Below are 53,062 nucleotides of genomic sequence, written 5' to 3' on the forward strand. Positions count from 1 at the left end.
TGATGGGGTAAATGATGAATATGATTTAGCTTTAAAAGGTCTGCCTTTGTAACAGTACATAACTCTAAAAAATATATTTCACCTTACATCCCGCACAGCATTGTATTATGCTAAATTCAGGCCCTGGCTCCAGCTAAAAGACTCAGGATGTCATGATGTGCTGTTTGGGGCCAGCTTGCTGTAGGGGAAATCAACACTCACAGCTGGATGCAGACCCAGAGTCCCCATTCTCCTGCTGCTGGGAGCAGTATTTTTGCACTACTTGTTTGACTAGGAATGAATGGGACTGGTTTGGTTTTCTTCCAGACCAGTTGTACTTAGCCTCATTATAAACTTCACCATGCACTGTCCTTTTCCCTGCCTTATCTCCCCTCTCCTTCAAGGGCAATGCTGGAATGCTAGAGGGATGCTTTTGCTGGGAGCTGTTCTGAGCTAAGAGGACAGGCCAAAATGACCCTTCCTCCTGCTTGGTGTTTCAAACCGCTTCCGCCCACGGGGAGGGGATGTATTGCGAATGTGTGAGAGAAAACACTGAGAAGGGAGAAAAGGCACAAAAAAGGAGGGGGAAAAAAGTACAGCAAGGAAGCTAGAGACAAACTTCCAGTTGTGGATTATTTCTCACCCAGGCTCTAATTAGGAAGCCTCTTATGGGACTGTGAAGCTGTCAGGCTGCCAAATGTCAGCGTGTTTGTCGGAGATCAGGCAATTCTCCTGTCTGCAGCAGCTACAGTTTGGTGCCATGATCCTCCTGGGTTCTTCCAGCATGTGTGACTCACACTCAGCACTGGCACCGGGGTAGCAGTGGAGGGCTTGTCATTTTCCCTAAGAATCCAGAAATAAACCTTCTTCTGGGATTTGATCCCTTCATTCTGGTTGCGCACAGAGAGGGTTAACCGCAGGGTGCAGAGCCGCTTCAGCAGTGTGTGACTCAGATTCCCAGGGAAATCCCCAGCTTATCTGATGGAGCCTGTTAGTCTGCTAATTGAATAAGCTCCTATTAAAACTGCAATGTTTTTTAATGACTGCTAACAAAGGGCCAGATTCTGATCTGATCTTTTCTCTTGGGCTCATTTTTGCTGATGGTCGGGCCCTGCACCTGATTGCAGGGTGGGAGAGCAGCAGCTGCTTCCCCAGAGCCTAGTCTTGCTCCAGAGTGCATACCTGAAACCAAAGCCCCAGCTCTAGGGCCTTCCTGGTGCAAGTGAGTTACCAACTGGGCATCAAAACTTCACTTTTAATGAGCCAAGACTTCATGAAGTGTAATAGGCAGGAAACTTTTAATGGGGATCTTTAGGAAGAGGGCAATGCAGCCAGCAGAGGAAAGCATTTGTTGGGATGCTACAAGGACTCCATGTAACATAATTGCTGGAAATATCTAATACATGATCCAAGCCCTGCTCTGAGTAATTAACTTTCCCAGTGTTGAAATCAGGTTGATTTGTTGATTCTGCATATAAGATGTTGTCTATGTCTGCATAGAAAAAATGCTGTGTGTGCCTCTGCATATGCACATTCAAACCTTAATTTTAATTAAAATTATGTGCATTATATCTGTATCTCTTTTTCTCTATGGGAATTGGCTTTGAGAAGGTATTTGCCTAATAGGAAAAGAAAAAACTGTGGTTAGCATTTAAAGTGAACTTAGCTGGGTTCCAAGAGTACTTCAGAGGGAGAGCCTAACAGCTCTGATTTCAGCCAGGCCCTGCCCTCCCCAGGATGGGGTTGAGCTCTCGCATGACCCTCTGAACACATTTGCTCTCCTCATCTCACCTGAAACTCACAGTGCGTTCCCCGAGCCTGTGTGACATCAGAGCCATGAAATGTTTTCTAATATAATCATAAGGAGACTTTATTTTTTCTTTAAAACCAGGAATGAGATCTGACCACCTTCACCCCTATGTGCATCCACACCAACTCAGCTTCTTTGTGTGTCATTTTGGTGTGTTTCTTTTGGTTTCCTCCTGGGAATGTTTTTATTAACATGCTTCTTGTAGAAGGTCCCACGTACCCACACCAACACTGAGCTGCTGCTTGAAAAGTTGCATAAGCAATCCGTAAGTGGTGGGGTTTTCTCCTTACGATAACAATAGCGAAGTGTCAAAGATTTGAAGCTCCTGTTATCAGCAGCAGAGCCTACACCCCATTTCTCAGCCTGTTTCCTATTCCCCACTCCCCGGCTGTCAGATGCTGTGACACGGCTCCATCACGCCACGACTCGCGGTCCCAACAAACAGAAAATGATTTCCAACTGGCAAACACGCTGTTTACTTTCCAGAAGAATTGCACTTTCCCATCTGACAGCTGATCAAGGGATCTCCCGCTGCTGTCAGCACGGAGAAGTGTTTAAACGCAGGGATGGAAGTTTAAACATTTTCTCATTATCACAGAATAAAAAAAATAAATAAAAATTAAAAAATAATCAAAAACCCACCCCAAAATAAAGGCATTGAGGCTCGGGGCCCCCCTGCTGTGCCGGTAATGAAGCGCTGCCACGTGACCCACCGGCGGGGGCTTTTATCTCTGCCCCAATATCATTACTGAAGTGACACCTGTCACATGACCCACATCAGGGCTTTCATCTGGGCTCCCCAAATGCAGGTCTAGCTTGTGAGGGGGATTTTCCTGGAGCTTCCCCCCCCCACCCCCTTTAAAGAGCATTGACCACTTGTGCTGTTACAGGCATGGTTTGCAAGTATTAAAGCTCTCGTGTTTTTTCTTAGGGATATGTGATTTGGGTGACAAAGTTGGTCTGGGCTGAAGTAAAACAGAATCTTGGCCTGGGAAAGGTTATTTCATTTACTTCAAGATGTTTTTACAGCAAATATTTAAGTCTGCTGTTAACCTCTCTTTACATAAAAAGGGATGTTAAAGGATTTCTCCAAAATCTCAGATTTGTTTTTAATTTTTTATTAGGTGGCGAGAAGAAACAGTTTGATGACCCTGGAGCACAATGATCTCCATTTACATGCACTTCATAAACTCTCACCTATTTTACCAGCGCATACTACCTCTGCCAAGAGAAAGTTTTCTGGAAAAAAGGAAAGGTCAGTCCTGCACCTCTTTGCCAATGTCTGGGATTTTTTGTGAGGTCTTCAACAGCAAACACCTCGATTTGTGATGGGCCCACATGCACAACAGCAGTACTGAGCACTTACTTGCCAGAACCCATTCAGTTATTACCTCAAAACAGAACATCAAACATCCAGATGTGACAGGGCATGACCACCCACATGAACGAGATGTGAGCAGGCTGGAGATAAAGGAGCCTGATCATTGTGGCTTTTTCCTGCTCCTCCTCTCCCACTCCACACTCAGCCATGCATGAAGTCTGATACTTCTCTGACCGCTTCATAATCTGATTCAGCTCAGTAAAGCAATGAAAGACTAACTTAGCAATAGAATTAACAGCTTTCTACCTGTTTAGTGAGTTAGATCAGTTCATCAAGGGCCTAGAAAAGTGCCAGAGAGCAAGAGGGAAAGACTGTGAAGCTTGAAGCACAGAGGGAAATGAGGGAAGCAGGGCCGCCTTTTTGGGTGGCAGAGACTCGGTACATGAATTCAGATGTTTCTTTTTACCTGGTCTTCTTCACTCATTACAACACTACATCAATTCGTTGCCCCTGAGATTGTGCAGGCCAGGGGATGGAAAATGTACTAAGTACTCCTGATGTGAATAGTGCTCCTGTTAGTTTGGGAGAGTAGTGGTTCTAGGGCAATTTCTCTCTCTGATCTGGCGTATTTAAGGCATTGGGCCTCCAGTGTTGATTTAATGAGCAGAGGAGTGTTGGGTTGCAGGACATCCTTTTGCCAGGGTCTTTCTGGCTTTCTGCCCCTCCATGTAACAGAGCTAGAATATTTCATTTGACTCTTTGGCAGTTTAGTGTAAGAATTTTGGAATACACATAGCAGCTATGTAAAAGAGCAAAGCCATTCTCTCTGCTGCTCCAGGACAGAAGACATTTGTAACTGGAGGTCTGGGTTGACACCATGGGGAAAGTGATCCAGATCTCACCATTAGATCCCTCACTGTCTATGCATAACTAATCCTCTAATTTAACATACCTCAAGCATTTAGTGGCTCCCAATTAGGAGCAGACATCCAGCCCTTGGCAGGCATTACAGATCCTGCTTCTTCACTGCTCTTAGCCCAGCCATCTCCAAGAGTGCTAAAGGAATGCAGAATACCCCATCCCAACTTGGGCATCACTTACAGCCTTTCTGAACATGCATATGACAATGCAACATAACTCAGAAGTGGAGAGCTATCTTCTACCTACTCAGCCAGCCAGCCACTTTAGAGAAGCTTCTTAATTGTAGCAGTTCTTAGAATCTTTTGCAATTAAACAGCCAGTGCCAGTGTGCTTAAGAATTCCTGTTTTTCTTTTAAAAAGGTTCCAAATGCCCTTCTCTCCACAAATAAACCTGCACATGGGAAGCTGACAAAGAGACGCATGCCTAAGTAGAACTCTATAGGATATTCTGGCGTGATCTTGCTTAGACTGCTGTGAGGTCACTGTAATATTATTCCAGATTCATTGCAGAGCAAATTAGAGGCAGAAGGTCCTAACTCTGAGACAGATTTCTGTTCAGTATTGCAAAGGGAGGTCAGGCATTCACACTCACTTTGACAGTGGCTGATGTTTGGGAGATCTGGGTCCACACAATCCAGACGTGGAAAGATTTGGGGACATAGCCCTCCTTCTTACCAAGGCAGAGAACTTTAAGGACTGTCACATAACACAAGGAATACCTCTTGTTCTCTTCACTAAGCAGTGCCTGCAGATAATCCATGTGCTCTTTTATGTATCTAATCTATATGTTCCTGAAATTATGTCTATAGCAAGGGCAAAGGAGAACACAAAAGTGTGCCCGAATCTGAAGTGTTTGGCTAGCAAGAAATGGACTTGGGTGGGTCTGGAAGTGTAGCTCCCTTACATTGAAATGACACCTTCCAGCTCTTTCTATGGCTGCCACCTATTTACCTGGTGTTTCTGAATAGCTCCATGACTGATTTTTTTCCAGTGCCTCTCTGCATAATTCTTGCTCAGAGAAGTTCTCCCAGTCATGCCAGTGACACTACCCAGATGAATAAGAAGTATTCAAGAAAGTTTGCATGCCTGCACCTTAATGATTTATCTTTGTCTTCCTCTTCTTCACAGATCTGCTGTGAGGTTACACCAAGGCTTCTGGTTTCTGATGTCCCAGAGCCCAGAAAAAGTATCCCAGATATCTGAAACCAAGCTGACTAGCACTTGAACACAGTAAATTGCTTGGTTTCCTAATTCCTCCAGGAATAACGCTGTAAGAAATTTCACAGTAACTGTAGCTGGGGAAGAGCTCGCTGATTTCCCCATGTATCCCGATCAGCACTCACCTCAGATTAGCTTTCCTTCTCATAATCCCTCAGCAGACCTGAGATCAAGGAGAGGAAATCACTCTGGTAACTCATTAATGAGCCAGGACTTTCTGCAACAGTTGGACAAAAAATGGCCTGCGTTTGGCTGCATCTTAATTCTTCGCCATCTCCCCTCTGTTCACCAACACCTGCACACATTTGGGACCCAGTATAAGAAGACCCCTGAATTCAGCTCTAAGCAACCAGTCTGCAATGCACATGCCTAATGCTCTGCTGGTGTGGAACCAGTATGCTGGTAATCCTGTTAGTAATGGCAGAAGCTCCCTCTAGGAAATTATAACAAATAGTCTTCAACAATTCCTTTGTTGACAACTTTATCCAAGAAACCATCTTCCCTGGAGACTTCACTCAACTTTTGACTAATCCCCTCCTTCCCTCAGGAGCTCTTTTGTTGAAGGAGATTGTAGGCAAACCCCAGGAATGACAGGTCTCTGTAAGCCTTGGATCAGCCTCTACATTCTTTCAATTGTCAGTCCCCATCTGTCCTGTTTGTACATCGATCTTCTGGACCAGGGATCTCTCTATTAAGTGTCACATCATTGAGTTTATTCTGCAAGTCTAGTGTCCAGACTGTGCTGTTACATCTTTGTTGCCAAGTCAATCTTTCTGACATTGCTTTCTGAAAAACAAAAGGCAGGACATCTGCACAATTTAATTCTGTTCTACTGAAAGGTGATTTTAAAAAACACTCCCTTCTCCCAGAGCAAACTCTGTCCTTTTTTTTTGTGTACTGTCAAAGGTTTTGTTTCATTTTGTCAATATTAAGAATTATTTCAAAGATCCTTGCTGTAAGGAGGCTAGAATCTGCCTCGTTGCAATGGAATTTTGTGAGTATAAAAATCCATGGCCTAAGTCCTGAACCAAAAGGAAAAATAAATCCTAATTACAAATATTCTGCAGGGCTAGTGCCTTCAGTTACTTTGCTTGTTAACAGTTTAAACAAGCTCGAATCTTTCTGTGGATTCACCTACACTTGGCCAGTGCAGTAGAACATGCATATAAGAGGCACTGCATTTTTTATCTGCATTTTGAAAGGCAGCATGAGAATGGAAGCAGATCCCAACAATCCATACATTCCTCCTCAACAGGTAGAGGGAAAGAGGTGGAATAGCATAGAAAATGGATGGAGTGTTGGCATGTGTGTCACCCTGGGATAGACACCTGGCATTCTCTTTCCTTCCTGAAACCAGAAGGAGAACAAGGAGGAGACTGCGACAATGTTTTGTTCCTTGCTGTGTTGCTCAGGGCCCATGGATTCCTGATGGAGCCTGGTATGTTTAGTTTTTTGGCTTTGTCTGTTTTTGTAACTTAGGATGGCCAGTGAAGGAAGGCTGGCCAGTTTCATTATGTTCCCAGGAAATTCCATTCCCTCATGTGCCAGCATGAGGCTGCTGTGCTTTAGATGCCTATCTACCTCTGATTAGATTTGAAAAAGCAGACAGAACTCCCTGCTTTCCATTGGTAGCCTATTAAAATGACAAAAAAATTACTGTTTCATTTATAACCTTGCTTACATGTCTGAATCCAGATGCCTTTTATAAGAAGAGAATTAATAACATGAACACCATCACTTACAGAATGTTTTCCTGTAATGAAGTGCAGAAGAAAACTTGAGTTGACAATTAAGCTTATTTAGTACATTTTTTAAGCAGCATAAAAAAGGGACAAAATCACTTTCAGGCCAAGTTAATATTGAAAAAAAAAAAAAAAGAAAATGTTTAGTTATAGTATCTCCTACTCTTTTCATGCTTTCACTATTTTAAATTAAGTATTTGTGAAATACTCTCAAAATCAGTTAAAACTGGTCAAATCCAGATTCACTGAACTGAAGAATGAGTACCCTCCTCAAGTGAATTGTCCCAGAAGCCTTAGTGGAACTGACAACCAGCTTTTTGGCCGGATTATTTCCTCTGTGATCACAGAGAGGGAACAGCTGCCCTGTCTGCACTTGAGCAGGTGAGCAGAGAATGTATTCAGGCTGCCTCCAAAACTCGATCTGGTCACAGGGCTGGCAGTGTCAGGTCCTTCTTGAAAGGACTGGAGGCTGTCCTGTCTGCCTGCTGTTGTCTATGTGATGAGAGCAGATGGGGTAGAAAGAGGCTGTGAGACCAGGCACTGAGTGCTGGGACCTGATCCTGTAGCAGGTACATCTACATGCATCTGAAAGCACAGACAGGTAGCTGAGGTTTGCCCTGTTAGCACAGCTTAGGTTGCCTCTTAGCTTGGCAGAAAGTTGGACAGTCAAGCTAATTTGGCCTCAAGACCAGTTTCCAGGTCTGCCCTGCAAGCACAGACCCAGGCAGTGACACTGACTGGACAAATGCTCTTAACAAATGCACAAAGTAAACAAAGAGACAGGATATAACAAAAGGGTATTTCTTTCAATAATGTCAATAATTATTTCAGTAATTTCTTTCAATAAGAATCATTTTAAGTGATCTTTTGGTCTTTCTGTAGCAGGAGATGAAAAATGTCAATGCTGAACCATTTTTTTGAGGTATGTCGTATTAAAATGGTGATTAATTAAAACCAAGGATGTTAATGAGCTAAAGAGATTCTGCCTAGCTCTGCTCAGGTTCCACTGTGTGTGAAATCAAAACAACTAAGCTATAAAATGTGAACTCACTAGACAAGGACAAAGGCTAACAAAACAATTTGGTCTGTTTAAGCAATGGAGAAATGAAGCAATATTTTGACTAGGGAGGCATTAGAGGAGGCATCCATCTGAGTCTTGGGAATATGATGAAACAAACCCAAACCCCCCCATGATACTACCAAGCATTGTGGGCCATTGGCTCATTGATCTCTGAATGTAAGATTTCCCACTTTGTCCTCAGCCTGGGATGTGGTCATCCAGCCCTGGGTATCAGTTCTGTTTTCCCACCTTCAATATACAAAGGAATTCATGTGCTAAGGATAATGGAAGCAGCTTTGGCAATGGCACCTATGTGCTTACCCAAGAGTTAGTTAATCATCTCTGCTTTCTACCAAAACTTGCTTGAACCTTGTGAGAGATGGCCTTTTGGGTAAGAAACAAAAAGGTCACAGATTTCAGGTTGCAGTCTCACTCCTGGAACTGTGAGCACTGATTGTCCTGCAGAAAAAGCAGGTTAAAGAGAAAGCTGCAAAATGATCCTTTTCTTTCACTGTGCTACTTTCCTAATGCTCTTCTGTGACATTAGCCACAATATAAACTCATTCAGGATCCTATTTCTCACAGCTCCGTTCCTTCTGCTTGTTTGAGGAAATGATTTCTTTAATCTAGGCATCCTTCTCTAGAAATCTCATCCATGTGGGGTTTTTTTTTTCCTTTTTCTTTTTCTTGGAGCAACCAGCAAAATACTATTTGGTACAACAGTGGTAGGAATGCAACCTGCTAATCAAAAGGATTCAAATGGATCTACACACTGCCAAGCTCTCTCCTTCCCACCCAGTGGAGGGGGAAAAAAAGAGAAAGAAAAAAGAGATAGAGCGAAGGCACGGAGCTTCTCTCCTTCAGCAATCTCACAAATGCAAAACCTTCCACTCCAGTGACTCCTCATTAACTTACCAAATCTGACAGTCTAATTATCGTAGCTGCTTCACGCTTAGAATAAATAAATACTAAAGTGGGTGTTTAAAGAAATTGAGCAGTGAAATTCAGTCACCTAGACAGTCAATAGAGAGTTTATTTTAAATTTTTATATTCTTATGTATTTATATCATTTTAGGAAAGATAATGAGATAGTTGTCTTTCAGGCTAATTGAGTTCCTAGGTTCATGGTTGCTTGCTGTCACAATCTCAAACTTAGCTTTAACTTTTGTGCCTTAGAAATCTGATCACTACATCCCCATTTGCTCTTTTCTGCTGATAACTGGGTGAAGGCAGAAGTGCACCTGAGAATGGAAAACAGCTACATGAGAGTTCCAGTCTGGATGTCTTTCACAGCAAACAAGACAACTAAATCTTCTCAGATTAGCATTAAAGAACGTTAAAGGGAAAATGGAAGTTATAGAAACCTCAGATATAACTTGCAATTAGACAAAATACAGAAAAACATCTACTAACCTCTGATGCAATAGCGTCTGCCTCCATGAGGGTATTAACAGCACTCCTCCCCAAGAGCAGTTCATCTCCCTGAACAATAAGACCTTTATAGAGATTCTCTGGCCTGAGATCAATGGGAGTCAGAGTATTTGATCCATGTCTGTAGGACTTTGTTTCCACAAGTCATGTGGGCCGAACTTTGCGCCAGTTGTGCTTTTGCAAGAGCATGAGCTGGGTAGTGAGCAAAGGAAACCTTCCTTCTTTTCCCATCTTCCCTTTCACCCTATGCTTCTATACAGGGCCCAGCATGGTTTGCTCCAGGCCAGTGCTCAGGGATGATCTTGAACAGGACAACATCTCCAGAGGCCTGTGCCCTTGGCACACATCTGCTGTGATGTTGCAATGCGTCTTTCCCCCAGGATGGTGGCTTAATGACAGAATACAAAACCTCAGTGTCCTGTCAGTACTTAAGCAGACCTACAACTGTGGAGATCAGGCCAGGTGAAGTGAAGGATGTTTTTCCTGAGTTAGGTGAAGATTTGCTTTATCAGTTCACAGAAAAGACTGCTTCTGGGTTAGGAGTGACAGCTGATGTGCTGCTCAACACCAGCTGTAGTTTATTCCCTTATTAAGACACAGATTCATGCATCTTGTGGGAACTTCTCTTTCTAGGTGTCCATATCTGATTTACAGTGAAGGATATCCATTTGCTGTATGCAGAGGTGGCAAAGCATAGAGGAAAAAATATTTAAGTGACTATATAAACTTTTTAGCTATATAGGAAAACCTAGGCAAACCAGCCAACCCAAACAAGGTGTCCATGAAAGTCAGCTTTTCTTTAGATGTGCCCTGTGGTAACACCTACCAGCGCTGGCTAATTCCAACAGTAGTAGGATTTTTAGAAAGCAATGGCTTACAGCCTTAACCTCCTCATTGCTTATGCTTGCTTTGTATTAGTTTAGATGCAACAGGCATGAAAATGACAGTGCTCTGTCAGCACCAAGCCTGCCTCCTCCTGCCTCTTGGAAAGCTGAATAGCGGGCTGTTTCAGGAGAAACGCTACAGTGCCATCACCACCTGGCACACTGCTTTTGAATTGCTGGGAGCAGGTAACAATCAGAGACCAATCATACCCAAAAAAGCAGCAAGTCCCTTCTAGTCAAAGCCAGGATCACATCCGTGCAACACACTATCCTCCTCACAGAGCACAAATTGTTCTTGACTTGATAACTAGCTGCTAAGCCAATAGTATGCCCAGAGTCAAATGTCTCCTGAACTGTGAGAAAGGTCAGTCCTGAGCCTGGACATCGGTCCAAGTGGGGATAGGATCTGAGAAGCCAGCTCAGGCCTCCCTGCCCAATGTGCCTGAGTTGTTCCGTCAGAGCTCTTGCAGTGTTTTCTTGGAAGCGCACTGGTGCTAACCCCAAATCCCACTGCTCACCCTTCCTACTCGCAAGTCTACTCTGAAGCATTTGTGGGCAAAAGAGAAGGAAAATAAACCAAATCTATAAGTAACAATAATAAGCTGCAATTGTTACTGTGTCTGACTTGTCTGACAGCAGTGCGATACCTTCTCAGAATGCCCTTTGCACTTCAGGACTGACACCGAGTTGAGAGCATGGCTCATGCTTTCTTGATTCAAGGATCTCATCTTTCTTCCAGGAGTGATTAATTGGACAGAAAACATTCTGCTTTAGCAGGTGGCAAAGGGTTAGACTGAAGTTTTATCAGAGCTGTTGTAGTGCAGGGCTGCACCACACAAAGATAATTGTCTCAGGATTGGCTGACAGCAAATGCTCCAGTTTTACGAAAGGTCGTCACTGCCACCCCTCAGGCTACTAGTCGCAGTGTAAGGAAGATAGAGATTTCCCCCGCTCCTGTGCTCCATTGCTACATTCAGAGGTACTGGTGGCATGTGCAGAATTAAGGCCACCTAGAGTTTTAACCTGGGCCTTACCAGCCTTTTCTGGCACAGGAGCGAGCAGCTCTAAGAGAGGCCCCTCTGCAGACCAGCCCCACTTGGGGCACAGAGAGTCTTCTTCTCCTACAGCATGGGCTGTAAGCAACATATAAGCATATGAGCTTAAGCATAAGCAACAGCAACCTGTTCCCCTCAGCAGGAGCTGACCACCGGGAAGCAAAGAGCCTCGTGCTCCCTCTTGTCCTTCCCAGGGGCAGCACCCAGCTTCTATCCATTAGCATTCCCCTCAGTGTTCAAAATACGACATTTGGAGGGGTACTTATTGAAACACTGATTTCTCTGATTATTTGTTTCCTAGGAATAGACCTTTGAAAAACATCCCCTAGCATCCAGCTTGTCCTAGCAACTTATAAAAAGAACAGCTATGGACAAAATTATTTCATAAAAATAGAAAAAAATTTCTTACTGGAACCTTTCATTTTTCCCAATGTTATTTCCTTCTTACTCTCTCACGCACCTTGGGATCAACCCCCTCTTCCTTTTACCTTTCGTCTCCAGCTCATTCTTTGCCCTTCTGCATTAACTTTCTCCTTCAGAGGATGGGGACTAATAGTCAGCATCCTCCAGAACAAAGTGGGGACAGAATATATATAAAATCTGCACTGTGTTATCATAGCAACGAGAATTTTAAAGTGATACAGTGTAATTCCAAAATAGCCTGATGCCAAAGTGACGGAAGAGAACTAATGTCTTACATGATTATGGCAATAGGGATGGCTACATGGAGAATTATTCAGAATTGCCTAATTTTTGCAGGCTTAATGAGTCACTCATGAATATGGTCTTGCATGATCATACTGTACTTTTTTTCAGCCCTGTGCACTTTGATTCTGCTCCCAACACATTGGTTGCTATGATAACGCCACGCAGTTTCCTGTCCACAAGGTACTTCTTGCCGCAATGTGGGGGATAATAAATATGGGATGGTGCATAAGCCCAGGTGAAATAAATCTATCCCCTCTCTGCCAGAGTTCTGGAGAGATTGACACATTATGCCAATCCGTTTTCTCATTCCTTCTATTCCTCCTCACTCTCTCCCTTTCTCTCACACTGTCTGTCTCTGTACCTGTTTTTTTCCACACTCTCTCTCTCTCTCTTGGCACTGACACTTTCATCTTCTCCCTTGGGGATTGGAGATGTCACTGCGGGAAGTGCTTGTCCGCCTCTCCGGCAGCAGCAGAGCCCTGTGGCTTTGACAAACCTCATTTAATTGGGAGGAAGCCAGGAGGGTTTGAAAGAACTGAAACATCCACGAAACTCCTTTTATCAGGCATAATTTAAACTCTGCATGGAAAAACCCCTATATGTATAAAGAAAAGTCAACTTCCCTCCTGCTGTGCACGCTCCCCTCCTCCCCCCGCGGCACAGGCAGGCTCCTGCGAGATTCCATCTTTTCATTTTTCTAAAAGTGTCAAAGTAGATTTGTGCTCTGTGGCTGAGTGAACAGAAAAGGAATGCAGATGTCTCTCACTCGTGTGCATACACACACAGAGCACCTTCTGAAGGGCAGCGGCTTGGGAGAGATGCTAGCTTGCTGCTCCTTCACTTGGGATGTGTCACAGGAGCCAGAAATTAGGTTTTCAAATAGCTTGACAACACACTCCAAGAAGGCTTCTTAATTGCTCCTGTCTTAAAAAAAAACACACCAAACTAACTAGTGTAGTGGGTGCCCAGGAGGCAACAGGGAATGTGAGTGCTCTCTGGCCTGTTGCCCACTAAGAGGGAGCTTTTGCTAGCGAGGAACAGAACCTGTAGCTTGAGAGACCGGGTATTTATTGTCAGCTTAGGGCAGAAGAGGCAGATCTGTGTGTATGCAGCTGTGTGCTTAAAAGACAGCAAGGGAAGAAGAAAATAAAGCAGGTAAAACTGAGGAAGGACTGGTGCGACAGGGTATGAGGAACAGCTGTTGTCTCTGAACATCAAAAGGGAGCAGGAGGAGCGGTCCAAGGGAATTGGGGCTAGCACATCATGCTGAGCAGCTGGGAATTCAGGATATCAGGAGGGACCAGCATGTGAGTTACACTGAATACACAGTGTGAAAGAGCCCAGGGGAAAGCTCTGAGCCCCCAGGGTTACAGAATGGGGAAGAAATGAGCTGTGAAATCATATACACCTCCGCTTTCTAAATGTACCACGGCGGCAGCCCATCCATGTCCCCTTTTAGTGTTAACACAGTGGTCAAGTGGAAGAAAACAGAAAAAGAAGCTGACAAATTTGCAACGGGATGTAAACTTTGCAGCACACAGGAGTGGGGAGGGAGGGCAGGCAGATGTCCAGGTGAATGACAGAGACTTTTAAAGTAACAAGAAACTCACAATAAATAGCATGTGAAGTAGCTCTTAGTGAGATGAAACTGAGTTGACTTACCAGCAGGAACCTGATAGAGCTGAGGAGGCAGAGGGCTGAAGAAGCCATGAACAAGCACATCTTGCGCAGAGATCCGGCCTCGGGGGAAGGCTTTAAGAATCCTGAAGGCCAAATCCTCCACTGCTGGCACCCTGCACAGCTTAGGAAAACAGGACAAAAAATGGGATAGGAGGTGAGCAGAAGCCAGTAAGCTGGAACCAGAATTTGACCCAGCCCTTCTCAGATCCTGAGACAGATAGTGGAGTGACATAGGGAAGAAGGATAAACCGACCCCAGCTATATAGTTTTCCAGGACATTTGCTTTTCTATGTGAGTTTGGTTATATTGGAGTATATGGATACAGGATTTCAGCACATACTCATGCTTTCAGAGGAATTTTGAAAATAAATTATTTTGTGAAAAGAAAGTTGTAAGGAAAAGTGAAAACGCTGCTGAGCAGATTATATTTGACGTGTCATAACTGGAATATCCGAGATTGATGTTACCAGTTTAGAGCAACAGTGCAAGTGCACAAAATAACCTGACTGGCCCAGTGAGCAGACCGGAGGTCAAAACTAAGAAAAAAGTAAAGAAAATGCCATTTCCCCTCTTTCTTCCCTAGTACCAGCCATGCAGCTGGTTTTAAAATATGTTGGGATTCATGGAGATGAATCTGTTTCTCAGGATGAGTGCTTAGAATAGATGTAATACACACACGCTCTGTGCCCAGCAAATACCAGTGCCAAGTGGCTGCTTTCTAGAGGAGCACACAGCTGGGGACAAGGAAGTGGAAGAGAGAAAATAAACCAACAAGGAAACAAATAAAAATAGTCATTTAGTTTTACAGCTCTTACTTTGTTTGTTTGTTCTGATCATGTTTCAGCATCAGGAGGCCCATCAGAGCATGGCCTGTTGTGCTTCCTCCCTTGGCCCCCACTGGTGCTTTCCCTCCAAGCAACATCAGGCACCAGGATCCCCCTGCCCCTGCACTCCCCCTCCCTACACAGGACATTTGACATGCTGACATTTCTGTTTTGAGGAGATAAAATGTAAAACAAAAGGAAGGGAAAAAGCACAGAGAGATCCTGAGAAACAGATTTATAAAAGCTACCTGGCCTCACTGTGGTATGTAACTGCTGAATTCTTGCCTCCAGCAAAACAATTCAATCCCCTGCTGCCTTGGGGAGCAGGGACTGGACAGGGAGCCAAAGCATCCAGCCAGAGGCTGCTTGCTAGAGCTGCACATCAGCCTGCCCCTGCTATGGCAGGCTGTTACTGGAGACCCTCTGCCCCTTCTATCCTGTTGCTTCAGGCTCCCACATTGGGCAGCAACATGGTTCAGGGTTTCCCACCATGGCTCAAGGCTTCTTGGTGTTGTCTGAGCTCTGCGCAGAGCTCCCTTTTGATTTCTTAATTGGCCATGGAGAGTCATGGCTGATTGGTCTGTATGAAGCAGTTCTTTCCTTCTCAAGAGCTGAGCGTGCCAAGGCAGCCATTCGGTCATAGTGGTGTAAGGACTCTGTAATGCAGAGTTGGAGCTGGCCCACATGCAGCCCAGAGCTCTGCTGCAGAGGAGAGCCTGTCGGTATGGGGCTGTAATGGGGCCTGTGAGGGGATTATGGCCAAAACCCAGAATTGCAACACAGCAGACTTCCAAGGAATGTAGTATTTCTTTGTTCAGGCTGAGAGAAGATGTGTTCTGTTCCAGGACCTGTGTTATCAAGGTGTGTTTCTGAAGATGTGTGTGACAACGGCAGGCATTTCAGCAACCTGTGCTTTGCTGAAAACTGCAGTATGTTTCTTCAGCCATTCAGAACAGTGTCTAGGAAACCCAGCTCTGCAGGCCAGCACACTTCACTCCAAGCAGGGCTGGATCCCAAGCAATGAGCTGAACAGATAATAAACAGCAGTGACGAAAAATGTGGTTACATCCTCAAAGAATATTTCATTCTTGACCTGTGCATGAACACAATCCTGAGAACACACTTCCGTCTAGTCTTTCCCTATGCATCTATAAAGGCTGTTGTATGCCTCTAAATTAGTACTGGGAGGCGATTTGATTTTATTGACTCTCTGAGCTAGGATAGGGTGCTTTGCCTGATCAGATATTTGTTTCACTGATACATAGATAAATTATGTATATGTGCGTGCATGCATTATGTATTCATGCATGTATGTGCACATATATAAGCTTGAAAAATGTTCCCTCTTTTAGCACACTAGGGAGTGATTGGGTGGTGTTGGTGTGCCTGGTCAAGCTGAGGTATGTAACCATGGCCTCAGTCTCATAGCTTTTGTCCTCTGAGGAGTGATTTTCTCCCATCCTAATAATCTTCATAAGATTATTTCATTGTCTTGTGAAAATGCCATCCTAGCACATCTTCCTTACCACTGTTGAGCAACATCTGTACGATCTGTTTCCAGAAATGAAAACTGGGACAGTGCGAAGTCTGTCTTCAGTCCGATCAAGAAAGCCTGTGAAAGTATGACCCTCTGGATTGAACTGTGCCCTGAAAAAAGCTGCTCGTAATGTCATTGAATCACTGCTTATCTGAGAATAATCACTCCTCAGAGCATAATAAACCCACTATGTGCCTACCTGCACGGCGCTCTCTCAAAATCAGTTGCTTAACTGACGTTAGATCTGCTTGTTACTACAGAGCCACCCAGCACTTCCTGAGCTTGCCAAAAGAGCTCATTTCAAGTTAAATGATTGCATAAAGAAACAAATAAACCCAGAGGTGATTTTGACATTGCCATTATAGGTAGCTTACCTGTCACAGATGACTTGGAGCCTCTGAGGTCTCTTGGAAGCAGCCAGTTCTAGAAAGTGTAGTATGCAATCACAGGATTAAATGAAAGTCAAGCCACAAACCATTCTTTGAGCCCTTTCGAAGAACGTGTGCTCAGAATTTCAAAGGGACCTATAGAATCTGTCATCTTAGTATTTATAAATATACATTATTCCTATAGGACTTGAGTACCAGCATTGATGTTAATAAGGCTGTTCCAGTTCTGTAACCCTTTCCTTTCATACATCTGTGAATATAGGCCTTGGGCCCCCTTCTCTTACTGAGTGAGTCTTAGATTTGACTTCAATAAAAGCAGTATCAGTCCCTAAAGCCTTCACATGAAGGAAGCAGAAAGAGGTTTTCAGGCCTGAATCCCAGCAATTGTCTTGGCTTACCAAGCAGCTGCTGAGCTTTGCGTATTGCCCTGTGCATACATGTGGCTTTTCTGCATGGATCTGGGAAAAAGAGTGGGGACAGAGCAAAGACACTTGGGTCCCACTCTCTTGTCCACTGCTCTTGCTGTCAATCCCTCACCAAGTTTGTTGTTTATTATCAAATTAACCTTTTTCATACAGGCTTTGTACTTACTGATTCAAACATCTCTACCAGATTGGAACCTTGCAGGGTTTGCAGTTTTGGGAAGGCTGTGTTGTTGTTGCCATTTTTTCAAGGACACACTTCTAAACATTATGGAAAATGTAGACAAATACATTCTTCAAATGTTGTCTTATAAAGCATGAGTTTTCTCAGGCTTAGATATGAACGAATGGCTTAAGCCTGGAAGATTTCCCCTTAGAGATGATCAACAAAGATATTTTCTTGCATCAGAAAGGCTGTAATTTGTACCAGCAACATTTTCCTGAGTACCATTTCTGACAGTAGAGATGAACAGTGCTTGAGCAGGAAGGGTGGTGTCAACCTCTCTTCCAGCCCAGCCCAGACAAGCATTCCCCATGGCAGCAAGACCACCAGAAGGCAAGCGCCACTGGTCTGCTGCCAGTAGACTTGGTGCTTGGCTGGGGCTTATGCTGCACCATCGGAGAGCATCTGCACTCCCTTCCTCCGCAGAAGCATCAGCCACATCATTCAGGGACAGAAGTTGCTGGCTGTGGGCAAAGCAGCGGTACCTTCTGCCTTCACCTGCATGGCCATTTCCAGAGTGCCAGGCCCAGGGGCTCAGTCACTCAGTGTCTGATTGGATGCACAGTTTGTTAAAGTGCAAATGAGTGAACTTCCAGCACTTAACCTTGCCAGCAGCAATCTTTCACCATTAAGCCAGGCAAGCAGGTTGTTAAACCTGTCTATCACAGGGTAAGTAACAGTTCACAATTGAAGTGTTCTCCTACACCCAAATACTAAGGTAATTGCTAAAGCCGTAAATGGCAATATAACCTGGGATGGGATTCATGACAGTTTAGGTGCCAGAGCACTGGAATTATTGCAATATCTAGAAGTTATATATTAGTATCTTGAATAGCCCCTTCCCAAATCAGTCATGAAGATTAACTCTGGCAGAACATTCATCTTGGGTCACTAATAACATTTTCTCTGGATCCTCTTTCCTTCATTTTGCGCCCTGGACTGTAATAAAAGTGTAGAAATAAATCGTCCCTATTGAGTAGAGATGTAAAGTTTCCAGGCAGAATAGAAGAAATGGTTTGGAAAAGCATAAGATTTTTTTGGTATGAGGTAGAATTTTTTACCCCTTCGCAGAGCTGGCCAGAAACTTTCAGATGCTGTAACTTTCTGCCAGAAAATTCTGATTTGTGAGATGGAAACCTTCCATGACAATATATCAATTTCCTTTAATATTTAATAAAAATGTCAAGGTTGTACTTTAACTCTACTGAAATCTTTTAACATTAATGGTCTTTAATGAGTTTAACATAAAAGTTAAAAAGTGCACATTCAGTCAAGAACAGCAGGGCAAAATGTTTCAGTGATATCTAAGTGAAATGTCACTGGTTTTGTGGAGTGCATTTTCTGGATTGACATTCCAAAGAGGAAATAGGATTTTCTTTACATTACAAGTAGGAACATCAGTTTGCTTGCTGAAACCTAGGAGGAATACCTGAATTAGAGTCTTCGCTGTCTCAAGCAAGCCTCTTGACTTAAATTAAATTTATCATTTATATAACAAGGAGATTAATAATTATCTACAAGGGGTAGTGTAAGAGCCAGTGAGCCAACTACTGCTGTCCCTGTCCAAACACATCCCTCAGTGGAGAATTCTGCTTGAGTGAGAACTGCCAAACTTGCCACTTTGAGTACACAGAGCTTTGATTATAAATGGAAGATATGGGTCTGTGTCTCTGCTCAAGGATTTAATGTAGTTAACTAATCCACTTTAAATCAGTTCAGATTAATCTCCTGACTGACCCCATATAGACAAACCCTTAGAGAACACTGAGGCCCCTTTGTGTTGAACAGGGTAAGAACAGAGCATTAAATATTTCCCTACTGTAAGATTAAGACCAACCTAAAATTGTAAACCAATGTAAACAGCTACTCCTTAAAGGAAAGAGATGAAGAATATTTGAATATAATTCCAAAAAATAGATGAACTACTGTATTAATTGTCTCACAGTGATGATATAGATATAAAATGATGGGATAGTGTAGGGCTGATTCATTGGCTTTTTTAACAATAAGAGTAGATCTGAAAGGTAGCACCTGGGTTTGTTACTCTCTATCTGTATGCAAGGCAGTGTGTGCTAATAAGGAAATACCTTCCTATATGAAAACCCAGGTGGAAGTGGCTAATGAACTGATAATGAGGCAAGCAAGCCAGAGGACAGAAGTTAAACTTTCCTAATTGATGAAGAGAGAGAAAGAGGATGCCAAGTGCTGCTGGATGAAGGCACTGGGGTTGCAGGCTCACAGAGAAAATTTCTCTCATTAGTGAAATCTCTGTGGCTGCAGGACAGAAGCAGAGCTCTGTCTGTATGGCAGGCTGGAAACTGCAGCCTGTGCCCACCTCCAGACAGATAGAAAGTTTCCCTGCAGTCTAGCCAGCATATATACTGCACCTTGGTTACAGTGCTGTTCTTCCCTTTAGGATCAAAGCCACATGCTGTTTATTATGACAATAAAAATTTCATCGTTTTAGAATTCAGTTTCCAACCATCCCATTTGTTAAAGGAAGCATCAGCATAAAAAGTGAGATTAAAAAAAAGCACTCCCAGTGCAGACCTCATCTGCATTCTCAAAAATGTCATTTGAAGTTTGCTTTTCAGAGCCTGCTGCTTGTTGCCTCCATCTGCTGGTGACATTTTGGAAACGCAACAGATACTACTCCGGAGCAGATGTTGACTCTAGAAAGATTCTAAATCTCTTTCAGCATAGCAAAGCCTGCAGATATGTGAAAAAAACAGATTTAAGTCATTGCTGCATTTGAAAAAGGCCAGTGTAAAACCTGTGGCTGCTAAGTGATATGATACTGCGTGGCATAGTAAACTTATTAGCCCATGTGATAAATCAAGGAGTAAAGCTCACTCATAGTGAGTTCATCATGTTATAAAGAAATACACAGTGTTCCCCACTCTGTGGAATCCAAATGTCAGAAAAAGGAAACAAAAACTAACTTGGTACATTGGGTGCTCCAGTATTCCCAGTTTGGCAAAAGCACTAGCTTAATGTCATGGGCTGTGATTCCTAATCCTTTCCTGCCCTTGACCCCTGCTGTCTAGATTCAAACTTGTAACCATTAACGGGGCTGGATCAAAACACTGGCCTTCTGGTGTCACCAGTGGTGTTTAGAGGGGATTTAAACTCACTGCTTTTCAGTGCAGTGAAATGAACACAGCAGTAGATTAATGCAAGGATTTGAGCTCACACAGCATGAGAGCTTTCAAAAATAGTGTTAACAGAGCTACAACTGCCTCTTTCAGGGGAAGCAAAATGAGGGGAACAGAATAAGTGAACAAACACAGGGCAAAGCCTTGTTGCTATGAGCAGGGCTCCTGAGCCTGGGGAGCCAGGATGAGGGCCAGCGAGTATGCTGAGGCATGGGGCAGGAGCTCTCCCAACCCTTCACATTTTGCAGGAGCTGGTTCTCAAGACAGGGCTGAGGTAAATCCATCCTTTCAGGCCCCATGGCTGCATGTAATTCCCAACCTCAAGTGTCTCTCCTGCAGGGAGGAAGCGAGATCACATACTGTTGGGCTGGCCATGGAAGAGTTGCTCACCCATCCTTCCTGTTCACCTGGGGACAGGCATAGGTTGAGACTTTGGCAAACTGTAGGCAATGGGCATGAGGCCCATTTCTAAACTCCTTTGTGCAAGAAGGCACAGAAGCATAGGGTGGTCAAATACCCCCTTGCACATTTCACCCCTTGCCAGTTGCCCGCCGAAGAGGCAGGGGAGCTGCTCTTCCTCCAGTTGCCTGGCATGTGCCCATGCTGTATCTCCTCTTCAGACTCTGCAGCAGGATGTGCTCAAGCCCACAGGAGTGACAGGAAAACATCTAAAGGTTTCCAGCTTTCATTTCAAAGATTCCTACTAACCCACCTGGTCCAGGAACCCTTCCAGTAACAACCTCAGTCTGGGGCTGAGCCTACAGTGCTGAATTCAGTGGGAGTTTTGCCATCAACTTCAATGAGAATGGGATCACACTTCGGCGCTTTGTTTTGCCCATGTTCGTTCCTTGCCGCGGGCGGGAACCTGTTTGTTTGTTTGCTGCCTGCGCTCACTGCGAACATCAATGGGACTAGCTGAAAGCATTCAAGCCATCAGATTGGGGAAGGCTCCAAAGTTTGTTTGCTTATCTGAACCATCCCAGGCACTCAAATTCCCACAGCTGGGCTGGAAACAATCTCAAGAGAGGTTTTCTCAGGCAGACTCCACAGCTTCCACAAGGGCTGAGCGTGTCCTGGAGCGGGAAACAGTACTTGTGCTTCAGGGAGAAGAGGGGAAGTGCACAGAAGCATGTGAATGGCAAATAGCTTTAAACAAAGAGACTTATTTGCCTTCTTACCAACAGCCCCATCAGAAACTGACTTGATTTTGTTCACGACTAGACCAACCTTATATGACTAACCTTCTTCTGTCCAGACTGGTTTGTATAATCCAGGTGTGAGCCAAGCGCTTGGTTCCAGTATGTGGCTGGAGCAGCTTGAAGCCCCTTAGGCAGGCTCTGAGGAGGGGAAAGGGATGTTGCTTCTCCAGCTGGAACACCTACTGCCCAAAACACTGGGTCAGCATCTCTCTCCCATGTGTTTGCTAGCATGGTGGGATGTTCCTACAGGAAGGCGTCCTCTCGCTCCTGCATTTCTGTCTGATCCAGCCACTAAAAGGCACCAGCATCACAGGTTTACAGCACAGCAGGGGTCAGTTCTGCCGCACTGGAGTCCATTAGGGAAACCTTCTATCAAGCCTGAAAGCAACTCAGATTTGAAAAATGCTTAAGATGACTAGACGTGTCTTTATTGGAGCTGTTTCCATGCTGCCTAGGTGCCTATCCTCTCCCTCCCAGCCCTGCCATGAACACCCTCCACAGCAGCATCCAGCACTGCTATCTAGGCAAAATAGAGCTAAGCAGGAGTCACCATTCAGGACAGTTCTGGGCACTTACACATTCTCTGTTGTCTGTATTAGTTTCTTTGCTTATTTAGCCTTAATGCTTTCACTTTTAAGTTATCCGTCTATGTAGCACTGGGATACCTAATCATCATCACTGAGGTTTTAGCCTAGTATGAGCAGATGACTGGCATAGAAAAGATTCTTTGTGATCATTTTGTCCCACACATGAGCAATTCTTCCCTTCCAGACTGCCCTTCCCAACTTGTAGACTATACCCAGCCAAGCCTTCAACAACTTAGAGGAGAAAGTGCTTCCTCCAGCTGTCTGCTCTGTGCTTGCTCCCTATCAAATGAAACTTGCTGTGGACAGCGACACATTCCCATTTCACGCTGGTTTGATTAATGTGTCTCAGCTAATTGTGTGAAGGATTCCGCTCCTTTCGACTGTGAGACCAGGTTATTGTTCAGCCAATCGTGGCTACCATGTGAAAATGGGGGCTGTTTAGTGTTCATGCACCAGAATCAAAGGAGGGGCATCTTGGACTGGGTCACAGAGCAACACCCACTTCTTTGAAAAGATGTTACTATGCTCTACTAAACCTGTAAACCTCTTGCTCAAAGCACGTCTTCTCCCTCCTCATCTCCCCCTCTTCTTTTCCCCCCCCTCCCATCCAGATAGACAGGCTTCCCCCACCACTCTCTTAGGGTACGAGTGAGAGAGAATGGCTAGATTGTAGATGGGTGGATTTTACATTCTAGGGTTTTTAATATTTCACTTTTATATTTCTCTCGCAGAATGATCCTGCTGAGAGACTGAGAATCAGTGCTCATCATTTCCCCCTCACTGACACTTGAATATATTTTCCCAAGAGAAAACATTAAACAAAAAGAGAAAGACAGAAAGGGAGAGAGAGAGGGAGAGGAGACAGAAAGGGAGAGAGAGAGCTGGCTTTTCAAAGCATACTTCTCAACCTGCCCACATCAAAATAAGAGACAACTGGCCCTTTGAAGTCCAGGACACAGACTTCTCTACCAGTCCATGTGGAAATAAAAGAAGCCAGCTTTATAAATCACACAGATTTCTTACCTTGCCCACATCAAAATCAGGGACAGTGACCTTTAAAAGTGAGGTTTAAAGGCCCCCAAACCAATCTACATAAAAATAAGGACAGTTCAGATAAACTGTGTCTCCAGGTACCTGTTAGTTTTCTCAGTCTGTACCAGGAGACATTGGTCCTTTGCACTGAGGAGTAGAGAATATCAACATTGTCAGCACCTGCAGCAATGAAATCTTCTATCAGCCTAAGATACACCAAGCACTCAGTGAGGCAACTTTGCCACACGTGTACCTTTGCTTGTATACTAGGCCAACGCCAATATTGTTGTAGGTCCTACAACACCACTGTCATAAATCAGCTCAAGGGATTTAGTAACACTGAAGCACAGGATTTTTCCTAATGAGAATTACTGACCCCAAAATTGAGTGGCTAGTGAGTGACTCAGAGATAAAGTTGGCATTCTTGTGAGTTAAATCCTACCTGGGTTATAGTTGGGGACCTTGGAAAGTCCTGGCCAGGTGTCCTCAGTTGAGACCCCCAATACCTATGCAAAAGGAGAAAGAGAGTGAGAAGAGCAATAACTTCTATTTGCCAGTACTCTGCTTTTGGGTGGAGCTGGAGAAATCAGTTTCAATGGAGAGAGACTCTCCTTTTCTGTAAATCCAGCATGGATTCACACTGCCCTGCACGTAAAGGACATGGACATTTCAGCACTTGATTTTGTAGCAGAAAAGGCCCTGCTGAGATGGAATGTTGTTGCTGCTGTAAACATCAGTGAAGGTGTACACATCTTCACTGCCAGGTTACTCCTGCATGTGTTTGCCAACCCACGGGTCACTGCTGAAGGTGTCCTCCTGCACCAGAGCTGCGCTGGGGACTTATTCTGCCCGCTTGCACTGGCAGCAGCCAATATGCTCACAGCAGCACAGGCTGTGAGCTGATGGAAACCCCTGCCATTCTGAGGTGAAAAAGAGGTGGCATGCAGGTCTACAGCAGGTGGTACAAAGCAGTCCAGTGTCTTATCCTGAAGGGTCCAGAGCTTCTGCAGTGTCTTTAGCCTTTACTGTGAATTGTGGGCTTCAGAAGTAGGTCCTCACGGAGCAAAGTCTGGGCCAATAAAGCCTCATTCAATCTCATTTTAGTTGCTGGAATGTGTGGATTTCTGTGATGGCTGCAGTTGTGGATGTTTAGTGTTGTTATTATTGTTACTTATCGCATGCAAAGTGTGTTGTGCCTATTGATATGGATGAGTTGTGCTAAAGTGGTAAAGCCATATATTTCTGAAGAGTTCACAGCATGTGATATGGTATTATAAATCAGTTCTGCTCACTCCAAGCATTCAAAGCTTATCATTCAGACAACCCACAATATTATCAGATTTCCTTAAAAAACAGTGAAATTGTAACATGGAAAATGTCAGGGGTTTTTATTTGGTTTCTCTTCTCCAACATTAGATTTGTCTCACATTAGTTACACTTTGCATATGATAGACAGTTCTTTTTCCTTAAAATGAAAGCTGAGATATATGATATTGGCCTCACAGGAACTTGTGATAAGATTGCAAGAAAACAGGCATCTTTAAAGAAGGAAGAAATACAAAGCCTGGTTGTTGCAGTTGTTATGCATCTGGTAGCTGATTGCTTTTCTCACTCACAGTTGGGAAACAGCTGTGAGGACAATTACAGCTACCTGGAGAAGACAGCCACAAGCAGGGACTTCATCTCACAGCTGGCACAGATTAGCATGGTGGTCTGCGGGGTTCAGTCATGTGAGGATGCTGGAAGGTGGCTTGCACTGGGGGTAATTTGACAGGTCTGGATAAGGCTGCATTCTTGACTGGTGTGCACATCGTGTAAGTAGAGCAGTTCTGCGCAAAGCAAACTCTTGAACATACACAGGAAAGAGACAGTTAGAATTTGAACCTGACTCCAGAATTTGCTCTCTTTTGCTATCCTGGTATCTTTCTGAGAAGCCACAGCAAAACCTCTAAAATATTCTGCATTGAAAATCCAGGTGTGTGTTCTGAAGTTCCATCCCTGCATACATCTGAGCCCTTGTTCTTCACGGTTTCTTGTGAGCCATCAGGCATCAGTCCTAAAGGCATCAGAGAGAGCTGGGGAAGTTCACAACATAGTAAATTCATACTCTCCAGCATCAGCTCAGCACTCTGCCTCTCTCTCTTAGTGAAGAATTTAAGAAAACAGTTATTTGTGTATCTTGTACTTTATGTATAAAGTTTCCAACAAACACTTAAATTTTGCTGAGTTGAGGTATGAAACCATTCAGAGCACCAATCACTGAGTGTTATATGAATATGTATTTATATTTTCCGAGCCTGTTCTTTGCAAAAGATGCTATTCCAACCCATGAATTTGAACCTGTTTTTTAATTTCCAAGGTAATGGGGTAGGTGATTTTTGTTTTCCTTTTCTCTTTTCCCCCAGACCTTTGGTGACAATCCTTGCCAAGTCAGACTATGAGTTACATTTATTTAATTGAAATTAATTACACTCTGGGGGTGGTTTTATATGTTGTGTGTCTACCCTAAATCTAGCTGTTAACTCTCTGGTCCATGCCATTAAACTAAGCAAAATGGTTCCTCTATACTTGCTGGTCTGCCATGCTCCTCCATGCATGCACTTTTTGCTAGAGTGAAAGGTCTTGGTGCAGCTCAGTTGAGTCCACTTTGGAAGAGGCATAGTTGCAGCCAGGGCTGTATTTACAACGCCTGTATTTCAGCAAGCACTTTAAATTGGTGTAAATCATTGTCCTCTCTTTACCCTCTAACTGCTTGTTTCTCTTGTGGTGAACCATATAAAGCAATCAACCTACCTGATTTTGCTCAGTTTTGTTGGGAAGTTATGTTTTATGTAGAGAAGCTTTGCAGCCATTCATTTGTCACTTGTCACATGTTTGGTTGAGCCACAGAAGCATGCTGGTGATATGCCGCAGCCTAATCCAGCCCACATGAGGTCCTCAGCACAATGTTAATCAATAAGATGGGGGTTTGGAATGCAAAACCTATGCCTGATCTCTTGAAATGTAAATGATGGATCTTAAGTTTGTCAGGTTTGTTTACTCTCCATGCCATGGCAGAACTGGAGACACTGCAGTTCGTATCCAGTCAGGCCATTGCCAGCCTCAGCTCCTTCTTCTTTGTCCCCTTCCCATTTACCTCTGCTCCTGTGTCATCCCTTCATGAGTATTACTGCTTAGGCAGCCAGATAAATGAACTGTAAAAATAAATTGTTCTTGTTTAGAGTAACCCAGGGAGAAAACCAGGTTACAGGTTCCCCGGGTCATGGAGCCCCACATTGAGAGGTGACACAGGAGCAGGAATGAGCAGCCATGGATAGAGAGGGGGGATGAAGACTGCTTAAGCTGGCACTTGCTTCTAGAAGAGGTATTGGTGAAATTGCAGTTAGTCAGTCCTGATGATTCAACAGAACAAACACAATTCATAGAATGGGGATTTTCCAGCCCTATATCTACGCAGTGTCTGAACCACCAGTCCTACGTGGGGATAAGCACGCTGGGTGATACAGACTCATGCACACAAATGCAGACAGTCTAAATCAGTGCAGGGTGCCTCCATTATTAGTACATGAAAGGAACTGACTATTAGAAAATGGTAGGAATCCCCATTCTGAACCTCAGACTCTGCAAAATATCTCAAGTTAGGCATCGAAAGCCTCTAAGGAGCTTTGAAATCTTGGCCTAACACAGAGCCTCATTCCAGGCTGTATAATAACATAAAACCTTCTGTGAATGGCACTAATTATTTCATGGCTCTTAAAGCTTCCTCATGATTTTTAAATAAGTTTGGGTTTTTTGCCTTCTATAGCACAAATCCTACTAATCACAGTATTAGTTATAATACCAGAGAAATGACGATAGGGCTATAACCCTCCAACTGCAAAACCACAGGAAATGTATCCAGAGATTTCAGAGCTGTAAGTGGAAGGATACCCTTCATTCACACTCTGGGAAACTCAGCCCTGCCCTGGCTTTCAACTCTATTAATTGGCCACATATAGATTTTTTTTCCCCTTCAGTAATTCTGGAGTTTTTTCTCTACAAAAGAGAAATTCAGCATTTATTTAAAGGGATTGAACTCAAGTCTAAGGACTGGTCCCACCTGTCTGACTTTTTATCACATTCTAGCTGAAAGCAGAGAGGAAAACCAGGCAGGAATGTTTCTGGGTGAAGGGATTAAGAAGGAAAAGTCTGACTTACACAGACTTGAGGCTATAAAGACCTTTCTCACAGTTTCCTGTTTTCTTTGAAAATCCATGTTTGGGAAACACTCTGTGCCGAAAAATAACTCCTTAGGAGGACATGTGAAAGGGCAGACACCTACAGCAAAACCCAAGAGGAATGTATAGGTTGAACTTCCTGTTGAGTCAGTAACAGGGTCAGCAATGAAGGAACATGCAGAATCCACTAGTGCTCATAACTGCCTCAATTCTACCAAACTGCACTAAGGACATGGCTCTGTGTTTCAGTTTCCCCAGCAGAAAAAAGGGCTTAAGAGGCTTCTGAATCTGCCTGCTCTCACTCACTGCTGCCTTTATAAAGTAATTACACACTTTCCATTATGCCAAAGCAGTCTCTAGGGCTGCACAATAAACTGTATGATACAAAATGTTCCAAGTTAAGGATTTCTGAAAAACCTCAGGGTTTTGCCATTTTCAAGGTAGTTTAAGAGCAGTATTAGAGCTCTTTTGTGAGAATATGGTGTGCTGTATCCTACAGCAAGTAGCAGATTTAACAAGAAGGAATAGAATCTGCAGTACCTGCACACCTTTTATGCCTTCTTCAATTTGATGTCACTTTAATTGGCTTTAAATTTTTGATGAGATGACAAACATCAAAGGAAAGTCATTTGATTTACTCCTGTGTCTGTGAGAAAGTTGCCAAATAGAAAATGGGTTACAAAATCTGCTATGAACTTGGCAGATTGGACCAAATTATTTCTGCTGTTCACAGGACCTATCTTAGGACTTCAAAATTAAGCAGGGAGCTGGAGCAGCAGATTCTTCCTCTCTCCCATTTCAGGGTATATTTTACTCACCTTCCAGATCTTCAGCAGCTGTTCAGGAGTACCAGAAGTTCCTGCAAATATTGGCTGGCCCTGGATCATTTCAACAAATACACAGCCTGCACTCCTGCAAGAAAAACAAGGTATTAGCTCATTCACATGCATGACATACATTGTATGATTGTTGGGATGGGCAGGGGAGAGATGAAGATAGGCAATTGTTGGAATGGAAATTTAGAAATCCTGACTTGTAAATGCAAAAATCCCGATAGAAGCTGTAAACCTTATACATATTGCAGCTCAAGTCTGAAAGGTGCCAGTCTGATGCGTAGGTATTGTATACCCACCTCATGTCATCTAGTGAGAGTGTGTGAGTGCGTGTGTGTGTGAAGCAAGGCCGGATGCTGAGTGTCTGTGTATACATAAATACAGGCTTCAGTGAAGACTGATACACCTCTACAGCGTGGTGGTAGGCAAGATGTAGCATTATTAAAAACCTACCGACTGTGGGAAGTCAGGAAGGTTTCCTTTGGGAAGGGATATCTTATACCTCCCTCAATGCTGTTCTAAGCACTTGCAACTGGCTTCTGCTCAAGTTGCATGTAGTATTGTTAACTTCATCCAAGTCCTACAGATTGAAACACTAGAATTAAAAAGCTGACAAGTCAAATAGCATGGGAGCAGACCAGAAGTATGTCACGTTCACATCCCTCCAGGATTATAGAAAAGAGTAAAGCAGTCAAAGTTCCATACAAGTCTGTTGCCATCTCCTTTTTCTCATCAGCACCATCCACTAACTCACACATACACACCCTTCACCAGCAAGACGTGATATCCTTGGAAAATAAACCCACTAAACACTGGGTTTGGTTTTTTTTCCAGCATCAAATAATTTGTTTCCCGTCTCTTTTAATTGATCCTGTTACAAACCCATCCAAAAGGATGGTTGTGGCAGAAGTCTGCAGAATACTAGGTTGTTTCCATGAGAAAAAGGTGCAAAATCAGAGTGATAACAGTAGGAAAGATAAACAGGGAAGTATTGCACACTTTATGGGCTTGAAGAACACATTAGAAGCAGAAACAATCCAGAGGCACTACCCACTAGAATGGTTTTTCCTTCAGGAGATATTATCTTTTCACTGGAAAACTGAAGGCAAGATTCCATTGCAAAAGAACTTGGTGACAACAGCAAATTAAAGTATTCTTAAGTTTCATGCCATTCCCCACTCTTCACTCGTGCCAGAGCAAACCAGCCAGCTTAAAAAAAACACTAAACCCTGCAAAAAGTGTGTAATTATATTCAGGTGAATTAGTCCTATTGGCAATAATGATGAAGTAGTTGTGGTCAGGGTAGACTTACCTTTTGCAAGTATTTCCATATCTTATCGTATGGTGTAAAACTCTGCTCATTTACCTTTTCATCTTTTTTTTCCCAAACTTTTTCTGTGTCTCCCGTCTTTTCACTACGCCTCATCTGAACTTTTCAGGTTTTAGTATTAATCTTCTTTGGCTATAGCAAAATTGAGTCCTTTAAGTTCAAATATTGAAAACCCAGCTTTGACTAACAGGCTCTGAAAGTATTATTTTCACTTGCTAAGCAACAACTGGTAATCTCTTCTAGTCATCTGTACTGCTGTGTTACCCCTTGCACCTTGTTTTTGTACTTCTGTAGATGCTTTTCCTACCTGGCTGTGGTCACTTGAGAGCCTGACATGTGACTCATCTGCTGTATTTTAGCCATGCTTGTGCATCAGGTGATGCCAAGCCTATTTGCAGATCCATATCTGATGCTGTTTTCACAAACATCTCTGCTGCACTTTCCCTTGGTTTCCTATATCCTAACCTCCTAACCCTGAGTCCTGTGAGCTTGGCTTCTTGCTTGTCTAATGCTTTTTCAGGATGCAGGCACCATTGAACTTAACCCGCAGCTTTTGCAATATAGAGGGGTTTTGTGTTTCATAGCACTACAGATCACTAGATATTATTCTGGAGACCACAGATTAATTCTACTGAGACCAGTGTCATACCAACCCTCTGGGGTGTTTTCGCAGCTGATGTATGTGCCTGAATCGCTCACCCTATTTTGCAACCATAGGGCTGCTGTAATCCACTGATTCTATTGCACAAGTTTAATTGCATGTGGTCAAAGCAATTTAGGTATTCTTGATTTGTAGAAAAGAATCAGCTCTGTGTTTTTGGACCAAATGATCCTAATGTTCCCCACAGTTTGGGTTCTGATATCCTAGCTAGAAATAGCCTTTAGACTGGCAACAGCAGAAGCCTTATTTTCCTAGATGTAGCTAGCATTTGCTAAGAATTACCCACAAGCAGAGTCCAAAAATTCAAATCTAATGAAACAGTCTTTTCACTAATAGGCAAGCTGTGAGTTTGAGGAGACGAACAACTTGCGGGTTGTTACAAGTGCACCTTCTGCTAGAACTCTCCGTTGTATTCCTCGTTTATTCTTGTTATTTCTGGAAGCCTTTAAACCTCAGTGTCTCTAATAAAGACAAAACTATCAGAACAACCACAACCGCTGGAAAGGCTTCTTGTTTCCTTTAGCGAGACTCAGCTGACCAGCTGCCTTTAATGCCTGCTTGGTGCTGCATTGATTCATCAGTGGCAATTATCACTGTTTCTCTCTCTTGTTTGTTTCCAGATGAAATACACTTTTCTTTATTTTTTAAAAAATAAAGGCCAGAAGTAGCTAGAACAACTGATGTGCGGGCACCTCCCCCTTTCCCTAGGTATTTTTGTCTATCTGTTGAGGTAGGACTTTGGAAACTAGTGCTAGTCATCATATTAGCCTTTCAGCAGAGGCTTCAACTTTTCTTCTGAGATACAGGATTTACAGTTACTGCTCTGACAGCATTATGAGGATCCTGCTGTTAATGAGGATAATTCAGAAACATTTAAATATTTCTAAAGATTTAGATCTAGTGTTTTGGGTTTTGCCCCTTTCCTTCTTTCCCCTCTGATATTAATTTCTGAGGTAATCTTATCCCTTCCAGTGTATAAGTTTCTCAAAGGTCTCATATAGCTGCCTTGGGAAGGGCTAAGGCAGAGGGAGGGGTCTTTTGGGAAGAGGCCTAGACCTGATGTTTCAGCATGTGCCAGATGCACACATGAACCAAGACAGTGACTGCTAAAGCAATAGGATAGGTATAACTGGTTATAGGAACAGTTAGTGAGCAAAACCAGAGCTGGTTCAGACAGGACGGTTGCGTCTGCCTGCAGTCCCTGAGGTGGGTTTGAACACTGCACTTACTCCTCAGCCTGCAGTGCTGCATTACATAGTGGAGAGATGATTTCATCAGGATTAAGACCTAAGATATCTCTGCAGTATCCCAGAGTTCCTTCTCCACAGTTTTGCTGGCATTGGGGGATTTCAATTACATATTTAACCAGAAATCCTTTCTTGTGTTTCTCACCAAGTGTGGTCTGTACAGTGAAGCCCATAGCCTGTATCTCCCAGGTTGGCACAGGGGGACAATGTGAACCAGGCTGGGGGAAAGGCTGTAGTGGGCTTGCAGACCCACATTAAATGACTCCACAGGAACTTCTATTCTACATTAATCTACCTGGGAAGATTCCTGTGATTATTGGTTTGGTTTTGGTTTTTTTAATGGAACATCATGCAAGGAAAACCTGACTGAAAAGAAGACACGACTTAAGACTCTCATGTTAGCAGCTACAAGTGCAGCACGTGCATGAAACACTTGGTGTTATAAAAAAACCAGAGAAGTCTTTTTGATATGCAGTGTAATCTCCCTGAAACATTATGAAATGTTAGCCTCCCTGAAATCCCTTAATTGAATCTTCTAAAGTCCTGAACAGATAGTGAGGGAGAAAGAGAGTGAAAAAAGATACAGAGAGATTAAAGCAGCTTTTCTAGTTAGGCCAAGAGCGGCTCCTTCTATATCTCTTTCTTCATCTATTCAAGGCCACATTCACTTCCCATGTGCCTCCCACTGACAGTGTTGCTGCTCAAGCACACTAAGCATGAATTGCCATAATATTTTATTTTGTTATAATTGGTTTCTTTAAACCATGGCTTTAACACCCACTGTCTCATGCCGTTACCAAGGGCATTCTGATCTGCCTTCATGTAAATTGCAGCATCCAAAAGACATAGGGCTTTTTTTTTCCTTTCTTCGCAATAGACAAGTAACATCAGTGTGAATTCACATTATTTCCTAATAGACAAAAATTGAACTTAAATGCAGTGTACATCAAGATAATAAATGACTCTTGTTAGAGGAAGTTACTGAATAGAGCTCACTGAAGTACTCTATCCTCTCAGCGTGACATCTTTCTTTAGGGAAAACACTTTGAATGTTGTTATTATAAGGAGGCATTATATACAATGATGTCTATAGTGTGAATGTAGTTCTGTGGGACTCAAAGTACTGTGCTGTTAGAGCTGGTCACAGTGCTGGATGGGATCTTTGTATACCACTCTTACGCTGCTATTCATTACACTAGAGCAGAGTTACGTGTTGGTTTTGCACAGGCAGAAATGCCAGGCTTTCTGTGCACAGCCAGGGCTTTGGACAGGGGTCAACTTTCAGGAAAAAAACCCAACAGGCTTGCACCAGCATCTGTCTAATACAAACCCTCCAATCTGCTATGCAGGCATCTTCTTTAAACTCGGCAGACATTCCTGAGAGACTGTCTGAAGGGGAGAGGTGACAGGTAGTGGAGGAGAGAAGACAGGACTATTTAGACTGGCTTAGCAGCTGGAAGCCATTAGAATTTAGCAAGGTTTTCCTCCTTGGAGAAATCTTAAAGCAATTAAATTAGCACCAGGCCCAGGGAAGTGAACAAACAAAAACTCCTGTTTCCCTGAACTGCCCTCCAGACTTAGGCCATCAGAGTCTCCAGTAAGCTGCAGATCTCTCAAGGGGAATACAGCCTGAGGGGACCTGGAGCTTTGCTGTTTGTAAGCTTACCCAGCCCTCTTCTTGCACATTCTTAAGCTTACTCCACTCCTACCCTTTCTCAGCCTCTGACTCTGTAGAGCAGTTAAGAAAAGCCCCAGTGTGACAGGCACAGACAGAAAATTAACTGGTCTGAAGAAAGGGTGAAGCAGCAATACTATCTACAGATGTAAAACTGCGCAGAAAATGGGTGGTCCCCTGCAACTTCATGAGCTGCATGTTTTCTATGTGTTAAGTCAGGACTATATTGTTGGAAGCAGGGTCAGGCTGGTGCAGAAGTGAGCCAGAAGGGCTAACTAAACACCCAGACCAGCCCAAAAGAACCACTGTGACCCCTATGAAGTCCTCATCCTCTCCTGCTTTCTATCTGCTCTCAGAGACCCCTCTCCCTTCAGCTCTGCAAACATGCAGCTCATTTCCTGTGTTTTCCAGCCGTATTAAGATTTTGGGACACAGCTTGTAAGGTGACAAGGCTTTAACAGAACACAGCTCTTCTATATGAAATGCAGAGTGCATCTGAGACGTGTTCTTTGAGAAGAAGGACAAAGTATCGTAGAAATAATGAAAATCGCAGATACCTTTGTATCTCCAGACTCATTCAGAAACCCTTTAATGCCACTTTTTTTGGCTTTGTTTACCAAGGCCAAAGCCATTGCTGGGGCAGTTGTGGATCCATTGTTTCTTCACAAAGCCATTGCCGTGGAGAGCTACCACTGACTGAGCCGACCATACCAGATACAAAACACTAAGTGCATTAAGCAAAGGTGTTCTGTTGCAAAACCTGAAAGTGCTTCATAAATATTATCAAATTAGATGTTCATAGCTCATAAATATTATCAGATTATGTTTATATAAATCCATGGCTGAGATGTAGTGACATCACTCCCAAAAGCTTCTATGTATAAAACTCCCCACTGCTCACGTTTTAATAGGTGTTAATTTCTCTACTTACAACTGCGTCTACTGTAACTTGGTTGACTTAGTTTAATTCGGGTAAAGATGATATTTCCCAAGGGACCCCAGATGCTTTAAAATTGGTCAGTACCAGATATCTAGATCAGAATCTGTAGCTCCAAGTAACACATCAGGAGGACGGTACCAAAGTGCTGTCACTTCAGAGGAGTATGTCTGTCTGGGGATGGACTTGGCACAGGCAAGGCCTGCAACAAAATAAAGAAGGCTACTCTGTTAGGACAATCCTTCTGCCTGTACAACACATAGATGATAATAATTCAAAAAAAGATGTTATTTTCTCTTGGATATTTAAACACAAGCAATCCCAACGCAGTTTACAAAGTGTGTCTGGAATATACCTCTGGGGCAAATCAGATCAAGCAATATGTTGTGTTTTACAGGGCTTTACCATTTGTGACCGAAGCAGCCATTCCAAACAAATGCCAAGAAAGCCTTTTGGTTTAGCACATTGCTGCGGATTGTGCACGTTACCTAATTTTCTGAACACAGAGGGGTTGATTCTCAATTCCCTTGAAACAATTTTATGTGGCAATAATTGCTCTGTCTCAAATGAGATTGCTCCCTGCACCCATCAGAATAAATGCAAGAAAGGCTGGACTGACCACAGAAATAGTTTCCTGAAGTTTAGTAAGAGGTTATGCTTCTGTGCCTAATTGGCTGTGGATACAGATCTATATGCACACTGTACCTTTGGTCTGAGCAGATATATTAGCAGTATCCAAATGGTGACTCACCAAAGTCTGCTAATTTGAGCTCACCAAGGCAACTGATGAGCAAGTTCTGGGGTTTCAGATCACGGTGAAGAATGTGTTGTTGGTGGATGTAAGCCAGGCCATGCAAGAGCTGGAACATGAAAAGCTAGGAAAAGCCAACAAAAAACTGAATTGATTTTGTGACTTTGCATTGATACATTAACTCTGACCTTCAGGAGAACTCCTGGAACAAAGCAGAGACAAAGCAAGTAAGAAACCAGTAAAAATCTCCAGATGAGTTGAGGTGGCTGAAGAAGGGAAAACTGCAGTGGGTATGACTGCCCTGCAGCTTTCTGAGGGTTTCAGAGAGCAGTACTTGGCCAGGAGGGCAGTTACATTGCAGTCCCTAAGTGCACATTTTGGAAATGTCACTTTTCTTTAGAAGCGGACTATTGATTGCAGGAGCAATCTCGGCTTTCACAACAGCAGAGACTCTGATTTCCTCTTTCAGGACAAAGGCATACAGCCGAGCACAACGAGGGTTTAGACCTGGCAAGTTTTGCCCACCCGAGCCCGCGGACACCAGCAGAGGGAGTGCTGCGGCCGCTGCACACACCACCTCTGCCCAGGGTAAACTGGACCAGGGAGCAGACCTGCTTGATCATGTGAGCTGTTACCTTCAAGCTGGGAGAAAACACAAGGACCTGATTTGAACGGATGTAGCAAATCAGATATCATGAATGGAGCAAGCAAGCAGAAAAGCAAGCAATAAATAAATATCCAACTCCCACCACCATGGCAGCATCCATAAGCCTGGGGTAAAATAAATCGAGCTGAAACAATGTATGAAGTGGGAGAGTGGATGGAAACAAAACACAGCAAAAGTAATTAGACTTCACCAGAGAAGAGATATTTTTCACCAGAAGTTTAATCTGAAGAGGAGGAAAAACAGTGACACCCATAGGTCATTTTTGTACCAGAAAAGAGACCCCGTAATATTCTGTATACTTGCAACATAGTCAATAAAAATCACTCAGAGAAAAAACATTTGGCGGCAAGAATGGCGCAAGCCAGCTGACCCTCCTAAAGGAGGAGTAAATAATTTTGCAATTCAGTTCCTGCTGACAATGAGGATTTCAGACAGGAAAGCAGAGCAGCTGGCTAGTATTTACTCACAGAAATGCCCATGAGTACATGTTACAGCCATGTACCCCATGTGCTTTACAAGTCTGTCTGGTAGCAGAACCCTTGAGATCTGTGCCAAAACTATAACACTGCATCTTGGACATATCTGAGCTTTAAGGATGTTTAAAATCAGAGGCCCCAAGAAACTTCTTTAGAATTGGTGTTGCTTAACAACTATCTGGAAACAGATGTGAACAAGGTGGCAACATTTGAAGATGACAGAAGTATTTAGATTAGCTGTGATAAGAAGTGACAGCGGGGAACTTCAGAGAGATCTGACAAAGTCAGATGAATAGGCGGTTTGATAAGATACAAAGTTATTGTTGACAGCTGTAAGATACATTAACTGAAGCTGCTCAGGAAAAGGACCCAGGCGTTCACCAAGGACATCAGCCCTGAAACCTCAAGTCAGTGCACAGCAACGATCCTGGAAGTTAATTAAATGTGAACACGCATACAAAAGAGAGTAGGAGACTATTACAAAATCAGTCTATAAAGTAAGGGTACATCTTCAGCTGTGCTCAGGTTCAGGCAACCAATTACAAAAAGCTGTGGTAGAAACAAAAGGGATTTACGTGACCATAAGACCATAAATACGCAGAGAGTTCCCAATGAGGAGAAAGTGAGATTTGAGAGGTTTTAAGAAGAGATGAATAATGTATTTTAATGGTAAGAGGATACAAATTTGTGTAGAGGCAGATTTCCCCACCACAAGATGTCATCGTTCACAAAAGCTGCATGTCTTCTTGCAGGCTCAGAAAATGTGAGGAGGGACTAACCAAAAAAAGGCTTTGGAGACTGAGAGGGAGGTTGTTAAATCTTTATGGAAGGCAGCTTTTCTCTAAAGTTTTTGTCATCTATGGAACCAATGAATACCAGTAAGCAATTTACAATGACTATACACAGTAGAAAATAACATTTCCTCATGCTTCAAGGGCTATGGGTCTTCAAAGGAACTCACCTTAATATTGCCTGAATGAAGTCCTCTAGGATTCTGGCCCAGGTACTGTGCTAGATCTGTGCGCTAAATAGAAGAGGAGAACTTGAGGCAAAGCTACTTGTGTGAAATGCTTCTACCAATAATGCCTCTTCTGTAAATGGAAAAAATATGCAACCACTATAAAGGCATCTCTTTCACCTTGGTGAACATCTGATCTGATTCAGAACACAAGGATGTGCTTGAGTGCCGGATTAAATCAGAAACCTGGCTGATGTTATCTCATGCTAGCAGTTTATGAACTGAAGGTGATAGTTAAGAGGATTCATGCTTGTGCCATAATTAATCATAAAGCTGCAGGAACAAGACATAGCCTCTGCATTTTCCTTATGATTTGGTTGACAGCTATCAGCAAAAGCAACAGAAGTAGCAAGATTCATACAGAGAGCTTTTTTTATTAGCATCCTGCTCTCCCCATGAGAGCAACCCGCAGCTGGGCCACGGTGAGCCACTGGGGTCAGTGCCAAATCTGACCCCAACTGGGATGTATCATTATTTCCTATCCTTACTGTGGCTCAAGAACAGTAGTTTTATTGTGTTGTCAAGGCAGAAATGGAGGTAAATAGTGTCTGCCACCCTAGCGAAGACAAGGTGTGGAATCATTTTTGCATGCAGCTGTCATATACAGAAAGAAAAGAGTAAGGCTGTGTGGCTGGAAAGCAAGAGATCAGGAAACAAAATCAATCAGTGCACTAAAGGATTACAATTAATCTCTATAGATATTTCATAATGCAGTAAATTCATTATGCAGCCACTTAACAGTACTAGTATGTTAGAAGGCTGTAAGAGTGAATTTTCCTTTTGGTTCGTAATGCAGACATGAGGTCACTGCACAAACGACTATGAGGAAGTTTTGAAATGGCAAGTGAAACAGAAAGGAGGAACTGTGTACATAACAGAAGGACTAAGTGCACCATGTCAAAACTTTTATGCTGATGTATGCAACTCTGTGGAAACCACTGAAAAGGCTGGCCAAAGGGCGAGAGAGGAAGACCGTGAAAGATGAAGTAACGACCCTTGAATTGAGGAGCAGCCCCCCAGAGCATAATTGGGCAGGCACAAAGTGGCCCCTAGAGAGGGACGGGGCAGATGGTTCTCCTGGCACATGTTAGCCACATATGCCGGAACAACTAGGCGGTGCTTCAGAGATAAAAGACGGAGAGCCCCGGAGTCCATGAGATAGCCGCAACATCAAGGACAACATCACCTGCGTGGGGACACCCGCTTAAGAGCTGCGCCTGCCGACCCGACTCAGCCAAATCCCTCATGAAATCTCTGGGGAAAAGCTCCTTTCTTGGTGTCCTCATGTGCTGCATAGTGGGGTCAATGTGTATGTAATGCGATACATGCTTTGCTGCTTTTATTATAAATGGGCTCAATTCTTTAGTCTTCAGAATCTAACTACCACAACTAGCTCCACAGGAAGCTAGAAAAACAACAACTTATCATGTACTCAAAGACAAATATTAGTGTCTCCTTGGTCTGGGTAATGTCATGAAGCAGTACAACATTGGCATGTTTCAAATGCTTGAGAAGAGAAGCTGGAAAAACACAAAAAGAAGATCAATTTAATCACTGCTGCTGGAAATGGAAGGAGAAGGTGCATGCAGCAAGCCAGTGAGAATAAAAAACTGGGGAGAAATAGTCCAGAATTGGCAGTTCTGTGAGAAGCAGCAACTACTGAGTCTGGAAGAGGATGGAACAGCTCCTTAGAGAAACAAGCATCAGCGCTCCGGGCTCAGCAGGAACCTGTCCTTCTCTCAGAGGTAGGATCCTGCTCTGTCAAAAATAGCAGCTTGCAGTTCCCAGCTGTCAGCTTCTCAGCTGAGGAGAAGGAATTTCTTCAAGGCAAATGCCAAGAGGATGGCTCTGGGAGCTCCCAGAGACAGAATGCAGCAGCCTCCAAACTGTCATTGAGCTTCTCATCCTTCTTCCATCTGCCTCCTGGCACATGCCCTCAGCTGGGCCTCTAGGACACTTCTGGGGAAAGCTGAGTTTCTATCCATTTCCAGCTGCACAATATCAAGGTGTAGAAATGTGGCAAAAGAAATGACTGTAGGTGCTAAGCTGAATTCTGAATTTAGCTCTGTGCTTTTAGCTTGGAGAAAGGATATTGGTTACTTTCTCCCATTTAAAACTCAAAGAGCAGAGATGATGAAGTTACCGAGTGAACAGTAACTTGTTTGTATTTATACAACTTTGGCACATTTTTTTTCCTTCAGCCTAACCATCTAAAAGAATCATTGCAGCCATGTGGCCATGGTCCTTATGTGCTGACATGCCTTTGCCAAGCCTCATCCCATCTAGGGTGTGGTGATGGAAGTGGCAGCACATGGAAGAGTCTCTGCTTCCATGCAGGCCACAGAGCACTGACTGATGCCAAGACAAAAGCTACAGCCTTCTGAGCCTTTCAGCGTTGTGTTAGGTTTGTGATAGTAGTGTAGGCTCCAGCCGACTCTCTCATGAAGGCAGCTTCTCAGCAGAAAGTCTCAAACGTAGTCTTTATGGGGGGAGAGCATTCCCAGCTTCAGTATTTGCTACCTTAGGTTTGAGACAATTGTTGCCATAGCTCTGCACAGAGAAGACATGTGGGGAAGGACTGGAACTGGCATAATTCTGCCTGTAGATCCCTGGCACTGCTGAAGAATCCAACCCGGCTGTTACACCAAAACTGTGCACAGACAGAAGCCCCAAAGCTCAGCAAAAACAGGGGTCCTGACTCCAGATTTAAGCTTCTGACATAGCAGAATAGCCGAACAGCCTCAGAACTGTTTCAGGCTCACTTTTCCCTGCTGATTAAAACCAAATTAGTTTACAGCCAGACCACTCAGTGCTACAAATTTCATTCAGATAAGGCATGGGCATCCAATCTCATTTCTGCTGAATTAGCGAAGCACACAATACAGAGCTTGGGCTGGCCGTGGGAGGCCAAATGAGGTTTGGTCCTGGATAAAAGCTGCTTTTTGTTTTTCAAACAATCTGCAGAAGATATTTAAAGAATTTCATGCTGGCAAAGCAAATTTATACTGGATTAGCACTTTGCATTTTGTGACCGTAACAATTTCACCTGGTTCTAAAAGCCCTACAGCCAGGTATACTGTATTCCACAGCTGTGGCCTAAGCATATGTCAGTACTGAGACTGCTGAGCAGCAAGGGATGCCTGATTCAGCATAACGGCTGGGAACAGCACAGATTGTAAATTAGTTCTTGTACAGAGCTTGGTGCTGCTGCTGCTGCAGCTGAACTGCCTCTAGTACTGATGCTAGTCCATTTAGCTACCACCAATGTTTCCAGTGCACGGCAGCTCATGCTCTGCATTGCATCTAATTGCTTATGAACCCAGTAAAGATACTCTGTCTAGATCCTATCTGCTGTGGAAAAGGGCTGCTAACCTGGCTCTGCAATACCTCAAATTCCCCCATATGACCAGAGCTGTTGCTCCAGCGGAGTAGCATGGAGGATTCACAGTAAAATGGAGAATTTAGCCCCTGTGCCTGAATCAGGCCTCTGGGAACTGCTCCTCACTTGGTTGCTTCTACAACTCCCTGCTGGGGTGTCAGGTGCTACAGCCAGAACTGAGCTTTAAAGGCATTTTGTCTCTGTGGGACTTCCTGGGGTGAAGCTGCTTTTTGTCACAGGAGTACCATTCCTCCAGGGTAGCACAGAATACATTGTGTTAATAAATCTTGTGCTTTGTTTGCCCTACTGACTTACATTGTAAATTTGAGGTGTCAGATGCTGCAAGGCTCAGCAGTACACAAAAGATCTACTTAAAGTAGACCTTTCATAGGATCACCCTGGTTTTCTCCCATAATGAATGAAGTTAAGGCTCTCAGCCTGTCCAGTAGAGCATGTTAAAGGGGTGCTGATCTTTAGAGCATCATTAGTTCTACGCAGATAAAGCTTTTAAGGCTTATTTTACTGGTGGGCTGTATAAATGCAAAGCAAAAGCACCACAGCAAATGAGTGTATAGGAAACTGTAACACAAGCCATTCTGTAAATAGGCGTATTTAGGTATCTCTCTGCTTTCCCAGAATTGGACTAAGGACTTTGTAAACTTTCTTATCTTAATTACACTGTTATAAACCTGGAGTGCGTCCACTGACTTCTCTTGTTATTCTTAGCTGACTGATATGAGAGTCCTTCTATACTATGGCTGTTCTGTGAAAGCTGGCACATCTGGTCCCAGACTCTCTATCCCAGCCCTAGTTTTGAACTGCAATAACACGTAAAAACCAAAATACGTGTGACCTCTTACATTGATTGCTCTCACTAACACCAGACAACAGACTGGCACAAAGGTTGCATGTTTCTGTGTAAGGAAGAAATCAGATTATGATCCTCTTGGGATCGTAGAGCAGACAAAAATTGAAGCTTTAATCAGCCAGGCAGTTTATAAACTTGGTCTGTGGGGACATGTAAATACATTAAGCCAAAATCAAGCACTTAAACAAAAGTATTTCTTTCTCAAAGAAATTGAGAGAGCTGCAGACATTTTGCCAGTGCTCTACAAAGTCAACTGATAGAAATAATTTCTCAGGCAGCTGAAATTATAGCTGTTATTTAACACCAGTTTTATTGAGAGCATTTCTTTTCAGATTGGGATCAGACCTGAATGCTTCAGGTATCAGCCAGATTGTTTGTGGTAAGAGCAAGCAGAGACCTGGTACAAAGGGCACTTCTAGTCCACAGCTGCCCAATGCAACAGCGGCAAAACCTGCCATGCAGCACTAGTGTACAGGTGCTGGAATGAGAAAGCAACTACGGAGCAGGCAAGAGGTGTAAGAAGGCCCCTACACTGCTAGAAAGGACATGCTCTGGCTGCAGCCGGCACAATGATGCCCCTTGCTCTTCATCCATGTTTGAAGCAGCTCTTTCTGCCTTACTTTCCCGAGTGGCTGTAAAGGGCACTCCCTCCTCTGCCTCCAGCCGGATCACTTTCAGCACCACCAACTGGCCGTCAGGGCAGAGTGGTGCTTGGCATAACAACGTTAACGGTCTCCCGTTAAGTGCTCCACACTTACCCAGGCAAAATTTCTAGGGCTCACTCTCCCACTCAGGCCAAGCTCAGAGGGAGTTACAAACCACCTCCATCTTGTCCATTAGCAGTGGAACAGGAGCCAGCCTGCTCGGCTAGAGTAGCATCGTTCTGCTGGCTGGGTATTGTTAGAGCATGGCTTTGGGCAGTGTTCCCACTCTGCCCTCTCACAGTTTTCCTGCCCCTGCGTGATGGCGGCATGGCCTTATCCCCAGTTTTTCTGTCATGCAGGGATCACTCATTTAAAGGAAAACGCTCATTCCTTCCCTAGTGCAGCCAGACAATTTTCTGGCATGCTGCTGCGGAGCACAGTGTCTTTGTAGAATCCAACGGCCATAGTGGAGGAGCTCCTAGAGAAATTCGGATAGAGCTTTCGAGTATCCTCATTAAAGGCAAAGGTGGACTTTCAATTTGCCTTTATCTCCCATAATAGGTGTTTTCAAAAGATACTGGGAAGGCAATAATGGCACCAGTGGTCCTTGCTTATGTGCTGATCCCTTTGTATGTAGTGGCACAGGATCCTTCACAGAGCTTCTCTAGATGTACATAGGACATGGCAGCTCCAAAAGGCATGCTGGTCTCTGTTTCATGAAGAAATTGGTATGTGTTTTAGATTGCTGGGTAGAACAAGAAGCTACTAGCATGTCATTCAGTAATGAAATTCATAGCTGGAATAATCACAGGGTGAAATATCTGCTGTCTGGCCCTATGCACACTGCACACTCACCCATTTGAAGCTCTCCACAACATTCTGCTCCTGGAAAGGATCAGTGTGACTCCAAGGCCTCTGCATCCTGGACCTCCAACTCTGGAGGGTGTGAAGCTGCCAGGGCTGTGGCAAGGGTAGAGGAAGGGGTGCACTGGTTACATCCAACAGTTGGCACAGGAAAAGAAGGAAAATTGTACCACTGGTACCCCATAATGTTAGTGATGTGTATCCTTTCTCCTTGACTGCACTGGCTTTGAGCACTGCACATCATTTTCATCTCCCTCCCCACCAGTCACAGATCTCCAGTACAGTTTCTCAGCTCCATTTGTAAGGGACGCAGGTACCTGTATGCCCCTGTCTTGGTAAATGATCGCGATCACCCTGAGAACAAAGATAAAACTGCCTTAATTGCAGAGGACACTTCTACGAGTAACATTCTAAATGCGTGTTATTCTTTCTTACCCTTGATTTATTCATCTCTAGATAGCAATCTGTTAGGGCACAGACTAAAAACCAAATGCAGGAGCGAAATTTCAGGAAATCTAAATTTATGCCTTCTTCTCTTCCTTAACACCCTCCTCCCTGTGCTGTTCTAATTTACACAGTGTGTTAATTTGGCCCATACAGCATAACAGTGCCATGAACAATACAACTATAAAAATAGTAGTAATGAATGCAGGCAAGCTGCAAGCTCCTCCTGAGCAGCCACATTGGCTGGGTGCCTGCATTATCGTTGGACTCAAATATAACAGGATTTGTAATCTATGGCATGCTGCCTCTTCCAGAACTGTAGGTTGTTGGCTCCCTCCCTGTTTTACAATCTCTCACTGGCACAGAACTTGCTGGGGTGCCCTCTTCTCCCTGTTCATCACATCAAAGGCATTTATTGTCATCTAAGGCACAGAGTCCTCCTTCAGTAGCTTCCTAAACCTGAAGCTGCAAAGTTTGATGCTGTCTGGTTACGTGCAAATGTGAATGTTTTGCACTCCCACAAACAGAAGAACTCAGGTTTAACATATCTCAATGCAGAATTATCACTGTGTGATATTAAATACCTCTGCTGTAGACGCTGCTTCTGTGTGCTGAAGGCCTGAGATATGTTGGGAGCCCCTTCTCTCTGAACAGCAGCTGCAGCCTCCTGTTCTGACAGCACTTACGCACAACAGGTCTCCCATGTTGTCCTGTTTCAGTTCAGATGTACCTGTTTTTCTCCCCTTTGCTCCTCCTCATCCATCTGTCTGTAATAAGAGCTCATATGACTCGTATGAGGTCTCTGCCTCAAGCAGTCTTGTGATTTCTGCAGTTTTTCTTTGGAAGTCCAACACTCAGTGAGCCAGCTTCACTCCTGGAGTAGCTCTATTGATTTTAGCTCATTTGGCATGTGTGCTCCATAAACAGCCAACATTTTTTATACTTAAAGATGGAGAAATAAGCAGTAAATTCAAACTTTCTGTGCTTTCAAATTTATTTCACTTAAGCAACTCTCAGCGTAATATGTTAGGTAATGAAGTGATAGGTTTCATACAGGAACAGACCTTGACTTACCTCCATGTCTGTAGCAGTTACTGTTCTAGGCATTAACCTTTAGCCATTAGGCTTTAAGTTGAGCTATCTGAGCAGTGTGGCTGAGCTGTGGTTTCTCCAGGAGCTGTACATCAACCTTGCTTTGGTATTTATGTTCTTAATCATGATGTGGTGGCAATGTCAGTGTAGGGAGCTGTCTGTCCCCGTTGGATCATTTGTCTAAGGGATGCAATGAGTTTCAGCTGGTAGAAAATAGGCTTGTCAAAATAGCCAGATCAAATAGATTAATCCAGCCTCAAAGAGATTTAATCAATTATGTGCTAAGCAGGCAACGCATAGTGGATTTACACTGGATGTGGATAGACAGAAGTCCCCTTCTTTCAGTCCCCCGTGAGTAGGACTTGCTGTGCAGCTTCCTAGGACTAACACCCAACCCACACTGAGAAAATGCTAGCGAGGGGTGAGGGAGCAGGCATCATACCATGGAATTTTTATGCCAACCCCTTAGGTCCTTCAGTTTTCATTTGTATGCATGATATGAATTCTCCCTTTTGCTTCACGGTTTTGGTGCCTAAGAATAACACTCTTTCCTTGAGCAAAAGGACATATTTTTAAGCAACAATCTCCTGGGAAGACAGGAACAATTTCTGTGTCTCATTGCAACCAAACTACCCAGCCTTTGCATGGCAGGAAGGAGCTAACATACCTGGAAGGCTTGATTTCTTTCACATGATTTTCTTTTTCACTTACCAGTTAGCCATAATTTGCTAAATATCTATCATCATGAACCTCAGCCTTCTAGTTATTTTCCATGTATTCTTTGAGCCATCAAAATACAGCAGTAATTTGATTGTGCTCTTCAGGCATTATAAAGGCTGTCTAGATGCAACGAACTCAGTAATAAACTGATGCATATCTACAGAGTTTCTTATTCTGGAAAATACTTTCAATTGTTATGACCATATTTATACAAATAGACTTTTAAAATACATCTAAGCCTAAGCAATACTTGCCTTTTAAAGGAATGGAAAGAGAAAAAAAAGTACAAAAAGTAGACAATATAAAAAATATTAATTACGTATTAATTCATATGAAGATTGTTCATTTTAATTTTAGCTACATTTTGTGTTAGGGAGGAGAGGGGAATCACTCTGTTATGAAGAAAAGTCATGCAACTTTTGCCAGTTAGCAAGAGCTGGTAAATGAAGAAAGTGAGGTAATAGCTGGTGGTTTTGGGTATTGAAAAATAATAAAATCAAATGGAGTATTCATTCCACTCAGGAGATGAAACACTCTAATAGAAATGTTTAACAGTTATCCATAGAAAACATGAAGAGTTTATGAAGGAATGCCTTTACCTGTCATCAGAACCATGGTTTTTAAAGGAAAGCTTCAGGCAATGTAAGAAATAGTCTTCCAAGTGCAGACATAACATAAAAGTACATTTTGCAGAGCTTTTTGAAGTAGAAACACATGTATGTGTTTCTATATATACATGTGTTTCTATATATGTACGCACCATGTATATATACAGGTGTATATATAGTAGTATGTACATACACATATGGGTGTATATATATAATAGTATGTATCTGCACATATAGGTGTTTATATAGTATGTATAAACATATATAGGCATGCATGTGTGCACAATTTGTACATACACATGTAGACATCTAATATACATATACAGGTAAGCAACTCCTCAGGTAAGGCTTGTCCTGTAAGAGGGCCCTAGGTCAGCAAACTGTGGTGCAGGCCTGCTCCCATTCAAACCAGCAGCTGAACTGAGAGGGTTTATGGAGCACGAGAAGGTATTAACTGGGTATTGGTCAGGCTTCCTGTGTAGGTTACAGCTTTGTTCTTTATTCGTGCCCCACACAGTTTGAAATACATGTTCAGGTCACTCTTGGGGCCGGCGTGGTAACGCTCGTGTTGCACAACCAGCCTCACGCCCCTGCCGTTTACCACTCCCAACGTGCTGTCAACACCAACACCACCTGACCGAGCTCCCGCGGTCCGGCGGGTCTCGCTCTCCGACTGTTTTGTCCCGGGCCGGGACCCGTCGTCGCGGCGGCCGAATCCTGCCTCCGCCCTGCGGCCTCTTTACTCAGCGCCGCTGCGCGCGCGGGCCGACGCCGGGATCCACCCCCGTGTACGGCGGAGGCCACTCCCGCGCCCCCGCGTGAATCAGCTGATCAGCGCCTCGGGAGCCGGCAGCGGGACCGGCGGTGGGAGCGAGCGCTGCGCCCGGTGAGGCGGCGGGAGGGAGGGAGGGAGGGAGAGAGAGAGGTGCGGGGGCAGCGCGCGCCCTGCCGTGGGGAGGAGTGGAGCTTGAGTCACGTGGGGCGCCGACCTGTGCGGGGTGCGTGCGTGCGTGTGTGTGTGTGTGCGCGCGTGTGTGCGGGGGGTGTCGTTTTCCCGCCGCTCCCCCAACGGCTCCGCGCTGCCGTTAGCCGCGCGCGCCCCCTCAGCGGTTCCCTGCCGCTAGGCCCCTGCCTGTGGCGCCGCGTTCCCACGCCTGTCCCCTTGGAGCCGCTCCGGCGGGGCCGGTGCTGCCCTGGCTGCAGGGCAACAGGTGGGGAAAGTTTGGAGGGGTACGAGGAGCGGCGAGGGGAAGGGGTCCTCTCCCGGAGGGACACGGGGAGAGCGGCGGTGTGGCGGGAACCCGCCTGGCCGGAGCGCCAAGGGCCGGCTTGGCGCTTCCTGCGGCTCCCGCACCTGAGCTGTAGGCAGGAGATGGTGTGCTGCTGTGCTGCGATGCAGATGAGGAGACAGGCCCCTGCTCAGAATGGGACCGGACATGAGTAACTGAGGAAGAGGCTCAAGAGCTCTGACTGAAGGTGCTGGCTATCTAACTCTTAGAGACTGATGGAGCAGAGATGTTGACGTTTATGTAGGTTCCTAAAGGACGCCTTCCTCTTGACGGGAGTTTTTAAGGCATACTTTAAGCAGTATGCCCTTTATCGCATTACACTTTTGTGTCAGAGCCCTTTCTCTTTGCATGATTTGATTGCTCAGGAGTAAATGCTGTTTCAACTTTCAGAATCTATTGAAGGATGGTCCTGGCATCGGTGCAGCATGGTGTACAGATGACATAGCATGCAGCGCAGAAAATACCGTGGTGAGATGCTGAGGAGCAACTAGAGTAGTCATAGAGAATTGGTAGTTCATTACTGCTGTTGTAGTGCAGTGACTGATGTGGATTTGCCGTACTTACCTTTCTTAAGCTTCTGTGAAGTTAACTGTTTAGAGAAGGGGAAGCACCTGACCTGTGCTGGATTAAGAAGGTGTCATTTCAAAAGGAAAGAGGAGAAAGGGATATTCAGAAATTTTTTAGTCTCTTATGAGTTTGGTAAACCTTAAATTATTAATTCTGTGCTATAGCAGTTTTCAGCTGTGTTCTTTTAGCTGATACTTGGCCCTTTCTTTGTTGTATTCCTCCACGCCCACACCCCCCCACACACCCCCCTTTACTGTTATATCTTGTTTGTTACCGTCCCTCATTCGCTGGAACCAGCATTAAAAGCTTTGAGCCCACATCTGAAGGGATTGCAGCTGTCTTCTAGTAGCAAGTTGTTTTGTTCTGAGCAGATCTTAATCACATAATATTACAAATAGTGGTTGTTTAGTTGGGACTGACCAACACAAGGGCGCCTTGGAGTGGTAACGTATTATATGTGAACTACTGTTAGCAATATTAAATGATACATATGTAGATAAGGCTGATGCTGTCAACTGTGGTTGCATTACGAAGCTTGGGGGTAACCTCCTTCAGAACCTGAGTAGATAACCTTGTATAACAAACTTGCAGTCTTCGTGGTGTAAGTTAGCACTGAATAAGATGCAACAAATCTATAAAAAATGTTTGTAAACATGTCTGAAAGCTGTAGAAGTACTGTAGTATTTGTTAGCTATAGCAGGCAAATAAGTCTATAAGGCTGATGGGAGTTCTAGTATTTCTGAAACTCAGGGGCATACCAGTTGTTCCTGTTCAGCACTGAATGTAAAATGACTTATACCCAGGGTGCTTATTAAAGAATGGTCACTGACAGTGAAGGACGCAGTACCATAGTAATGAAAGCCATGTTTACTCCACCTCATTCCTTGCCATAGCAGTTATTATGGTGTGGTAGCGTTTGGTTTCTGGAGAATTTGAATTCACATTCTGCTCTGTAAGTGGGAATTACGACTTCAGTGTCACACTATGACTGTCTGTCTGTAGCACAAATCCATTTAATAATTTGGCATTATTTGGCAGTCTGCTTTCTTCCTCTTGTAGTGTAAAGCAAAAATTCAGAAAGTGAATGTATGGGCACAGCAGTGCAGGTGCTGGTGTCATACCCATCTTCCATACCATGGCAATGATTTATTGTGCCTGGCCATTCGCTTGTATGAATATTAAGCCTCTTAACAATTCAGGTAGTCTTAGTAGAAAAGAAATAATGTATATATAATGCTACAAGATACTAGTAGATAGATGTGAACCTGCAAGGAAAATTGTGTATTCCTACAGGGAGGAAGAAACTTTATAATTATTTAGTTTGAGGCTGTGACCAAATGCTTTGTATTTTGTATTAGCTGTGAAATGTGAATAATGTTGCACTCTCCTAGGAGTGAATGAAAACTTGCACTGATCTTAAAAATTGTTTCTAAATGTTTTAAAGGTGTCTCATTTGTGGAAAGAAAATAGCATTAGGGAGAAACATTTTCAATTGGGCCTTGAAGGGATATCTTGTGAAACAGCTAATCAAATGCCTGGCTTTATCTTTGAATAATAACTTTCATAGAATCATAGAATAGTCAAGGCTAGAAAGGACTTTAAGATCATCAAGTTCCAATCCCCTTGCCATGGGCAGGGATGCCTCCCACTAAACCATGTTGCCCAAGGCTCTGTCCAACCTGGCCTTGAATACTCCCACAGATGGAGCATTCACAACTTCCCTGGGCAACCCATTCCAGTGCCTCACCACCCTTACAGTAAAGAACTTCTTCCTTATATCCAATCTAAACTTCCCCTGTCTAAGTTTTAACCCGTTACCCCTTGTCCTGTCACTACAGTCCGTAATGAATAGTCCCTCCCCAGCATCGTTATAGGCCCTCTTCAGGTACTGGAAGGCTGCTATGAGGTCTCCACGCAGCCTTCTCTTCTCCAGCCCCAACTTTCTCAGCCTGTCTTCATACGGGAGGTGCTCCAGTCCCCTGATCATCCTCGTGGCCCTCCTCTGGACTTGTTCGAACAGTTCCATGTCCTTTTTATGTTGAGGACACCAGAACTGCACACAGTACTCCAAGTGAGGTCTCACGAGAGCAGAGTAGAGGGGCAGGATCCCCTCCTTCAACCTGCTGGTCACGCTCCTCTTGATGCAGCCCAGGATACGGTTGGCTTTCTGGGCTGCGAGCGCATGCTGTCGGCTCATGTTCATTTTCTCATTGACCAAGTCCTTCTCCGCAGGGCTGCTCTGAATCTCTTCTCTGCCCAACCTGTAGCTGTGCCTGGGATTGCTCTGACCCAGGTGCAGGACCTTGCACTTGGCATGGTTAAACTTCATAAGGTTGGCATCAGCCCACCTCACAAGCGTGTCAAGGTGCCTCTGGATGGCATCCCTTCCCTCCAGTGTATCAACCGAACCACACAGCTTGGTGTCATTGGCAAACTTGCTGAGGGCGCGCTCAATCCCACTGTCCATGTCACTGACAAAGATGTTGAACAAGACCGGTCCCAACACCGATCCTTGAGGGACACCACTCGTTACCGGTCTCCAGCTGGGCATCGAGCCATTGACCGCAACTCTTTGCATGTGGCCATCCAGCCAGTTCTTTATCCACTGAGTGGTCCACCCATCAAATTGATGTCTCTCCAATCTAGAGACAAGAATGTCGTGTGGGACAGTGTCAAAGGCTTTGCACAAATCCAGGTAGATGATGTCAATCAGTTACATAGCCCCATCATAGAAGGCCACCAAATTGATCAGGCAGGATTTCCCCTTAGTGAAGCCATGCTGGCTGTCACCATGTTTTTCATGTGCCTTAGCATGCCTTCCAGGAGAATCTGCTCCAAGAGTTTGCCAGGCAAAGAGGTGAGACTGACTGGTCTGTAATTCCCCGGGTCATCCATTTTCCCCTTCTTGGAAATGGGGGTTATATTTCCCTTTTTCCAGTTGTCAGGAACTTCACCTGACTGCCATGATTTTTCAAATATGATGGCCAGTGGCTTAGCAACTTCATTTGCCAGCTCCTTCAGGACCTGCAGATGGATTTCATCCAGTCCCATGGACTTGTGTACATTCAGGTTCTTAAGATGGTCTCTAACCAGATCCTCTCCTACAGTGGGCCTAGGGTCTTCATTCTCATAGTCCCTGCGTCTGCCTTCCAGGACTTGAGTGGTGTGGTCAAAGACTTTGCCAGTGAAGACTGAGGCAAAGAAGTCATTCAGAACATCAGCCTTCTCCAAATCCCGGGTAGCCAGTTCTCCTGATAGCTTCTGGAGAGGGCCCATGTTGTCCCTAGTTTGTCATTTATTTGCAGTGTACATGTAGAATCCTCTTCCTGTTATCTTCCACATCCCTAGCCAAGTTTAATTCTAACTGGGCCTTAGCTTCCCCAGCCTGGTCCCTAGCTTCCTGGACAACATCCCTGTTGGGACAACATCCTGGACAACATTTCTTCTAGTTGGGATGCAACACTCCTGAGCTTGGAGGTGATCCTTGAATATCATTCAACAGTCTTGGTCCCCCTGCCCTCTAGGGCTATATCCCATGGAACCTTACTAAGCAGGTTCCTGAAGAGGCCAGAGTCTGCTCTCCTGAAGTCCAGGGCAGTGAGCTTGCTGCACACTCTTCTCACTGTCCCAAGGATCTCGAATTCGACCATCTCGTGATGCAACCAAGGCTGCCCTGGAGCATTACATTTCCAACCAGCCCTTCCCTGTTGGTGAGCACGAGGTCAAGCATGGCACCTCTCCTCGTCAGCTCCTCTATTACTTGCGGAAGAAAGTTGTCTTCCGCACAATCGAGGAACCTCCTGGATTGCTTGTGCCGGGCCGTACCTTCACTCCAACAGATGTCAGGGTGGTTGAAGTCTCCCGTGAGAACAAGGGCCTGTGAGCGTGAGGCTGTTCCTATCTGCCTATAGAGCACTTCATCCACAGATTCCTCTTGATCAGGCGGTCTGTAACAGATCCCCACAGTAATGTCCCCCATCGCTGTTCTCCCTTTAACCCTGACCCACAAACTCTCTGTCGACTGCTCACCCGTCCCCAGACAGAGTTCCATACTCTCCAGCCTATCCCTAACATAAATAGCAACTCCCCCTTCCCGCCTGCCAGGCCTGTCTTTTCTAAAGAGCCTGTAACCTTCCATTCCAACACTCCAGTCATAGGAGCCATCCCACCATGTCTCTGTGATACCTATTATATCATATCTCTGTAGATGTGCACACAACTCTAACTCCTCGTTTGTTCCCCTTACTATGGGCGTTTTTATAGAGGCACCTAAGCGAGCTCCAAATGAAGCCAGCTCATTGGCTGAAGCGGCTGAAATATCTCTACGTTGCTCCGAGCATTTATTGTAGGTGCTGGCAACTGACTGGGTGTGTTGAGATGGAATGATGCCCCCCTCCCCCTTTAACTAATGAATATTTGACTTTATTATAATCAGAAGCTTTCATGAGAATTACAGTAAGTTTTTGTGCAGTTGAGCCCTCCCCAAATTATAGAAGCCAGGAATTTTAAGCCTCAGTTCCCTGTTTTTAAATAAGTATATATGATACAAATGATACAATTGTTGATACTTTATCAAAGCTCCCATCTCTGCCCGATTCACCGGTCCATTGAATATTTTTATGTGAAGCTAATGTCCTTCACAGAGAAGAGCCAGCATTTCAAGGGAATGAATTGTAGGGTTAGGTGGTTTTGAGCAGGCTAAAAAAAAAATCCCCAAATGTGCTTTACTCTGAGAAAGAACACATCAGAGAGTTTTAAGTTCCAAAACACACTTCCGTTTTCCTTTGTTTCATCAGCACCTCTGTTATTGAAGTATTGCTTGGCAGTTTACTTGCATTTGTGAGACTTCCTCTGTTAATATTTTTAAAGTTAACTTTTACAGTTGTGGGAGTTGAGGAAGGAGAGACAGAAATGGCTTGAAAGCAATTATCTTTCTGGTGACAAGTGTGGCTTTCTTTCCTAGAAAGTATGCTCTGCATTATTTTCACAGCAAGGTGCATATGACTTATCACAATACTACTTTAATGTACTAATTTGATTTCATGGGTTTGTGTCTCTATCTTTTTGTGATATGTTCTTTGCCAACCCTGAAGCCGAAATTTTTAGTCCTGTTTTTACTATTTTTAGGCCTCTGTTTGGAAAACTGGAAACACCTGACATGATATGTTGCTGTTTCTGCTTGTAAAGGTCTGCTTGGTACTTCCTTATTCAGAGCACTCTAGTGAAAGTGATGAGATTTCTGTTATATTCAGTTATTTATCAACTTGAAGATTACTGTTTCCAAGCAAACTGAAACTTCTGTATGCACATTACAGGTTTGCATGTATTGTGTCTTGTAATCAAGACTGGCTATGTTTTCCTTCTATTTTCTGTATGTAAAAGCTTCAGGCTACTCATTCTGGATGTTTTCTTGGAGATGTATTGCCTTAAAAGACTGTTATGTTAATTTATTTTCTGCTTTTGTTACAGTGGTTATTAGAGAGCACCTATAATAAAGCAAAAGGTCTAAAGAATTTATTTTATTGAATAATTACATGTGTTAATGTAATTAAAAGTTTTAATACTTCATCTAGTAAGGCTGTAGATCAAGAAAAATTA

At 43.9% G+C, this 53,062-nt stretch overlaps 1 protein-coding gene across 1 annotated transcript; it reads right to left on the reverse strand.

Annotated features, from left to right (window-relative positions):
- Positions 1–8,400: 8,400 nt before the first annotated feature.
- CDK15 (cyclin dependent kinase 15) lies at positions 8,401–44,268 on the reverse strand (the record flags this gene model as incomplete). The annotated part of the gene is given in 14 exon segments (XM_080622046.1): positions 8,401–8,510; positions 13,792–13,922; positions 16,545–16,593; positions 23,620–23,683; positions 28,213–28,306; positions 34,165–34,279; positions 34,829–34,952; positions 36,933–36,995; positions 38,415–38,509; positions 41,857–41,923; positions 42,482–42,496; positions 42,498–42,589; positions 42,732–42,840; positions 44,263–44,268. Coding segments are annotated over 14 exon segments (1,134 nt in total).
- Between the last annotated feature and the right edge of the window lie 8,794 nt (positions 44,269–53,062).

Source organism: Psittacula echo, assembly GCF_963264785.1.
Source record: "Psittacula echo genome assembly, chromosome: 6".
Taxonomy (NCBI): domain Eukaryota; kingdom Metazoa; phylum Chordata; class Aves; order Psittaciformes; family Psittacidae; genus Psittacula; species Psittacula echo.